Below are 72,089 nucleotides of genomic sequence, written 5' to 3'. Positions count from 1 at the left end.
CTCTCCAACGTCCAATGTGTACATTAGTGGTCCCTGCTGTGTGCATATCGTTCCTGGCTGCCATTTTTCTGTTCGGTAGTCGCGGGCCAAGACTGGTTGCCCTATCTTGAAGCTCCTGGTTGGCTTCTCATTTATGTGCTGGAATTGCTTATCCTCAACATCTCGTCTTATGTTTGGTTTGAGCAAATCCAGGTGACATCTTAGCCTTCGGTTGAAGAACATTACGGCTAGAGCTTGGTTGGTGACTGCATGTGTCGCATTCCGGTAATGCAAACAAGAAATTATCCACCTTGTGTTGTAGCGGTATGCCGTCATTATACATTGCCTTTATGGCCTTATTAAAGGCCTGAACAAACCTCTCAGCCAATCCATTTGTGGCTGGATGATATGGGGCAGATGTGTAATGTTTCACCACATTATTCCTCAGAAACCTCCGGAAATCCACGGACACAAACTGTGGCCCATTGTTGGAGCAAATCTGTTCTGGCAAGCCATTCCTGGTGAAGATGGTCCATAGGACTGCAATAGTTTTCTCCGTGGTGGTGGAGGACATTTTGATGACCTCTGGCCATTTCGAATGGGCGTCCACAGCGATTAGGAACATTGAGTCCATAAATCGACCAGCAAAATCAATGTGTACCCATTGCCATGGAGGTGAGGGCCACTCCCATGAATGTAACGGGGCCTGTGGTGGAGCGTTTTGGACTTTCTGGCATCCTGTGCATCTCTTGGTCATATCCTCCATTGCTTGATCGATTCCCGGCCACCACACAAACGCCCTGGCTAGGCTTTTCATTTTTACCCCTCCCAGATGACCCTCATGAAGCTCATTGAGCACTCTATCTCTCAACTTGGGTGGAATTACCACTCGGGATCCACACATCAAGGTCCCCCGGCACATTGACAGCTGTCCTCTCCTTGGCGAGAATGCTGGCAACAGTGAGTCGACATGTGCTGGCCATCCCTTCATCGTCAAATCATAGACCCGAGAGAGTGTCGGGTCATTTCGGGTTTCCTTCTCTATACTTGAGTTTGTAACAGGTAGACATTCGACTATGGTTGCATGGAATATCTCAACAGGGTCCACTGCAGGTGCTTCCTCTACCATAGGCAACGGTAGGTACGACAGCCCATCAGCATTTCCATGCTGTTTCGTACCCTTGTTCTCTATGTCGTACTGATGTGCCCCTAGAAAAAGTGACCATCTTTGCAGCCGTTGCGCTGTCATCACCGGAACGCTCTTCTTTGGGTTAAAAATGGAGACCAGGGGCTGATGATCAGTCAGTAGGGTGAATTTCTGCCCGTGCAGATAGTGATTGAACTTCTTCACCCCCCACACCAGGCTGAGGGCCTCCCTGTCAATCTGGGCGTAGTTACGCTCGGCTGAGGTTAACGAGCGTGACGCAAAGGCTATTGGCCTCTCTGAACCGTCAAGGAATTTGTGTGACAGCACTGCTCCGATGCGATAGGGAGACGCATCACATGCTAACCGAATCGGTAGTGTTGGATTGTAGTGGGCCAATAATTCTTTTGAAGTGATTAGGCATTTACATTCCTGAAAGGCACGCTTACACTCATCACTCCATTTCCATGTCACTCCAGTTTGCAGCAGGGCGTTCAGTGGGTGCAGAATTGTAGATAAATTCGGCAAGAACTTATGGTAGTAGTTCACCACCCGAGGAACGACCTCAGTTGCGACACATTTTCCGGTGTTGGAGCCTTGACTACAGCCTCAATCTTCTCCGGCGACTTATGCAACCCTTCCTCATCAATCATGTGGCCACAATACGAGATTTGTCTCCTGAAGAACTCGCATTTGGGGCGGTTGGCTCGTAGCCCATATTCCTGTAACCTCGTGAGCACCTGCTCCAGGTTGGCAAGGTGTTCACTGTCATTTTCGCCCGTAACCAGGATGTCGTCCAAATAACACTGGGTCCCCGGGATCCCTTGCAGGACTTGTTCCATCGCCCTCTGCCAAATAGCCGGGGCTGATGCTACCCCGAAGACCAGTCGATTGTACTGGTAAAGGCCAATGTGAGTGTTTATCGTGAGGTATTTCCTAGATGCTTCTTCCACCTCCATTTGTAGATACGCTTGGGCCAGATCAATCTTTGTAAAGCGTTTCCCTCCAGATAGTGAGGTGAAAATATCTTCTATCCGAGGATGTGGATATTGTACTGTGTGTAGGACTGGGTTCACAGTTACCTTGAAGTCCCCACAGATGCGAACCTTCTTCGGTTCCCCAGGCGTGCTGCTCAATGATTTCTTCATTACAGGAATGATGGGTGTGGCCCACTCGCTCCAGTCCACCTTGGACAGCACACCCGAATGCTCCAGACCCTCCAGCTCTGCTGGGCGGATCGCGTAAGGTACCGGTCTGGCCTTAAAAAATTTTGGGTTTGCGTTATCTTCGATTTCTATCATTGCCGTTACTCCTTTTAGAGTCCCAAGTCCTTGTTGGAACACCTCTTTCGCATCAGTTAGAATCTTTGACAGTCATCCAGGTGTGACGTCATCATCCTTTTTATCAGTCACAGTTAGCGCCTGGATGGAATGCCAATCCAATTGTATTTTTTGGATCCATTCACGTCCTATTAATGGTGGTCCTCCATCTGGTAGTATATATAGATACAGTTTCTGTGTTTCCTTGCCGTTGTATTCAACTGGCACCCTTATTTTTCCTCTGGGGTAGACTTTTTGCCCCATGTATGTCTTCAATACAATGGACGTGTCCTTCAAGGGTATGTGTGAGAATAGCCGCTCAAAGTCTCATCGATTCATGACAGTTAGGGCTGATCCTGTGTCCAATTGCATCTTTACTGGGGACCCTGCTATCATGAGGTTGACCCAAATGGTTCGGTGATCTTCCTTTGCGATCACGTTGTGTAACTTTAGACAACTTAGTCTCCTGCTCCCGGAGTCCTTATCACTCTCCTGATCTTCCGAACTACTGTCTGTCAATTTCTTTACTTTCTTGTACTCTATCCTTAGTAGTTCTTGTAGTGTTGGTTTTCTTTCCCGACCAGCAGACTCTTGCTATGTGTCCCATTTTCCCACATTGCATGCATACTTTGTCCTTAAACCAGCAGTCCTTCTGATCATGGGTTGTTCTGCCGCAGCGATAGCACTTTTCTGCTCCATACGCCATTTCGTTAGCGCTGTATTCTTGTGAATTCTGTTGTATTTCCGCAGCTCCCCGTGCTGCTGCTTCGTAGGATACAGCCACGCTGAAAGCCTGTTCTAGCGTCAGGTCCTTTTCCGAAAGTAGTCGTTTCTGGGTTCCTTCACTCTGGAGCCCGCAGACAAACTTATCCCGTAAGGTGTCTGCCAGTCCTGCTCCAAACTGGCAGTGCTTCGATAACTTGTGTAGTTCCGTAAGATAGTCAGCATTGCTGGTTTCTTTTATGGAACTTGAATCTTTCTGCTATCAGCAGCGGTGTAGGGTTTAGGTGTTCCTGTAAGATATTAACAATCTCCTCAAAACTTTTCTCCATTGGTTTAGCTGGGGTAATTAAATTCTGCAATAGGTTGTACGTTCTCGCGCCCATCTAATTTAATAATACCGACGCCTTCTTTCCATCGGCCACCTCATTTGCCTTGCAGTACACTTCAATTCTTTCCACATACGTGGTCCAGTCTTCTACCTCATTGTCGAAAGCAGTGATACTGCCACTTTTCGGCATCTTGGGTGATTTAAAATGGCACCTCCCACGCTTTTCTTCTTCACCAATGGATTAAAATGGCGCCTCCCGCCCTTTTCCTTCTTCCCCAATGGAATAAAATGGCGTCTCCCGCGCTTTTCCTTCTTCCCCTTGCTGCCACGCTGCTCCTAGCGTTCTGCAGGATAATGGCGGCGACCCGCGGCTTCGGCGCGTCTCACTTTTCCTTCCCCTTGTTTTATTTTCGCTGTGCTGCCCGGTTCTTGAGCACCGACCGCGCCCTGTGCGCTCCACCCTCTCTCTGCCTCTTTTCCTCCCGACGACGCTGCACGGCCCCTTTGCAGAGCCGCTCGATTGAGCTCGAGCCCGCCGCAGTCCGAAAGGGTCAGCACGATTTGCTGGAACACCTTGACTGGGGAGCCAAGCCCAGCTCTCCACAGCCTCTCCTGCAAATCTCCGAACTCCGATGGATCCTTGGGCGGTTGCCCGCGGTCAACGCCTGTTGTTCTGACTTCGACCTCGAAAAGCTTCTTCTCAGGGAAAGATCCCCGGGAGGTGATGCAGTATTGCAGGTGAGTTCGAACCTGTTCGTTGCCAATGTAGTGTCCGAGTATATATAATACACGGACTGCAGGAGAACAATAATAACAGGTATTTACTGAACAGAGGGTACTCTTTTATTTGGACCCAAAAAAAAACCAATTCGACTGTAAATAAACAAAAGTTCAACTAAAGCTTAACAAATCAAATTAAAATTTGGTTTTCCGTGTTGATGATGCACTCCAGTCCCCGCGGCGCCCACCGGTCGCGGAAATACTCAAGCGCACCGGCGGACACCGCGTGCTCCATCTCCAGGGCCACCCGGGCGCGAACATGGCCGCGGAAGAGATGCAGGCAATCCGGCTGGACGACCCCCTCGACCGCCCGCTGCCTGGACCAATTGATGGCTCTTTTAGCCAGGCCCAGGAGCAGGCCCACAAGGAGGTCCTCCAACCTGTCCGCTCCCCTCCGCACCGGGTGACCGTAGATCAAGAGCGTGGGACTGAAGTGCAACCAAAAATCGAGGAGCAGCCCCTTCAAGTAGTGAAAGAGGGGCTGCAACCTCTCACAATCCATATAAACGTGAAACACGGACTCCTCCAGGCCGCAAAAAATGCAGGCGGCCTGGGAGTCCGTGAACCTACTTAAAACCTTATTGCACGGGACCGCTCCGTGCAACACCCTCCAGGCCAAGTCCCCGATGGAACAAGGGAGGACTCCCGCATAGAGAGCCCTCCATTGGGGACCTCCGCTACCGCCGGTCGGCAAAACGCCACGCCAAGGCGTGTCCGGACGGTAGACGAAGATGGCAAAGTGGAGAGTGTGCAGGAGCAGCCCGTACAGGAAACCCCTCCGCGCGGAATGAAAAGGCACGGAGGGTATTTCCTCGAGACGGCTCAAGTTGTGAGGCGCCGGTTCCCGAGGGGAGTTTCGGGGCCGGGCGCCGATGAGGAATTCCGTCCGAACGGGGGTAAGCTCGGACGGGATCGCCCCACGTGCTTGAGCCGCCTCGATACACCTAGTGGAGTCGGGGCCTAGTGCCGCTTTTACCGATTCGATGGTTTCGACCGCGAGCTGGACGTTGGCCCAGGACAGGCGCCGCGCCAGCTCCTCTGGCGCCATCCAGCCCGCTCCTCCGCCATCGAGCAGGTCCCCGACTCTGGTCACCTTGCCAGCCACAGCCCTACCCTCCGCCAGCCGCCCGAACCCGTGTTCGTGGAGGTGCGGATTCCTGAGCAGCGGCTCCCGAAGGAGAGCCGCCGCTCCTGACGGGGGAGAGCTCCGCCTGGAAGCGACGTAGTTCCAAACCCATAGTAGTTCCTGGTAGAAGACAGGCAGCTCCCGCAGGCCGGCACGCCTGCTGCCCACTTTCGCAAACAGGAGCTGCGTGTCGTAATTGAGGCCATGCAGCTGGCGGAAGAAAAACGTCGCCAGCGCACACCATCTCGGAGGATTCTCGACGTACAGGTATCTCTGCAGCGTCTGAAGACGGAAAGTCGCAGCCTGGGTGCGAAGGCACACCAGCGCCTGACCGCCCTCCCTAAGCGGGAGACACAGAACAGCGGCAGAGACCCAGTGCTTCCTTCTGTCCCAGAAGAAGTCGATGAGCTTCTTCTGAATCTTGGCGACAAATGCAGGGGGAGGGATCAAAGTGACCAACCGGTACCACAACATGGCGGCCACCAGCTGGTTTATGACTAGCGCTCGACCCCTGTAGGACAACACTCGGAGCAGTCCTGTCCAGCGTCCTAGGCGAGCGGTGACTTTGGCCTCCAGCTCTTGCCAGTTCGCCGGCCAAGCGTCCTCGGCAGGGCTAAGGTAGACTCCCAAATAGAGGAGGTGCGTGGTGCTCCAGGCGAAAGGCCTGAACTCCTCCGGCAGGGAGTCCACCCGCCACTGACCCACCAGGAGTCCGGAACATTTCTCCCAGTTGATCTTGGCGGTGGATGCGTCCGAGTAAATCTGCTGGCATTCCCGCATCCTCCGCAAGTCAGCGGGATCCGTGACCATGAGGAGCACGTCATCGGCGTAAGCCGAGAGGACCACCTCCACGCCCGGCCCTTGCAGAGCCAGTCCCGTCAACCTCTTCCGCAAGAGGCGCAGGAAAGGCTCCACGCAAATGGCATATAACTGACCGGACATGGGGCATCCCTGACGCACCCCCCTCCCGAAGCGAAGGGGCGCCGTCAAGGACCCGTTAACTTTAATCAGACACTCCGCGGCGGCGTACAGAAGTCGGATCCGGGCGACGAAATGCGTCCCGAACCCGAATGCGCGCAGAGTCCCGAAGAGATACTCGTGATCCACCCTGTCGAACGCCTTCTCCTGATCCAGGGAAAGGAAGGCGACCGACAGACCAGCCCTCTGGGAGTGGTGGACCAGGTCCCGGACCAGATGGATGTTATCGTGGATGGTCCGGCCCGGGACCGTGTAGGACTGGTCGGGGTGGATCATGTGGGCCAGCACGGTGCCAAGGCGAGCAGACATGGCCCTGGCAAAGATTTTATAGTCCGTGCTGAGGAGGGAGACCGGGCGCCAGTTCTTAAGGAGGCGGAGATCGCCCTTCTTAGGCAGCAGGACAATGACCGCCCTGCGCCAAGAGAGGGGCATCTCCCCGGTCGCCAAACTTTCCCCCAGGACCCGCGCGTAGTCGCCCCCCAAGACGTCCCAGAACGCCCTGTGGAACTCCACGGTCAGCCCGTCCAGCCCCGGGGACTTTCCCCTAGAGAGCTGGCGGAGGGCGCCGGTCAGCTCCGCCAGACTTAGCGGAGCGTCCAATTTTTCGGCGCCCTCTGGGCCAACCTTCGTCAGGTCCTCCCACAAAACTCTGCGCGCATCCTCGCTGGACGGATCCGGAGAGAACAGAGCCCCGTAATAGGCGCGGGTCTCCGCGTTGATTCCCTCCGGATCCGAGACCAGAGATCCGTCGTCGGCCAGCAGCCCCAAGAGCTGCTTACGGACCCCCCGTCTTTTTTCCAGCGAGTAGAAGAAGGGGGAGCCGCGGTCCAGGTCCCGCAGGAGCTGGATCCGCGACCTCACGTACGCGCCTCGGGACCCGACGAGCTGCAGGTCCTTCAGCGCGCCCTTCTTCTCTTCGTACACCTTCCGCAGGGCCGGGTCCTCGACGACCTGACCGAGACGGGACTCCAGGTCGAGCACCTCCTTCTCCAACCGCCCGACCCGGGCCTCCCGCCTCTTGGTCGACCCCTTCGCGTACTCCTGACAGAAGAGACGGATGTGAGCCTTGCCCACATCCCACCATAGCCTCAAGGAGGGGAAGCCCCCCTGCTTCCTTCTCCAGTCGGCCCAGAATCGACGAAACGAATCCCGGAACCGTGCGTCCTCCAGCAGCAGGTTGTTAAAATGCCAGTACACGGACCCCCCCCGCGTGCGCAGCGGAGCGAGCTCCGCCCACACCAGGTGGTGGTCCGTGCACGGCACCGGCCGCATGGAAGCTGCCGGAACGCAGGAGACGAACGCCCGGGAAATGTAGAGGCGGTCGATTCTGGACCTTCCTCCCCCAGACCTCACGCTAGTGAAGGCGCTGGAGTCGGGGTGGAGATTTCGCCAGACGTCCACCAAGTCGAAGGACCCAACCAGGTCCCTCAACTTCTCCATCGCCGCCGGGCTTCGCGGGGGACCCGAACGGTCCCTCGCCTCGAGGGTGCAGTTAAAATCCCCCCCGAGGATGACGCACTCGCCCACGTCGATGGAGCCCAAGAGAGCGGACACTTCTTCGAAGAAGCGCACTTGCTGCGCACTGGTCTGAGGGGCGTACACGTTCACTAGATGGAGCGGCACGCCCCCCAGGCGAACAGTGACATGGAGCAAGCGGCCCGGCACGTGCTCCTTGACCCCCAAGATCTCCGGCTGAAAATGCGGGGCCAGCAAGATAGCCACCCCGCTGGAATTGTTGGAGAGGTGACTCATGCTGACCCCTCCTTGCCACTCCAGGAGCCACGTGGCTTCGTCTCCCGGAACGGTGTGGGTTTCTTGCAGGAAGCACACCGCATACTTCCCGTCCCGAAGGACCGAGAAGTTATTGAATCTGCGGCGCGCCTCCCTGCTGCCGTTGATGTTGAGGCTGGCTATGGTTATCTTCATGTCAGAAGCATAGTGCAACCTCTACCTACACCTAACGGGGCGAGGAAGCGCAGCCGCTGGTCAGCCGCCACTTCCTCAGCAGCCCAGTGAGAAACGTTGTGAGCCGACGCAGCTCGAGCGGGTTCACACCCTCATCCGCGCCCAAGATCTTAACGGCGGCGCGGACGGAATCGATGAGCAGCGCCAGCTCCGACCACCTGTCGAGGGCCAGCCGGACCTTATTGCGCTGACCCAGGCACGTGGCCATAAAATCCCGGAGTTCCCTTACGGAAATGAGGGGAGACTCGGCAAGGGGCACGAGGTCATCCATCGCCACGTCGGCGCTGGAGTCCGAATCATCCTCCGTGCCCATCACCGAGTCCCCATCCTCCTCCAGGGGGTCGTCACCAGCGGCCGACCCGTCCGCCGCGCAGTGCGAAGCGAACGACTCGGCCGTGCCAGCCAGCCCCGCCTCCGCCCGGATCCCACCCCCAGGATCGGCGGCAGAGGATTTCTCCCTGGGCTCCTCTAGGGGTGCCGGGCCAGAAGACGGCGGCGGTTCAGAGCTCCCCTCCGCCTCAGACGCCGGAACGACCGGAGAAACCGGGGAGAGAACAATTTCCAGCTCCTCCAGTACGTCCGGCACCAGAGACGCAGCCAGGGGGCCATCCTCCTCCCCGCCACCAACCTCCGACCCAGCGGACGGGGGGTTTTGAATTAAAAGCTCCACCAGGACGAGCATCCCCTGGGAGACGTCCGGGTCGCATTGGGCGAGCTCATTATCCTCGAGCTCGCCCGACCCAGCCCCCAGGCTGCCCGACCCGGCGAGGGGTAACGACACCGATAAAAGGTCAACTTCAATTACTGCCGCGGGTTGTTCCGCAACCCCCCCCACGGGCAGGGTCTCATCCCCATCCCCGGGAGGCACGTGCTGGACAGACACATCTGCCTCAGCCTCCCGAGGGACAGGCGACCCCTGCCGATCGCTGGTGATGACGACAGCACTGGGGGGGCGGGGGGGCGCAGTACCCGCGGCGGGCGACGACTCCCCCTGCTCGGAGGGACCTTCCTCCTCCCGGTCCTCCTCCTCATCCAGGGGGTCGCGCCTTCTTTTTAGCACGGAGGGAGCGAGGGAGACCTCCATGTCTGCAAAGGCCTCCTCCTCGACTCCCTCCGGCGGAGCAGGTTTGTCGGGTTCCTCGGGCCCGAGCCCGGCCGCAGGTATTGGCATTACCGCTGCGGCGGTTGCGGCCACAGGCTCGGGCACGGGGCCCCTCCCGCTCACATCTGCCCTGATCAACTCCGCGAGGAGCGCGGGTGTAAGGGGCAAGGGCTCACCATCCACGGGCGGACCTGCCCTAAGGTGCTTCTTTTTTCCCCGCGCCTTCTTTCCGGCCGGACACGCTCCCTCCCCCCCGCCGGAGGCCTTGGTGGCATCGGCCCCCGACGTCAACCGCGCATCAGACGTACTTGACGCGCGGGCAGATCCGGGGGGAAGGGCGGCGGCGGCGGCGCCAGCCTCGGCCGCACGAGACGGTCCGGCGGCCTTGGAGGCAGGGCAGTTCCTCCTGATGTGCCCCACCTCCCTGCAGGCATGGCACCTCACACCGTCCGACGTCCAAAAGGCGCGGTAGGCGGTCCCCTCGTGGAGGACGACGAACGCCCCTTCAGTGTCCTCCTCCCGCGCCAGCTGGATAAACAGCTGGCGCCGGAAGGAGAAGACGTGGCGAAGGCTGGCCTCCCGGAAGCCGAGCGGGATGGGCGTGATCCCCGACCTCACCTCCCCAAGTTGTCGCAAATGGGGAAGGAGGAGCTCACCAGGAACATAGGGCGGGACGTTGGAAATAATGATCCTCTGCGCGGTGGCCTCGAGAGGATCCACCGGCAGGAAAGTCCCGCCCACGGTGAGCCCCTTGGCGACAGCCAGGGACACCGCCCGCTCCGACCCCAGGAAGAACACAGCCTTCCCATACATTTTCGAGGCCGCGACGATGGCTGAGGGGCCGACAACCCCAGCCATGGCCTTGACGCAGGCCTCGATGGTCATAGTGGGGTGAGTGTAGCTCTTCACCCCAAGCTTTTTTGTTATTAATCGAAAAGGTGACGGGGCAGCAGGAACAGCGGGAGCAGCTGTGGCTGTGGCTACCACTCTCGCATAGGTCCCGGCTGGCCCCGCCACCGGCGAAGATGCAGTCGCCATTCTGGGGTGCTTTTTTTAAGGGCTACACTCACCCCAAGTCACAGGCCTGAAGGTGTTAATGGCCTCGGTGTATATATATATTTTTTTGTCCTCTATTGAGCAGAGGGAGCTGATTAAAATGAGGACACACCTCTCTCCTTATTGATTTAAATTGGGAGAGGAGCCCTCGCCCCTCTGCTTCAATTGGCAATTAATAAAATAGATGAAACTAAGGTGCCTTAGAAAGACAGGCAGAGAGAGACAAAGAGAGAGAGAGAGAGAGAGAGGTGGGGGGGGTGGGAAGGAGGGAGGCCGCAAAGGGCAGTGTTGCCACTCAGGATGGTGGGTGGGTGTAGGCAGGGTTGCACTCTCCGATGGAAAAAGTCTTTGGTGATGGTGGTCTTCTGGCAGGGGGAGAAGACGTCTTCACCTGGAAAAGCTGGAGAAGCCCAAGCTTAGTCCTGCAACAGGTCTTAACGAGGTAATTAAATTAAATTAAGGACTTCACCTTGGGCAGCTCCAAGCTCTCCCAGGGCAGGCAATAGAAGGGATGCTAATTAGTGGTGTGTGTGGCCTAGCTTTTAACAAGAGCACACACACTACACCCCTTGATGATCCGGCCTTGCTTCTTCTTTTCTCCCCCCACCTAAAATACAAAGTCTTGGGAGAGTGCCCCAAATAACACCCACCTGTAGATGTTCCGGATGAAGTTTTCTTCCCTCCTTTCAAGCAGTTGGTTTCTCTCCCCTCTCTCCCTCTCCTGAAGTGGAGGCCAAATTGGGGAGGCAGTGATAGAAAGGCCTCTCCCCTGGTTGATGTTGATGTAGGCCTCCTTTCTCCTTCTCCTCCTCTGTCCTCTCTCTCCAGGCACCTCAGTTGATGTAATGATGGTGGAGTTGGTGGTGGTGGTCCAACGTTCTCCTCCTCTTCCTGGTCAGGGGACCACCACTTTAATCCACTCTCCAAAGTCTGGCTGCTCCCTCTGCTCGTGCTTGCAGCTGAACAGAGGGTAACTTAAGACTGACGTACAGAAGCCTGCTATGGCTTTATATACAGGGGTGGTCACTGCCGGTACTGCAGTATAGAATCAGTTCTTCTCTTAAAGGTACATACACAACAGTCAGTTCGAACTGTCACAGGACAGAGACTGAAAGAGTCAGTTCAAACTGTCACAGGACAGAGTGGAGAGAGTCAGTACAAATTCTCACTGGACAGAGAGTGGAGAGAGTCAGTTAAAACTGTCACTGGACAGAGAGTGGAGAGAGTCAGTTCAAACTGTCACAGGATAGAGAGTGGAGAGAGTCAGTTCAAACTGTCACAGGACAGAGAGTGGAGAGAGTTAGTTCAAACTGTCACAGGACAGAGAGTGGAGAGAGTCAGATCAAACTGTCACAGGTCAGAGAGTGGAGAGAGACAGTTCAAACTGTCTCAGGACAGATAGTGGAGAGAGTCAGTTCAAACTGTCACAGGTCAGAGTGGAGTCAGTTTGAAATGTCAAAGGACACAGAATGGAGAGCGTCAGTTCAAACTGTCACAGGACAGACAGTGGAGAGAGTCAGTTCAAATTGTCACAGGACAGAGAGTGGAGAGTGTCAGTTCAAACTCTCATTGGACAAAGTGTGGAGAGAGTCAGTTCAAACTGTCACTGGACAGAGAGTGGAGAGAGACAGTTCAAACTGTCACAGGACAGAAGTTGAGAGAGACAGTTCAAACTATCACGGGACAGAGAGTGGCGAGAGTCAGTTCAAACTGTCACAGGTCAGAGAGTGGAGAAAGACAGTTCAAACTGTCTACGGACAGAGAGTGGAGAGAGACATTTCAAACTGTCATAAGACAGAGTGGAGAGAGTCAGTTCAAACTGTCACTGGACAGAAGTTGAGAGAGTCAGTTCAATCTGTCACAGGAGAGAGAGTGGAGAGGGTCAGTTCAAACTGTCACAGGACAGAGAGTGGAGAGAGTCAGTACAAACTGTCTCAGGACAGAGAGTGGAGAGAGACAGTTCAAACTGTCACTGGACAGAAGTTGAGAGAGTCAGTTCAAACTGTCACAGGATAGAGAGTGGAGAGAGACAGTTCAAACTGTCACAGGAGAGAGCGTGGAGAGAGTCAGTTCAAACTGTCACTGGACAGAAGTTGAGAGAGTCAGTTCAAACTGTCTCAAGACAGAGAGTGGAGAGAGTCAGTTCAAACTGTCACAGGACAGAAGTTGAGAGAGTCACTTCAAACTGTGACAGGACAGAGAGTGAAGAGAGACAGTTCAAAATGTCACTGGACAGAGAGTGGAGAGAGACAGTTCAAACTGTCACGGGACAGAAGTTGAGAGAGTCAGTTCAAACTGTCACAGGACAGACAGTGGAGAGAGACAGTTCAAACTGTCACTGGACAGAAGTTAAGAGAGCCAGTTCAAACTATCACAGGACAGAGAGTGGCGAGAGTCAGTTCAAACTGTCACAAGACAGAGTGGAGAGAGTCAGTTCAAACTGTCACTGGACAGAAGTTGAGAGAGTCAGTTCAAACTGTCACAGGACAGAGAGTGGAGAGAGACGGTTCAAACTGTCACAGGAGAGAGAGTGGAGAGAGTCCGTTCAAACTCTCACAGGACAGAGAGTGGAGAGACTCAGATCAAACTGTCACAGGACAGAGAGTGGAGAGAGTCAGTTCAAACTGTCTCAGGACAGAGAGTGGAGAGAGTCAATTCAAACTGTCACAGGACAGAGAGTGGAGAGTGTCAGTTCAAACTGTCTCAGGACAGAGAGTGGAGAGAGTCAGTTCAAACTGTCTCAGGACAGAGAGTGGAGAGAGACAGTTCAAACTGTCTCAGGACAGAGAGTGGAGAGAGTCAGTTCAAACTGTCTCAGGACAGAGAGTGGAGAGAGACAGTTCAAACTGTCTCAGGACAGAGAGTGGAGAGAGTCAGTTCAAACTGTCTCAGGACTGAGAGTGGAGAGCATCAGTACCAACTGTCTCAGGACAGAGAGTGGAGAGAGTCATTACAAACTGTCTCAGGACAGAGAGTGGAGAGAGTCAGTTCAAACTGTCTCAGGACAGAGAGTGGAGAGGGTCAGTACCAACTGTCTCAGGACAGAGAGTGGAGAGAGTCAGTACAAACTGTCTCAGGACAGAGAGTGGAGTGAGTCAGTTCAAACTGTGACAGGACAGAGTGGAGAGAGTCAGTTCCAACTTTCACTGGACAGAGAGTGGAGAGATTCAGTTCAAACTGTCTCAGGACAGAGAGTGGAGAGAGTCAGTTCAAACTGTCACAGGACAGAGTGGAGTCAGTTCGAAATGTCAAAGGACACAGAATGGAGCGAGTCAGTTCAAACTGTCACAGGACAGACAGTGGAGAGAGTCAGTTCAAACTGTTACAGGACAGCGAGTGGAGAGAGTCAGTTCAAACTCTCATTGGACAAAGAGTGGAGAGAATCAGTTCAAACTCTCACTGGACAGAGATTGGAGAGAGCCAGTTCAAAATGTCACTGGACAGAGAGTGGAGAGAGACAGTTCAAACTGTCACGGGACAGAAGTTGAGAGAGTCAATTCAAACTATCACAGGACAGAGAGTGGCGAGAGTCAGTTCAAACTGTCACAGGGTAGAGAGTGGAGAGTGTCAGTTCAAACTGTCACTGGACAGAGAGTGGAGAGAGTCAGTTGAAACTGTCACTGGACAGAAGTTGAGAGAGTCAGTTCAAACTGTCACAGGACAGAGAGTGGAGAGAGACATTTCAAACTGTCACACGAGAGAGAGTTGAGAGAGTCAGTTCAAACTCTCACAGGACAGAGAGTGGAGAGAGTTCTTATGCTCATTAATAAATAGACATTCTTATTATGAACACAGCTAGCTTTTGCTCGACACTTTTATTGATCACATGTGGACAAGTTACAGTATCTGTAGAGGCATCCATCTTGACTGCTGCCTTGTGGGTAGCCTAATGCCTCATGGGTAATGTAGTCTTAATATACATACAGCTGGGTAGTGTAGTCTTATATACATACAGCTATATACAGCTCTACACAGCTCTACGGCTCCACCTAGTGTCCACTATAGAATTACATGTTATTGATCATTACATCCCCCTTTCTTTGAGGTTTAACAAAATCAATATCAATCAACTTTCAAGAAAACAACAAAGATAATATCAGTAACACTTTTGTTAGTGCTCTATAAACATAAACATTTTCAAAACAGTCAACACATTTTCAAAGCTTTACATTGTACTCTAAGTCTATCAGGCTTTTTTACTTCACGTGTGGATCTTCTCAACACGGGAAAGTCTGATGTGTCTTCATGAGATTGTTCTGGCGGTGAATGACAAGATGCAGTTGCGGCATTGTCATCAATCTGGTCTTGAATAGTCTCTTGTGTTTTTAGGAGGGAACGCTGGTTCGTCCTGAGAATCTGTCCTTCCTCAGTTCTAACAGTGTATGACCTTGGTCCTACTTCCTCAAGAACTGTAGCTTTCCTGTTCCATGCATCTGGATCCTCAATCCTGACAAAATCATCCCTTGTCAATGGTTTTAGAGTTTTGGATGACTTGTAATAGTATGATTTCTGTTTCAGCTTTAACAGTTGAAGTCTCTGTCTCAGTTCCTCACTTTGCTGTTCTTTTGCACAGCCGGGTAGCGTGGTGCGCAACTTGCGACCCATTAGTAGTTCAGCAGGTAAAGAACCAAAGTCTAAAGGTGAGGCTCGGTAGCTTAGCAGGGCGAGATAAGGATCAGACTTGCTTTCTGTCGCTTTCTTCAGTAGCTGCTTGAGAACTTGAACACCTTTCTCTGCCTTACCATTTGACTGAGCATACAAAGGACTGGATGTGATGTGCTGAAAGTCATAATGTGCTGCAAACTGTTGCCACTCCTTACAGTTGAAGCACGGACCATTGTCGCTAATGGCAATCCTGGGAATTCCATGTCTGGCGAAGATGGATTTCACATGCATTATGACACTTCTTACTGTGGTGCTTGAGAGCAGCGCCATCTCAGGATAGTTAGAATGGTAGTCAATCACTATTAGATAGTCTTTACCATTTAAATGGAAAAGGTCCATACCAACCTTTTGCCATGGTGCTGTTGGTATGTCAGCTACTATCATTGGTTCCTTTGCTTGTTTGCTTTGGTGTTTCTGACATGTCTCACATTTGCCTATCATGTTCTCAATGTCCTTATTTATGCCAGGCCAATAAACAGTGTCTCTTGCCCTCCTTTTGCATTTTCCAATTCTGAGGTGTCCCTCATGAATCCTTTTGAGCATGTCTTGATGTAGAGCCTGTGGAATGACTATTGTGTTCTGTTTTAGTAATAGTCCACTTGCGACACTCAATTCTGACCTTATGTGAAAATATTTTGGACAGGAACCTATTGGCCAACCATGATGAATTTTCTCTATTACTGTTTGTAATACTGTATATTTTACTGTTTCTTCTGCTATTTGCTTTGATTTTGTGTCTGACACGGGCAGCGCAGCAATGACCATACTCACATGAACATCCATGTCTTCTTCAGTAGAGCTCACATGACTCATTGTGGGTGCTCGGGATAGTGCATCTGCTAACACTATGTATTTGCCTAGTTTGTAGATCAGTTCAAATTCATATCTTTGCAGCTTCATCATGAGTCGTTGAATCCTTGGAGACATCTCATTCAGGTTCTTATTTATGATGGCAACCAGAGGGTTGTGGTCTGTCTCAACTGTGAAGGTGGGAAGTCCATATATGTAGCCATGAAACTTTTCTAGTCCAACTACCAAGCCCAGACATTCCTTTTCAATCTGGGCGTATCGACACTCAGTATTAGTTTTAGACCTGGAGGCGTAGGCAACAGGCTTCCAATCTTCACCCTCTGCTTGTAGCAAGACTGCACCTAGGCCATCTTTTGATGCATCCGTTGACACTTTGATTCTTTTTGTTGGGTCAAAGAAGGTGAGTACAGGTGTGGTTGTCAGCACTGTTTTGAGGTTTATCCACTCTTGTTCATGTCTTTCTGTCCATGCGAACTCATTTGTTTTATGTAGCAGGTCTCGCAGACAGGCTGTCTTGGCTGACAAGTTAGGAATGAACTTTCCAATGAAGTTTATCATCCCCATGATGCGTAGTACTCCTTTTTTGTCAGTGGGTCGGGGCATTTTGAGTATGGCGTTTACTTTTTCCATATATGGCTCTATTCCTTTACCAGATAGATTATCTCCTAGGAAAGTGACTTCCTGGATGCCAAACTGACACTTGGCTTTGTTGAGCTTCAGTCCATTCCGGCGTATGCTCTGTAGCACTTTAGTCAGTCTCTCATTGTGTTCTATCAGTGTGGAGCCCCAGATGATGATGTCATCAACATAGACCCGAACTCCTTCCAGACCTTCAATTATGTGTTCCATCGCTCTATGAAAGATTTCAGATGCAGATATTATCCCGAAAGGCATTCTGAGGAAACAATACCTGCCAAATGGTGTGTTGAAGGTACAGTATTTGGTGCTCTCTTCATCCAGTTTTAGTTGCCAAAATCCTTGTGAGGCATCGAGCTTTGTAAAGTATCTGGCACCTAACATTTCACTGGTGATTTCTTCTCGCTTGGGAACCTGGTAGTGTTCATGTTTTATGTTTGCATTTAAGTCCTTTGGATCCATGCATATTCTTAGATCATTGTTCTTTTTCTTTACACATACCATGGAGTTAACCCAGCCTGTTGGCTCTTCGACTTTCCTGATGACTCCTAGTGTGGTCATTCTGTCCAGTTCATTCTTGAGCCGGTCACGTAGGAGTGCTGGAACTTTTTGTGGAGCATGTACCACTGGCTGAGCATCCTCCTTTATCTGGATCTTGTAAGTGAATGGTAGAACTCCAAATCCTTTGAACACATCCTGGAATTTATTCACTACAGAATCCACCAAGTCATCTGGTCTGCTTATGGTACAGTTTATATGGTAGACTCTCTTGACCAGTTCTAAGTCCTCACAAGCTTTGTCACCCAGTAGTGAATCAAGTCTTTCAGCCACAACAGAAAACATGAGATGATGCACTTTGCCTTTGACTGTCACTTTAAGTCTGCATACACCTAAGCTATCTATTTTCTGTCCATTATAGTCCTTCAGTAGTACTGACTTTTTCTGTATTTTGGGCTTTTCTTTCATACTGTTAATGTCACTCATACTGATTAAGTTTGCTTTTGCCCCAGTGTCTAGTTTCAAGGTAACTAATGCTCCATTTACCTGCAGTGGGATCATCCATTTGTCCTCTTTTACTGCATTAACTTTAGGTTCAGCATTGTCCATTTCTGAGGGCTGCACATTTTCTGTATCCTTTCTGATACTGTCACATGACACCATTCCTACAAAAAATGTCTCACTTAAATCAGTGTCCTCAATTATATTAACTCGTTGCCCTTTCTTAGTTTTTACTTTTGACAAGCATTGTTTGGCAAAGTGATTCTTTCCATTACACTTTGTGCACATTTTTCCAAATGCTGGGCATTGTCTTAACTGGTGTTTGTAACCACAGCATTTACAATTAAAAATTTCATCCTCCAATTGCTTTTCATTTCTGTTCTGTCCACGTTTCTTCCCCTTGTAGGACACAGCACTGACAGCAGCATTATCACTCATTACAATCGCATCATTATTGATTTCACTGAAAGTCTTCGCGTGCTTTCGAGCTAGCTCGCTGGCTTGGCATATTATCACCGCATTTTCCAAATTTAGTTTGGTTTCTCTCAACAGACGTTCCCTGGCTTTTTTTATCATGAATACCAAACACAATCTGGTCACGAATCATGGATGCTTTGAGCTCAGAGAAATTACATGTCTGTGCTTTCAGTTTCAGATCAGTTATAAAGCTATCAAAAGTCTCATTTTGCTGCTGTGTCCGAGAATGGAAGATGTATCTTTCGTAGGTCTCATTCTTTTTGGGAGAGCAATGTGCATCAAATTTTTTAGCACATTTTCTAATTTTTCTCTGTTCTCCTCTGGATTAAATGCAAATGTATTAAATACCTCTATCGCCTGTGGGCCTGCAACCATAAGCAGCAATGCTATCTTCCTTGCATCTGGCTTCGTACTGAATCCGATGGCTGCAATGTAGAGTTCGAATTGTTGTTTAAGAGTCTGCCTATTGTAGTCGATATTTCCTGTGAGTTTCAAATGCTGTGGCGGCTTCAAATTCTCCATGTCGCTTTTCACAATTTTCAGCAGATCTTCACCATCCTGGTACCATCTTATGTTCATTAAGAAATAGACATTCTTATTATGAACACAGCTAGCTTTTGCTAGACACTTTTGTTGAGCACATGTGGACTAGGTACAGTATCTGTCGAGGCATCCATCTTGACTGCTGCCTTGTGGGTAGCCTAGTGACTCATGTGTAATGTAGTCTTAATATACATACAGCTGGGTAGTGTAGTCTTATATACAAACAGCTATATAAAGCTCTACACAGCTCTACGGCTCCACCTCGTGTCCACTATAGAATGACATGTTATTGATCATTACAAGAGTCAGTTCAAACTGTCAAAGGTAGAGAGTGGAGAGAGACAGTTCATACTGCCTCAGGACAGAGAATGGAGAGAGTCAGTTCAAACTGTCACAGGACAGAGAGTGGAGAGAGACAGTTCAAACTATCACAGGACAGAGAGTGGAGAGAGTCAGTTCAAACTGTCACAGGACAGAGTGGAGAGAGTCAGATCCAACATTCACTGTGCGGAGGTTGTGAGAGTCATTTCTAACTGTCACAGGACTGAGAATGGAGAGAGTCAGTTCAAACTGTCACTGGGCAGAGAGTGGAGAGAGTCAGTTCAGCTTGTAGTGGGTGGCGTGTGCAGTCAGCTTTGCCCTGACTGTTTTTGAGCGGTTCGAATCACTCCCATACCCCTGGGTTCCAGTCACCAGACTTAGGTACAGGCGGCGATACAGAATTGGAGTAGACAACTGGTTTGTTGCAAGTAAACTGTATTTTATTTAGACACACTTTAAATTACACACTTAAATTACGGGAGTGATTACAGGTATACAAAAGTACACTTAATCAAGAATGGGGAACATACGGCACAATGAGGGAAAATCACATCAATAATCCCCCTACACTTTTCCACCCCCACTACTTAAATAAATTGCACTACAAGAGCCAGGGATTATGGTCACCAATATGTGTTTCTTGACAGTTCTAATCCTGTCAATTAAGCCGGTTGTGTTTTGGGTTTCGCTCTTTGTGTCCTTTGGGGCCTGCCGTCGCCACGTGGTCCCAGTCTTAGAATCTGCAAAGATTCTTCAGTTGGGTGGAGTCCGCAGTTGCGGTAAGGGCGCAGTTGTGGATTTGTCTGGATGAGTACCTTCTTTTCTCCGTTAGAGAGTGGAAAACTTCAGGTTTTGTTCTTCTGGTGTTGGTCTGGTCATCGAGTTTTGTTGTGGTTGGGGTTCAGCTGGTGGTCTTCGGTGTCAGCTCGGTCGCGGTGGCCTAGATCATTACCTGTGCAGTGGCAATGATCTGAAGGTATGGTTTACCTGGCCCTTTTTTTACCACGGTGCTCGTGGTCGGTCCTCGTGTAAGGCTGCGGTTGCGGCCTAGTCATCTTTGGTCGAGCCTGCCCCACCGTGCCTCTTCGCCATGACGTTCCATCTGCTTCTTTGAGTTTCCAGCTACTCTGGCCCTGAGCGTGAGCCTGCATGTCCCCAACCCTCGCTTTTCTTTGGTTACCGGTGGGCCTACAATTATACTATTTCCGATTTAGTTATCTGCGCGCCAAATCAGGACTAGTTCTTTGTCTGATTTTGGCGGGCTCGTTTAAGGTGATTAAGGTCATTCACCTTAACTGGTTTTTGGGCGTTTGTCCCATTGTTAAATGGTTTTTAATGTCTTGGTGTTTGTTTATGCCTAATGTAAATCGGTGTCTTCCTGGCTTGGTAGCTAGTTTGAACTGTATGCGATAATATATGCATAGTCTTGATGGCTTTATGTTTGTGCAAGATTAAGTCGTTTCCTGGGTTGATTTGTTTTAATGGGAAGAATGCCTGTTCTGTCTCCTTTAGCTGCCTGGTTTGAATTCACAAATTAAAGCTGTCTTCCACAGGCCCGGGCATGACAAGTTTTGAGCTTTGAACTTGACATGCTGTTTGCACTGTCCTGCCTTTAACCTTGCAGGTTTTGCCATAAAGTACAAAATCCATTTTCCTTTTAGGTTACCCTCGTTGAATAACTTGTTCTTCAGGGTCCGTTAATCAATAACTTGGGAAATGTGGGAATTTTGTGAATCCTACAAACTGTCACAGGACAGAGAGTGGAGAAAGTCAGTTCAAACTGTCACAGGACAGAGAGTGGAGAGAGTCCGTTCAAACTGTCACTGGACAGAGAATGGAGAGTCAGTTCAAACTGTCACAGTTCAGAGAGTGGAGAGAGTCAGTTCAAACTGTCACAGTTCAGCGAGTGGAGAGAGTCAATTCAAACTGTCACAGGACAGAGAGTGGAGAGAGTCAGTTCAAACTGTCACTGGACAGAGAGTGGAGACAGTCAGTTCAAACTGTCACAGTTCAGAGAGTGGAGAGAGTCAGTTCAAACTGTCACAGGTCAGAGAGTGGAGAGAGTCACTTTAAACTGTCACTGGTCAGAGAGTGGAGACAGTCAGTTCAAACTGTCACTGGACAGAGAATGGAGAGAGTCAGTTCAAACTGTCACAGGACAGAGAGTGGAGAGAGTCAGTTCAAACTGTCACAGGACAGAGAGTGGAGAGAGTCAGTTCAAACTGTCACAGGTCAGAGAGTGGCGAGAGTCAGTTCAAACTGTCACAGGACAGAGAATGGAGAGAGTCAGTTCAAACTGTCTCAGGACAGAGAGTGGAGAGAGTCAGTTCAAACTGTTACAGGACAGAGAGTGGAGAGAGTCAGTTAAAACTATCACAGGACAGAGAGTGGAGAGAGTCAGTTCAAACTGTCACAGTTCAGAGAGTGGAGAGAGTCAGTTCAAACTGTCACTGGACAGAGAGTGGAGAGAGTCAGTTCAAACTGTCATTGGACAGAGAGTGGAGAGAGTCAGTTCAAACTGTCACAGGACAGAGAGTGGAGAGAGTCAGTTCAAACTGTCTCAGGACAGAGAGTGGAGAGAGTCAGTTCAAACTGTCACAGGATGAGAGTGGATAGAGTCAGTTCAAACTGTCTCAGGACAGAGAGTGGAGAGAGTTAGTTCAAACTGTCTCAGGACAGAGAGTGGAGAGAGTCAGTTCAGACTGTCACTGGACAGAGAGTGGAGAGAGTCACTTCAAACTGTCACAGGACAGAGAGTGGAGAGAGTCAATTCAAACTGTCACAGGACAGAGAGTGGAGAGAGTCAGTTCAAACTGTCACAGGACAGAGAGTGGAGAGAGTCACTTCAAACTGTCACTGGAGAGAGTCAGTTCAAACTGTTACTGGACAGAGAGTGGAGAGAGTCACTTCAAACTGTCACTGGAGAGAGTCAGTTCAAACTGTCACTGGACAGAGAGTGGAGAGAGTCAGTTCAAACTGTCTCAGGACAGAGAGTGGAGAGAGTCAGTTCAAACTGTCACAGGACAGAGAGCGGAGAGAGTCAGTTCAAACAGTCACTGGACAGAGAGTGGAGAGAGTCAGTTCAAACTTGTAGTGGGTGGCGTGTGCAGTCAGCTTTGCCCCTGAATGTTTTTGAGCAGTTCGAATCACTCCCATACTCCTGGGTTCTAGTCACCAGACTTGGGTACAGGCGGCAATAGAGAATTGGAGTAGACAACTGGTTTGGTGCAAGTAAACTGCCTTTTATTTAGACACTCTTTAAATTACACACTTAAATTTCTGGAGTGATTACAGGCATACAAAAATACACTTAATCAAGAATGGGGAACATACGGCACAACGAGGGAAAATCACATCAATAATCCCCCTACCCTTGTCCCACCCCCAATACTTAAATAAATTGCACTACAAGAGCCAGGGATTATGCTCACCAATAGGGGTTTCTTGACAGTTTGTATCCTATCAATTAAGCCGATTGCGTTTTAGGGTTCGCTCTTTGTGTCCTTTGGGGCCTGCCGTCGCCACGTGGTCCCAGTTTTAGAATCTGCGAAGATTCCTCAGTTGGGTGGAGTCCGCAGATGCAGTAATGGCGTGGTTGTGGATTTGTGTGGGTAAGTACCTTCTTTTCTCCGTTAGTGATAGGGATTAAAATGTTTGTTGGGTACTTTAGCTTGTAGAGTGGAAAACTTCAGGTTTTGTTCTTCCGGTGGTGGTCTGGTCATCGAGTATTGTTGCGGTTGGGGTTCGGCTGGCGGTCTTCGGTGTGGGCTCAGTCGCGGTGGCCTAGATCATTACCTGTGCAGTGGTAATGATCTGAAGGTATAGTTTACCCAGCCCTTTGTTACCGCGGTGCTCGTGGTCGGTCTCTGTGTAAGGCTGCAGTTGCGGCCTGGTCATCTTTGGTCCAGCCTGCCCCACCGTGCCTCCTCGCCGTGATGTTCCGTGAGCCTTCCGGTTGGATGCCCCTGTGGCCTGAAGGCTTCTGCGAGTGTCCGTCTACTTCTGCCCGCTTCTTTGAGTTTTGATTATCCTTGGTCCCGAGCGTGTGCCTGCTTGCCCTTGATTACCGGTGGGCCTACAATTATATTGGTTTTGAGTTCGTTATCTGTGCGCCAAACCAGGGCTAGTTCTTTGCCTGATTTTTGGCGGGCTCGTTAAGGTGATTATAGTCGTTCACCTTAGCTGTTTTTTGGGCGGTTGTCCCGTTGTTAAATGGTGTTTAATGTCTTGGTGTTTGTTTATGCATAATGCAAATAAGGTGTCTTCCTGGATTGGTAGCTAGTTTGGACTGTAGGTGATTATATATGCATAGTCTTGATAGGTTTTAAGGTTTGTGCAAGATTAAGTCTCTTCCTGGGTTGATTTGTTTTAAAGGGAAGAATGCCTGTTCTGTCTCCTTCAGCTGTCCGGTTTGAAATGTAGGGGGTTGGCGTGTGCCCAGTCAGCTCTGCCCCTGACTGTCTCTAAGTGGTTCGAATCGCTCCCACACCCCTGGCTTCTAGACACCGGACTTAGGTACAGGCGGCGATACAGAAAATAGAGTCGACAGTGGTTTGGTGCAAGGAAACTGCAAATTTTATTAAAAGGCTCAATAAAACACAATACTGAGAATTACTGGAATAATTACAGGCATATAAAATTACACTTATTTTTGAATGGGGAACACATGGCACATCGAGGGAACAAGCACATTAAAAATCCCCTTATCCTTATCCCACCCCCAATACCTAACTAGATTAAGCTATGAGGGGCCAGGAATTGATGCTCAACAATGGGGTTTCCTTAACAATCCAAGACCTGTTGATCAAGCCGGTAGTGTTTTGGGTTTCGCTCTGGTTGTCCTTTGGGGTCTGCCGTCGTCACATGGTCACAGGGCGCGGCGATGGTGCCGTCTGTGTAAAGTACCCTCCTTTTCCTTCGTTAATGTCTTCGTTGGGTAATTTGCAGTGATGGGTCTTCTTCTTCTGGCGGTTTGGTCGCCGACGGTTTTGGTGTGGTTGGGGCTTGGGTGGCGGATTTTATTGTCGATTGATTTCCCTACCCATGCTTCAAATGCCAGCTTATAACTAGGCCGCTTGTCCCCACCGCTTCTCTTTCGCTGCCCTTCTCTGCCTTATCGGTTTTACCATTTGTCTCGTCTCGTCTCGTCTACCCGTTCGTGACCCTGTGTGTCCTGTGCGTTTTTGATTCGGGTCTTGTTCTCCTACCGCGTTTGGCCCCCAGTGTAGTAATGGGCGTCCTCGGTGTTGAGCAGCGCGGGAGGGAGGAGAGGAAAAACGGAAGAGAGAAGAGAATTGGCTACCGGTGGGCCTACAATTATACTCGGTTCTTCACCCCTTATCTGCACGCCAAATCAGGACAGTTCTTTGTCTAACTTTTGGCGGGCTCGTTTAAAATGATTACAGTCATTTACATTAACGACTTATGGGGTGGTTGTCTCCTGGTTTAATGGCTTCAATATCCTGGCTGTTTGTGATTTATGAAACTTAATCGGGTTTTCCTGGCTTGGTGGCCACGTTGATCTGTTACCGATTATGCATGCAAAACTTAATGGCCTCAAGATTAAACCCATCCTGACTTGATCTGTTCCAAGATGAAGAAATCATATTCTGTGTTTACCTAGCTGTCTGGCTTTACAAAGTCTTTCACAGATCCATGCATGTTAGGTTTCGTTTCAGTGTAAGAATTCGCAATAATTTACAGTTCTGAAGATTAATTTTTTTGATTAAAGAATCCCTGGGCGTTGTGCTTTTAAATTTCCAGGGATAAAAAATGGCTGTCACCACATGGCAAGCCAGGTAGGAGTGGAGGCAGTTTTTGATTTAATAAGTGATCTGGATCTGGAGAAAGCATCAGCTATAGTTTCTCTCGTTGTTTTCAGTGTGTGGGTAGCCCTGCGGATGTTAGCAGCAGCGTGTAGGCTGACCTATCATGGTATAGTTGGCTGGGTTAAGAAGGGTGAGAAGAGGGTGCAGGAGGAGGTTGAAGAGGCCAAGAATCGGGAGGCGGAGGTAGAACGCCTCAGAGAGGTGTATGAGGCCAGGGCTAGTGAAATGAGGGTGCGGGAAAATGCATGCCTCACACTAGGGGTCACGAAATGCCAGGCATTTATAGAGCACCTTGTGCAGGAAGTAGCAGAGGCTAGGGACAATGAGATGAGGCTACAAGAGGAGAATGCACACCTCACCCAAGAAGCTAGCGAGGGAGAGAGCCATGCGAGAAATAAGACAGAGTTCCTAAGGTATCAAATCATAGAAGCAAAGAGGAGCGAGATGAGACTGCGGGAAGAGAATGCCCGTCTCACCTCAGAAGAGACAGAGCAGGAGGAGAAGTTTAGGGAAGTAAAGGCAGCTTATAAGCTGGCCTGCGCCCTAAGGTTTGAGGAAGCAGATCATGGCCCCTGTAGGGCAGAAATAGAAAGCCTTAACATGGCTTTAAATGCATCAAAGGGGATGATTTGTCTGATCAACCCGAAGGCAGGTCAGCTGGACTTTACTGGCAGCCCAAGTAGAACCATCCCAGAGGCAGCACCCAGAACTGTGCTGGATTGGGAATTAGAGACCCCAAGACCGCAGCCCACAGCTCCGAGTCTTAAGGAGCTCTGGCAGCAAGGAGGCGTGGACAATGGGGTGGTAGGAGAACACCAGCAGGTCCCGCTAGGCAGGCGGGGACCAGGACCAGTGTACCCCCTCCAACAACGGAGGTGCGGTCCGCCCGTGAGAGGTGAGCCTGAGAATAGGAATCCTCAGCCCACAGCAAGTCCGAGTTCACAGGCAAACACTGTGGCTTGTGTGGGGGGAGGAGCCATTCATGTTCAGAATAAGCTGTTTAAGCCAGGGAACAGGGAAGGAGAGTTCTGGGACCCCTGTAGAGCAGGTCCAGTAGCAGAAATCCGGGACAAGGGAGGCACACAGGGGATAGTTTTGGCCCCAGAAAAAAGGCAGGTCCAAAATTCCCCAGTTAAAGCCACCTGGGTGAGGGAACATGAGTTTGCTGTCCATGCAAGTTCAAGTTCACCGCCTGTAAAGACAGGCACTGTGGCCTGTTTTATGGGACCAGCTTCTCAGCCAGCTTCTAGAGTGGTCCCCCCCATGATGTGGGACCCTGGGGGGGCAGGGATAGCAATCCCTCTTACAGGAGACATAGGGAGGGAGCTGACACCAGGTTTTAAACATAGGGAGGAAAATTTCCAGCCACCAGCAGCAGGTGGTGAGAGTATACCTGCCCCCAGCACAGGAGTGGGCAGGGAAGAGCAGACAAACCCAGAGAGAGATTTGCACCGGCAGGCTGCCAGGTACATTATACAGTGCGGGCTATTTGGACATGGGGGAGAAGGTTCCCAGCCAGCTGGGGCTGTGACCCAAGCTCAGGGTCCGCCAGCCAAAGTTTCCCCCATAGAGACACCCCTCAGAAGGTCTCAGTGGGTGCCCCAGCCTAAGAAAGCATGGTCACCCACTTTACAGTGGAGTAGGGCGGCCTCCCGAGCCAGGGAGAAGCCAGAGAACAGGGGCCCCTACTCAACAGCCATAAGCTGCGAGAAACCAGAGACAGGAGGCAGTCCAGCTTCGCTGCAGCCAGCAGCAATCTGTGACAGTGCCAGAGATTAGCCTGGCCGTCCGGAGATGGGCGGCATTTGTATTATAGCTTTGGTGTGCATATAGCGTGCTTTTAAGGTGTATTTTAAGTTTTGTTGATATAACTAGTTTTAAGTTTAAGTTTAAAGAGTTTGGCCTAGAAATTCAGTTCGGACGCTATTGCGGCGCTAAAGTCGGGCGCTCGTCAAATTTAGCGGCCGCCGGAAAGTGCAGGCGAGCTCGCCGAAATTCAGTAGATTTGGCCAACTTTTTGGCCGAGCGCTGCAAAAGGCGTTGGAACCCTGTGTTCAGGCGCTAATCCGGCGATGCAGCCTGATAACGCCGATTCCGGGCGCAGCGCAGGTGCGATCATGTGGTGAGTGTCAGCAGACACCCTGACGCCGGCCAGCTCTTAAAGGGGGAAGGGTCAACTTTGACTGCAGCCACGCCCTGCATGCTGTAGCCCTGCAACTAGGCCTCAGGACTGGTTGTGTGCCATATCAACGCCTGGAGGTCATGGAGAGGGCCCGTGAAAGAGCCCAGCGGTTCTCTGAGCATGCGCTGGGTGTGCTCCTTCATGGGGTGCGCAAAAGAAGACGGGTCGTGTGCCCGGCTAGTGGCAGGAAGGCTCCCAGGAGCCAGTTCAGGGAGGCGTGGACCAAAATTGCCCGGAGGGTCTCCTCCAACTCCGATGTTCCCAGGAGTGCGGACCAGTGCCGCAAGAAATACAATGACCTATGTCGGCTGGTCAAGGTGAGTACCCTTTCCAATGTCCCCCTCATCCTTGCATGTGCACCTCCCATTAGGGCCAAAGGGACATCCAAGGTCTAATGCCCAGCCCTGCTGCCGCTGCAATGGCACTTGCATGTTAATCAATAGCTCTTTCTGCACTTACCACACTGTGCAAGCTATTCCACCATGGGAGGCCTCACACACAGCTACAGGGCACCACACTGTGCAAGCTATTCCACCATGGGAGGCCTCACACACAGCAACAGGGCACCACACTGTGCAAGCTATTCCACCATGGGAGGCCTCACACACAGCAACAGGGCACCACACTGTGCAAGCTATTCCACCATGGGAGGCCTCACACACAGCAACGGGGCACCACACTGTGCAAGCTATTCCACCATGGGAGGCCTCACACACAGCAACAGGGCACCACACTGTGCAAGCTATTCCACCATGGGAGGCCTCACACACAGCTACAGGGCACCACACTGTGCAAGCTATTCCACCATGGGAGGCCTCACACACAGCAACGGGGCACCACACTGTACTTAGACGCCCTCCTTTCTCTTGCAGGCCAAGCTGGCGAGGAACGCCAGGAGCCTGCGTGTCACTGGTGGAGGCCCTCGCGATTACCAGGAGCTAACGGCTCTGGAAGAGAGGGTGGCCCGACTGCTGCGTCACCCGGTGATTGGGCCTGTGGCGCTCGGCGACGCCGACCCTATACTGGAACCCACTGGTAAGGACAGGACCGGGTGCACCTCTCTCCTTGCCCTCGCGCATCAGATCTACATCCTTCCCCACTGGCCGAAAAATGCGCATAATGCACCAGTGCGGCCTCCCTCGCTGTCGGCCTGTCCTCACTCTAAAGCTACACTTGTGCCTTCCTGCTTTCAGCTGGTGAGGAGGAGGTGCTCCCTGAAGCCCACACAGCCAGGCCCTCGGAGGAGGAGGACGTCGAGGAGCAGCAGGAAGGCGCCACCTCGGGGGAACCCTCCTCCGCTCCAGGAGATGGCAATGAAGGGGAGACGTCTGGCGTGCCGGAGAGCCAGGGGGAGGCGGGGGAGGGGAGCCCCGAACCTGGTCCCAGTGGCATGGACGCATGCGGCAAGGCTCCGGCGGCACACCAGCCTTCTGCCCAGAGGGGGGAGGCGGTGGAGGGGAGGGCAGAACCTGGTCCCAGTGGCGTGGCCGCACGCGGCAACGCTCCGGCGGCACGCCAGCCTTCTGGCCAGAGGGTGGAGGCGCCGTCCAGTCCGGACTCGGACGTCGCCCAGGAGGTGCGCCTCCTGGACGAGATGTCGGCGGCGTCGGAGCGCCGGCACGTCGAAATCATGGAGGTGGTGGCACAGATGCCTCACGCCATCGAAAGCCTCGCTCAAAGTGTGGTGGCTTTCGGCCAATCCCAGGCCAGGGGCCTAGAGCTATTCGCAGCAGCGCACGCCAGGGGGGTGGAGCTCCTTGTGGCAGCGCATGAGAGGGGGGTCGAACAACTCGAGGCAGCGCAGCACGCCAGTCGCCAGCTGAGAGGTGCTGTACAGACAATGGCACTGCAGATGCGGGGACATGCCGGCGCAGTTGGGGCACTGACTTCTGCCACCCTCGCACTGGCGCGGAGGCGTCGCCAGGCCAGCCGCCGCCCTGCGGCCGCACACCGGTCTGGCGACCAACAGTTTGGCGCGCTTGCTCCCCGGCCAGGCCGGCCGAGTGCACGTGTGTCTGGCGACCAGCGCGCGCCTGGCATCACCCACCTTGTCCCCATTGGTGCAGGCGAGCCTGCGACTCCCCCAGCCAGGGTGCAAGGAGCTACTGCAGCCAGTGAAGAGGGCCACCCACAGCTGTAGCAGCCACCAGCCGGCCCCTCCCGGGCCTGCCCTCGTGTAGGCCGACCCCAAGGGCATCTGGCGAGACGCCTTGTCGCCCTGAGGATCCTTCCCCCAGCCTCGCCACAGCCTCACGGCCCAGCTTGAGGCGCAGCAGCAGGACGGGCCGGGGCAAAAGACGGCTGTCGACAGACTCGCCCTCTCGCCACACCGAATAGAGTGTGTTGAGCGAGGGTTTGGGTGATGCGGGGGCTTCTGTTCTGGGGGGCATTATGTGGTTTGGTTTTATGGGGGTCTTTGTGTTGTGGGGGGGGCTTGTTTTTGTTAGGCCAGTGACGAAGGCCATTTGGATGGTGATGTTATGTTAGTCCTCCCCAGGTTTTGGGAGTGACAGAAGTTTGTTACTGTTTTTTGGGGGTCTTCTCTGTTTTGCTCTTCCATGTGGGAAGGGCCCTGAGTTTTTGAAATAAAGATGTTTATTTATTCACCATGTGCAGGTGTCATGTTTCAAGTGGTTGTTGGGTTAACCGGCTGAGGGCTTGCGAAGCGGCTGCGTTCAGTGGGCCAGGCCATTCCCTGACAGGGGGCCTAGAAGTGTCGAGCAATAAGCCCCCGGCGGACGGCCCTTGGACCTTGTCGCTCCCTCCTGGCCTGGTGCTCCTCCTCCTCAGGGTCCTCCTGCTCGTCCTCCTGAGGTGGTGGGGCAATGTCAGGTGGCAGTGCCTGAGTCCTGCGGATAGCCAGGTTGTGGAGCATGCAGCACACCACGACGAACTGGGAGACTCTATCCGGCGAATACTGAAGAGACCCGCCCGAACGATCCAGGCAACGGAACCGTTGCTTTAGGACGCCTATCGTTTGCTCTATTAGGTTCCTTGTGGCTTGATGGCTTTCGTTGTATGCCAGCTCCGCTGGGGTCCTGGGCGCGCGGAGCGGGGTCATGAGCCATCTGCACAAAGGGCAGCCCTTGTCCCCGATAAGCCATCCCCTTGGTGGAGGCTGTGCCTGGAACATGTCAGCCACAGTAGTCTGGCGCAGGATAAAGGCATCGTGGCTGCTTCCTGGGAAGCGGGCATTGACAGCTAGGATGCGCTGCCTGTGGTCACACACCAGCTGCACATTTAGGGAATGGTAGCCCTTCCGGTTGCGGTATTGCTCGGCATTGTGGATAGGTGCCCGCATAGCCACATGCGTGCAGTCAATGGCACCCTGCACCATGGGGAAGGCCGCGATCCTGGCAAATCCGAATGCACGCTGCTCCTGCTTGTGTTGGGTCATGGGGAAGGAGATGAATTGGTGCCTCCTCGCGAAAAGTGCTTCGGTGACCTGTCGGATGCAGCGATGCGCGACGAACTGAGAGATGTTCGCGATGTCCCCAGCAGCGGCTTGGAAGGAGCCGCTTGCATAAAAGCTGAGAGCCACCGTGACCTTCACTTCCACCGAGAGAGATGCCCTGGACATGAGCTGTGGCTGCAAATCTGCATGAAGCAGCTGGCAGATCTCTTCAACCACCTCCCTTCTGAAGCGCAGCCTCTTAACACAATGCGCCGCAGTCATGGTGAGATATGAGACCTGCTCCCGGTATTGCCTGACTGGGTAAGGCCTACGTTGGCGACGCCTAATGGCCCCTCTGCGTCTAGGCATGCCTGGCCCTCTCTCAAAGCGTCTGCGAGCCCTTCGCACAAAATGTAGGAACTGAGGGTTGGCCCCCCATGCAGCCCCCATTACAAAGTTCCAAACAGCAAAATCACAAGGATGCAAATGTCAAAGCACTGGCTAGAAGCCAAAAATACCTCTCCTATGGTGTCCGAAATCAGTAATCTCTGTGCCTTGCTCTCTGTGCAGAAATCCAAACCAGTCAAGTCATTGCAGCGAAATGGCTGGCTTTTATGGGTGAGTGGATGTGCCCTTTAATTAGCGCTCCCCGAATCCCACAGGGCCTCTGTTGAGTTCCATTTCACAGTTCTTAGCAGCGCCACGGCCACATCGGCCGGGCGCCACTGAATTTCCGGTTTGGGGCGCACAAACGGCGTTGCACGACGGAATGACGTCATAAGATGCGCGCGCAGCTGAGCGGGCGCTAACACTTTGCGCCGGCGCTAAAGCCCAGCTGAATTTCGGCGTAGGCGCAGATCCGGCGGTGCCCGGGCACTAAGTGGATAGCGCCAGAAATCTGGCGCTAACGGCTGGCGCAAACAGCTGAATTTCTAGGCCTTTAAGTTTACATGTGTGCCAAATGTTTGCATTTTGGTCCGAGGTCAAGGGACCCAACCATGTCTCCACCTAAGGCAGCAGGTCAGTGAGACCTGGCTGCATGTCCTTTTAAGTTTTTGCAGGAGATTGAAAAATGAAGCAGCCATGTTCGCCCAGCCTGAGCTGGGCATCGAATGAAGATACGGATACGGAATGTTGGGGATCACCTCTCCACTGGACAAATCCAGGAGACCCCGCAGCGATCTTCGGGAAAAACCGGACAGGGTCCGGAGGAACTTACCTACTCCTCCTACGGGGAGGAGATGGCCCCAGCTGGGTGGGGCACGGCCCCCAACCCAGCACTATCCTGACCGAAGTTCACTTGCGGGAGACTTTGCTGTTGAGGAGTCACGATGGGGAAGCGCGGGCGCCTTCTGATAGGGACGCGTTCCTCGCGGGTGGGTGGTGATAGCCCGGGAAAGATTGCATAGAGGAGGGGGAGACCCAAGAGTCGCATGAGTGTGTTCGGGGAAGGGAGGAACTCACCCTGGGCCCACGGGCTAGGTTAAAGGTAAGTGTGGCTGGGGAGCATGAGTGGGTGGCCGGATCTGGGATCCAAGTTTGTGTGGGGCCAGGGAGAGCTGCCACACAGGCACCCATCATTTTTCTGCAGCCAGTCAAGGGAAGACGGGAAGGGGAGGGACTGGGAGTCATGATCCCATACTCCCCGGTCTCGGTCTGTGCCAAGGTAATTTTATACATGAGGGGTACCCTGCCTCCACAAAAGGACAAGGGAATGGCTCGGGGCTGGCGGAGCAGGCTGGCCTGTAAATCCATTCTGCCTGTTTTGAAGTTTAAGATGATCAAAGGGGGGTGGAAGGTACTTTTACTGCCCGGGTGGGAGGAGCAATACCCACTCGAATTTCAAGACCCATCATCGGCACATGATGGTCAGGGTTTTATTTAAGCATGTTGTTTCAAATGTTTAATGTTTTTTTGTATCTTGTGTTACAGCCCCAAGTTGAGCAGAGGCATAGGATCCTCTCCGTGCTTGGGATCATTTTGTGACAACTCCAAGTTGAGCAGAGGCGTAGGACCCTCTCCGTGCTTGGGATCATTTTGATGACATTTTGTAATAAGTTATAATGTAAAAGGTGTTTGTCAATTTGGTTTACATTGTATAATTTTACAAGCGTGTAGGGGTATGAGACCCCTTATTGAAAACTGAAGTATCTGTAAGATGACTACCGTACCATGGTTTTTTTTTCTTGAATTTAAGGGGAATAGACGGGATGGGGATCAGTGGCAGATGGCTGTTAGGTAAATATAGGGGATGGTTGTTTGTGAGGGGTCAGAAATTATTGCTCATTTCTTCAAGAGGATACTACAAGCAAGCTGGAAGTATCCAAGGGTGGACTGTAAGAATTCGCAATAATTTACAGTTCTGAAGATTAATTTTTTTGATTAAAGAATCCCTGGGCGTTGTGCTTTTAAATTTCCAGGGATAAAAAATGGCTGTCACCACATGGCTGAATACAAAGGACAATGCTTTGTTTACTAAGCAATTGAATGCTATTAGCATTTGTTTGTATATCAAGTGAATACATCTAAACTGCAGAAGAGACTTTTGGATCTTGAATGGGAACTGTTTAAGAACTGAATGGGCTTAAATCACCTAGCATTCTGGACAATAGAGCAGTTGTATTTCCCTTTTGTTTCAGCCCAGGGAGCTCCGGAAGACACATGAACCCAGTCCAACCACTCTGAGTTAGCCAATCACAGCTTTCTCTTGTGTATTGGAACCTTTGGGTGGGAATTTTGCACACAGCCCTGGCAGGGCAGAACAGCAGGAGCTCACCAGGTATATAAGATAGCTGCTGAGAAGCTATCACTCTCTTTTACTTCGCTGGACCACAGGTGAGCAGGGTGTTCTGACTCCTCAACAAGGCAACCTAGCAGGAGTTTGGGGTGGTGATTTGAGGGTAATTGCTAAGATTGTTTAAATAACATTGTAGTCATTTTATCCCTTGTTTTCACCGTCTGCAACCCCCTGTTATACAGTTTTACTGTAATTACTGTGTTCGTGTGGCATAGTTTATTCTTTTGATTGTAGTTTATTTAGGTAATAAAACTTGATTTTTCACTCATCCAAGCCACTTGTCCGTTTTTATATCATTAATTATAAGTTCCTCCACTCAGAACTGAAGGAGGGGTAGTGATTCAAAACTGCTGTTTGTAAATTGGTTTAGAGTGCAGCAGCAAAAGGCTGCTGACCAGGCGAATTACCGTAAACCAGGTAAAAGGTTGGAATTGGTCAGAGCTCAGAGGCAAAGGCCAGGTAAATTACCATAAACAGCAAAAACCTTACATCAGGGCCTGCCTTTTGCAGGGCATGCTTTTAAAAACCTGTCGGTTTTGGTAACGAGGTTTCTGAAGCCATTTTGAGTACCCTTTTTAATAACTTGTCCATACAGGGTCCCTTTATCCATAACTTTTGGGTAATGTGGGAATTTTGAGAACCCTACAGAAATCACAAATCAAAGCTGTCTCCCACAGGCCTGGACATGTCAAGTTTTGAGTTTTGAACTTGACATGCTGTGCTGGGCCCTGCTTTTAACCTTGCAGGTTTTTGCCATAAAGTCCAAAAGCCATTGTCCTTCAGGGTTCCCTTATTTAATAACTTGTCCTTCAGGGTCCCTTGTTTAATAACTTGGGAAATGTGGGAATTTTGAGATTCCTACACCCCCCCCGTGATACTGAAAACTCTCTTCAAGTATCATACTTACAAAGGTGAGCAAAATTCCTGACCCTCCATAGCCAATCTTCCCCTGTAATTACCTATCTAAAATCCCATGACACACACATCCCCCATTCTTTAGGAATGTAGTGTACATAAGCATGCATAGGCAAAAATACAATTATTTACATACATCCAAGCATGGAGGGGGCCAACACCCATGCACCACTTGGTACACTTACATCTTTATTAAAACATAACACGTCAAAGTCTTTATTGAAATAACAAAACACACCAAAGCAACAATCTTTATTCAGAAACACAAAAAAATAAAAATTCAAACAGGTGTATCTCTCTCCACCTTAACATAATGCTTCTTCCAAGTTCTTTGGTTTCGGAATTCTAGTATTTGGCCTTTTCCCTTGCACTGAGTGCACACTAGATACAATACTATTCCCAGCTGGCAAGCCACGAGGATGTGGGAAGCCATTCTAACCCATGAAGGGTCCTCTATATTTTCAAAAATGTCCCAACAGGGCAAACCACAATGTCCAATATCTTGGCCCCTATCTCTACTGTCTTCTGCTCCAACGTGTAGAAATGTTTTTGTGAGACGATTACTGCTTTTAGTAACTTGGTCAGATGTTCTGGTAGAGGGGGGATTTTGTAGCTGAAATGTGCTACATATTTTTGCAGGTTGGTAAAATTTTCTGTTACAGTGAGGTGAACAGTGGAGGGTTCAGGAATGGGGACAATCTGTTCCTGGGCCACTTGAACTTCTGCCTCGGGTTTAAAGCAGAAACTGCTGTCACTTACCAGACACCAGCTATGCTGTCCAAGCTGGTAGTGGGGCGCACTGGTGGTGACACAATATGCCCCACCTCCTATATATGCTACCTGTGGGGGAACATGGTCTTGTGCCATTACCTCCATGGTACAGTTTATAGGTCGTGCACCAGCAGCTTTAAACCCGCACTGTGATTTAGAATAGGCGGTCAAGTGCTAGGACACAGTATTATGTGTGCTCCCCGGCTCCGGCACCCTGAGAGGTCAATACCTGTCATAGCATGCTCCCACTTTATGGCATGAGGTGGGACCGCTGTAAAACAGATGTGTGCACCCCCTTGAATGACTCCAATGTTCTCTACCCTGTATACCGGTGCGGGTCGGGCTGTCCCACCCATGACCGGCATCCTCACTTCTATCCCCATGACAGTGTGTTTAGAGCGCCCAGAAATCTACTGGGACAGGGTAGGCCTCAGAAGCTAGCCAGAGTTGAGATGGGCTCAAGGAATTCTCAAATGGGTGGAGGGCTGCGAGGTGCTTATTGCTGATCCAGGAGGGGACTAAACCCTGTTTAAATCCTCCAGGTTACTCCGGCCCTCGCCTAGCAACCATGCCCCATACAGTACGCACACCTCATTCTGTGCAGCCTGATCTGAAGCATTCCTGTCCTCTCTTATGAGGGCATTTATAGTTTTTGCGTGCTTCTCTAGCTCAGCAATGATCTCTTTCAAATGGACCATCATAGGTTGGTCCTCGTGTAACTCTGAGCCTACTGCTGTATTTTCATCCATTAAGATTTTTCGTAATTGTGTTTTAAAACCGTTTAGCTGTGTCTGCAATTCTATGTCATCCAGGCTGTTGATAACAGAGGATCCTGTGTTATATGCAGTAAAAACATCATTCCAGGTTCCCCTTCTTTGTCACCCCGTGTTGCTAAAATACTCAGTGTGTGTAGTCTATGTCGGCAAAATCGAACTCGTAGAATTTCTTGAACATTTCCCTTAACAGGTCCTGGTATAGCTGTTCTGTCTCTTTGGGGTACCACTCAGGTAAGTGTACCTCGGTAAGGTTCAAAATCATGGAAGCTACCATGTAGTGTACCAACTGGTATAGCAGCTTTTCCATCGGCACTAGTACCAACCCATTCCCTGGGCCCTTGGTGGTGGCAGTGTAAGATTCGCAATTTTCAGCAAAAATCACGCAAGAAAAACTGGATAAAATAAGACTGTTTATTGACCAAAGTAAGCTTGCACAGAAAAACCTTTGATGAAAGGGCATACAAAATGGCCGCCAGGCCCCGTGATCAGTTTCTGAACCATTTTATTTCTGTTACTGCAAGCCAGACAGGCTTGTGGATTGAAGACAGTGAGCCCGCGAAAGCCAGTATCTGGGAACCGAAACTCAGAGGAACAGCATACATATTCAATGGATTACAAGCACAGGATGGGGCCCATCTAGATATGGGCGGACAATGCAAAATCAGTCATACCCATTTATTGTACAAAGGAAAAACCGTTTAGCAGCCATCAAGGAAAATTTCCGGACCGATCAATATGCGAACCGAGCCGCGGTGACAATGCAAAAGACATTAAAAGACATTATCGGCCAGGAAGGCCAGTTTAAGTTATCATCGGCTCCGTTACAAGACAAAGCGCCCCTGCAGAGATTTCTGCCCGCCAAAATTAATACAAAGACAGGACTATGATTTGGCGGGAGATAAGACTGTTCCAAAAGAGTATAACTATGGATCGAAAGTCCATATACGTTACTTCTTCAACTTCTTCGGACGGGGCCAGGATCGGCGCCCCTTTCAGTTCGGCAGATGCAGGATCGATGAAAACGTTTTCGTCTTTTTAAAGACGGACAGTTTCGGTAAAAGGACAACGTGGTCGGTGTTCAGCCAAACAAGGCTCGGCCATGACGAGAAGACGACGAGGGTGGCCCGGGTGCTGGGGTCGGGAGATCATCGACGACCCAGGCCGACGGAGAAGAAACCCTCTGGAGAACCGACCAGGCCGGAGACAAAAGGACAGTCCGGGCCTGACACTTCCGTGTCTCAACATCCCATTGGGTTGTTGTTCTACTCCATGAACAAAAATCCACGACAGGCTTAGTGGCTCTCAACCTTGACGAGCGCTCATCGAGGCTGTGTCTACCCCATCGCCTCGAGAGAGAGAGAGAGAGAGAGAGAGAGAGAGAATATCGACTGCGCCAGAAGTTTCCAAATCCACGTGATGACGGAAAGCGGTGCCAAAAGGGCTGCGAACCCTCCCCCCTTCCTCACGATTTCGAGAGTGGTGAGCATGATCCCAGGTTCCCCAGGTCGAAACTTAGTTTAGGTATAGGGGAGGGAGTTAAGGGAAATCGTAATGTGTTTCCCCCTTTTCGATGTGCCGTGTGTTCCCCATTTCCATAGAGTCAAGTTCATAAATTTGTGCATGATTGTAGTTGCTTTAATCTGTGCCTATGACATGTATTTTGTAATGCTTCAAACTGTTTAAAAATAAAAGCATCCATTTCGTGCTATTCAGCCTGGTCTATTGAGTCCTTTTCTCTGCACTACTGTTCTCTGCATCTAAGTCCAAGGTCTAGAACCGTAGGGGGAGTGGGTCAAACCACTCAAGGGTAATTCTTGCACGAAGCCTGGCAGGAGGCCAGAACGGGCAAGAGAGCAGGAAAAAAAACCCTACAGAAATGGCGACCGCGGCAGGACCTTGGCAGCAGGAAAGTAGTGTGTTAGATCAAGATCTGAATAAACGAAATGTGATGGATGAAAGAATAGCAGATTATGTTTTCGGAAAAGTCAACCTCACAAAACAATGGATATCTGATCTATTAAGGGATAGGCGCCCGCTAGACGCAGCCATCAGGTGGACAGCGGGTAAAGAGCATAAGAAATCTGTAGAAAAGGCGGTCTGGCTGATGTGCTACAAGAAGCAAGTCCAGCTTTTGGACCAGGTAGTTGCAGCACAGACAGTCCAGATCAACGGCTTGCTTAAAGACGTAGAGGAAAAGGTTGCGGGAGGTCAAAAACTGATTGAATCGCTTGACGCGCTGAATCAGGAACGCCGCTCCGTAATTCGCTGCCACGAAACCCGGGTAGAATATTTAAAATGTCAGGTCGTTGAGGCCAAGGCCAGTGAAGGTAGAATGAGAGAGAGGTGTTTCCGTCTAGCCAAACAAGTAGATGCCCAAGAGGAAAAGCTCCTGGGAGCCAGGGCAGCATATAAGATGGCCATGGAGGATAGATCTGAGAACACCGACCACAGCGCTTGCCGCCGGGAGCTAGAGGACCTGAGAAAGGCCCTAGCGAAGGCAAACGGGTTGGTGTGTCTCATAAATCCACCAGCGAGTCAGCTGTTGCTAGCCAAGGAATCCAAAAGACCGATTCCACAAGAGGCAGTTGGGGTACCAACCCCTGAACCCTCTGCGCCTCCTGCCTATGAGGAGTCTTGGACTCCGGGACAGGAGACGGAGGCGGTAGAGAAAGAGAGCCCTGAGGCAGAGCAACCCCAGACAGTAGAGTCGGGGCCAGCGCCGTTGTGTCCAACGAGGCACCGGAAGCTCGGTCCAAATGAAGAAAATGGCGATGACGGACCCCTTGAGAGTCAGATCACAATGCCTCATAGCGCACGACAGCTAAGAGAGATGATAAGTCACATCCCAAAACTCTCCGAGTCAGGAGATCCCTCCGTGCATTTCAGGGACGTGGAGCAGACCGCAGCAGTCAATGACTGCGACGGGGTTGAACAGTCTAAAATGCTGCTGTTCTCCCTGGACAGTTCGCTCCTCCAGTGTCTCCCTGACGAGAGCAAGAGAGGGCACAGGGACTATGAGTTGCTACGGGATGAGATTCTGGAGATCATGGGAGAGGGGGACGGAACTCCGTTCCTCCGTTTAGAAAAGACAGTGCAGCTAGAGGGAGAACCCCCACGGGTTTTCGCCGACAGGTTGTGGCCAGTGTATCGGCGCAGCTGCCCGGGCGGGCCGGCCCGGGCCGGGCTGGATGGCGAACAAAGGGCTCACTGGCTTCGGTGCCTGGTAGCAGGTTGCCTGCCAGTAGTGAAGGAACAGGCCAAAGCATGGTTTGACCCCACCAACGCCCGCTCCACGGAGGATCTAGTGCTAGATCAGCTCACGATCAGTTATAGGAATAACAAGGGCAAGAAAACGCCTGTTGTAAAAGGAAAGGTGCATGAGGTGAGGCCCGCAGCCTCTGCTAAAAGGGAATGGCATCAGGAGGGAAATCGCCCTCCTCAAGCCAATAGCAGTTGTTACGGGTGTGGGAAGGAGGGTCTTTGGCGCAAGGACTGTAGGAATCCTTGGAAGGATAAAAGGGAGAGAGCGTTCGCCGCAGCCCAAGATCAAGCCCAAGCCCGAGTCGCCAACAGCCCGAGAGTTTACCCAACACCAGCACAACCACAAGTGCAGGCCGCTGCCCCAACACCAGTCCAGAACCCAACCGTAGCCTCTGCCCTGACAAAAGGGGGTGGTGCGGTTGTGGACCCCGCTGCGATCGAGCCAGTCTTGGAGACTATGCGGTCTCTGATGACCTGGCAGGGGAGGGTAGCGGTTGCTAACAGCCCTATCGCCCCCGAGACCCCAGCCGAAACACCTAAATGACTGACGCCCGCGCAGCCCGTCTACTTGTGTCCGCTCCGCTATGATGCTTGGAGAAGACCTGTGGTGGAGATGGAGGTGGAGAAACAAAGGGGTAGTTACCTGTTGGATACGGGAGCTTCGTGTACCGTGATCCACACGGACAAACCTTTTGCCTCACCTCTGTCCGCCCAGGCTCCATATTTAGTAGCGGGTTTCACAGGTAAAGAACAGGCTGGCGCGTACTCCCTCCCGCTCTCCATTCAGTTGGGAGCACTCCACACCACATGGACGTGCATCCTATTGAAGTGGAATGAGGGGGGGGGGAAAGGCATCCTCGGGGCTGATTTCTTGGTGGAACACGGGATCCTCGTGGACCTGAGAAATCACTGTCTCTGGGGAGCCGAGGGCGGTTTAGGTAAGGTAGTCATAATCCCGGGGAAGGAAGAAAAGGGGACCCTGTGCACTATGAAGCCGTCAGGAGGTTACGATCTCGAGCTCATGATAACAAACGTCCCAACGGACTTGCAGGCGTGTGTGTCAGAAAATCTGACCGCGTTCGCCACCCACAAGCACGACTGCGGGAGAGTCACTGGGTTCGAAGTCAGCGTAGACGGGGACCCCATGATCCGACCCCAAAAGCAGTATAATTTCCCCAAGGAGGCAGAACCCGACATGGAGACAGCAATATCTTCATTGGTACAGCAGGGCGTGTTGAGGACGATAGCCACCCACGTAAACTCCCCATTATGGCCGGTAAAGAAACCGGACAATTCGTGGAGAGCCACGGTGGACTACAGAGTCCTCAATAGTAATATCCCGGCCTGCGCACCCACGGTAGCAGCAGTTGCAGACTTAATAGGGAGTATTCCAGCATCGGCGACCACATTCACAGTGCTGGACATCTCGAACGGTTTTTGGTCCATTCCGCTGCGGCGGGAGGACCAGTACAAGTTTGCCTTCACATTCAAAGGGCAACAGTACACTTGGAACTGCTTACCACAGGGTTTTCACAACAGCCCCAGCATTTTCCATCAGTGCATGGCGGGGAGTTTGAAAGAGTTCAGCCAGCCCAACCAGATAGTGCAGTATGTGGACGACTTACTCCTGTTCACAGATACAAGGGAGCAGCACGGCCCACTGTTAGCCGAATTGTTGGAACTGTTAGAAAGGAAGGGTTTCAAAGTAAACCCAAAGAAAGCCCAGATCGGCCAGCAGGAAGTCAAATTCCTGGGTCTGGCCATCCGCGAGGGAGAAAGAGCCATAGATAAGGCCAGGCGGGAATCTATACAAGATCTGCCGATTCCCAACACAGTAACGGGTGTAAGGTCCTTTTTGGGATTGACCGGGTACTGCAGAGATTTCATCGAGGACTATGCTGCCACAGCGGCCCCGCTACTTCGACTCTTACACAAGGGAGTCGAGTGGTCTTGGGACAAGGGGTGCCAGGCGGCGGTCGAGAAGTTGAAAAGAGGTCTGCAGACCGCGCCAGCCCTAGGGGCCATAGATGGGGGAGAGGAGTTCTTTCTGGAGGTAGCCGCTAGTGGGGACAGCCTGAGCGCAGTGCTGCTCCAAGAGCGGCACGGCAAGCTAAGACCAGTAGTTTATCCCTCCAGGGTGCTCACGGATGTGGAGAGGAGTTTCTCCAATTGCGAACGGCATCTCCTGGCCACGCATTGGGCTGTGAACAGATCAGTGATCTTCACAGGGACCTCTCCCATTACGCTCCTCACCCATCACACCCCCACGAAGATGCTTCTGGATGGGAGGATTAAGGATGGGACCGTAAGCAGCGCTCGGATTGCGCGCTGGACCCTCCTCCTTTCCCAGATGGATCTAAAAGTTAAAGGCCTCTGCGCGCCAAGGCTCGCAGCCAATATGGCATATCCCGGGACAGTCCATCAATGTTCCGTAGAAGGGGTATGGGAAGTTAACATAGGTTTACGGGCCGGGATACATCCCACAGGCAGCGAGATCTACGTAGACGGTTCTAGCACTGTAGCTGACGGCAAGCGACTCACAGGGTGTGGAGTTTATGACCCTGCGGCAAACATTGCCCTGGCAATTAAGCTCCCCAGCACTATGAGCGCGTAGCAGGCTGAACTGTCCGCAGTGGCGTACGTGGTTACCCACCCCGAGATTTTCCCAACCCCATACACGATTTGCTCAGACAGCATGTTCACGTGCAATTCGTGTACAGAGTACCTCGCCATCTGGTCCCAACGCGGGTACACCTCCGCGGACGGGCGGCCTTTAACAGTTAAGCCCTTGCTGGAGAAGATCCTAGCAGCTGTGGGGGAGAAAGGAGAGGTGTTCATCCATAAGGTGAAGGCTCACTCCACCACAGAACCCCGCAGTCAGGGCAACCAGCAGGCGGATGCGCTAGCCAGGGAGGGTGCCCGCAACGGCATTCTCTGGGACCCATACGAACCCGGACCCGTGGCGGCGATCCAAGGCAGGGAGGGAATTCCCGGGAACACAGGGGTGACACCGCCCCCAGACCTAAAGACCGTCCAAACCCTGGATCCCGCCCTAAAAGCAGTCCTAAAAGCCATCACAGAGGGCAAACAGGTAGAAGGTCCGTACAGTACGGCAGCCCTCACAGTCAAAGAAGGTATGCTGTTCCGAGAGGAGCAGTGGGTTGTGCCGCAGCAGCACCGGAGGGAATTCCTGCAATTGGCCCACGAGGGTCCAGGAGCGGGACACCCCGGACCTGAGGTCACCTGGCAACGGGTGGAGCAGGCGGGATGGTGGCCGGGACTTCGGGACGATGTCTGCGAGTTCTGCGCAAGCTGTCTTGTGTGTGCTGCTAACAACCCAGACCCCCACAAAAGGAAGGTGCCCATGGGGCACATCAGGAGGGTAGAGGGACCATGGCAGTCGATTCAGGTCGACTACATAGGGCCCCTGCCCGCCGCCCAGGGAGGCTATAAGTACTGCCTTGTCCTGGTAGACGTGTTCACCAAATGGGTAGAAGCCTTCCCGTGCAGAACAGCTACGGCACTGGGTACTGCTAAGATCTTGATTCGAGAAGTGTTCTCACGGTGGGGACTCCCCCGTTTTGTAGAGTCCGACCAGGGGAGTCAGTTCACCAGTCAAGTAATGCAGAACGCCCTCATGCTCTTGGGCATTGAGGGAAAGTGGCACGTAGCATACAATCCCCAGTCATCCGGGATTGTTGAGCGTATGAATCGGACCCTCAAGGAAAAGCTGAGGAAAGAGACAATGGGCTCGCCCCAGAAATGGGCGGAGGTCCTACCTTTAGTCCTCATGGGGATCCGAGCCAGCCAGTCCAAAAGCACGGGGTATTCCCCGCACGAGTTAATGACTGGAAGGATCATGCGAACACCCACCCATGTGCTAGCCCCGGTGCTCACTGAGGGCCAGCTCCGAGAGGTGAAACGGGACAAATTCGCCCAAACCCTCTTGGAGCGCCTGAGACAGATTTATGGGCAGGCGGCTGGCAACATGGGAAGACAGCACCAGGGAAATAAACTGTTGTTGGAACCTCGGAAACAACAAGAGTGGGTAGTCGGAGACCAGGTCATGGTCCGAAACTACGCCAGGGTAGGGAGTTTTGAACCACTGTACATGGGGCCCTACAGCATTGTGGACAAGGCCAGCCCCATGGTTTATGCAGTGAAAACGCCCCGACGTACCAAATGGTTTCACATCAACCAGTGTAAACTATTTAAATCGGGTGCACAAGGGCCATCAAAGGGAACCAGGTCGGAGAACAAAGATCCTCAGCCTGTAACAGAGTCACAGACCACACAGGCTGGTACCGTAGCCTGCGTAAAGGGAGAGGCCATCCCATTGGAGTGGGAGGTCTCATTTTTTGAATGGGATTTAGGCAGGAGAGAGCACGAACAGCTCGACCCCGCCTTAGACCCAGTCATGGAGGAGGAAGAGTCAGAGGGCGACGATCCCGCCCTCGACTCAAGCTTGGGGGAGGTAGGGAATGGGGGCGGAGACCCACTACCTGTAGGGACAGGTGAGGTGGAGTCAGAAGCCACAGATCCCGACCCCGGGGGGGTGGAGCCTGAGGAAGGGGAGCTGGAGCCGGCAGCTGTGGAGGAACCACAGGCTGTGACGGTAACAGTCCCAACCCCCGGTCCATCGGCCCCGGGAGCCCGACCCAAAGCAGCCCCTCGTAGGTCGGCTCGAGCACCACAGCCCAGAAAATTTTGGCCAGATTCTCCCCATCCTTCCCAACCACGGTTCAGAGCAGCCCCAGGAAGGCATGATCCCCGTTCAGCAGCGACAGGCTGCGGGGGATCAAAGCCAAAGATCAATGCAGCCCCACCGCAGGGTGTGGCACACGACAGGCCTCATAGGGATTCGGAAAGCCGCCCCACGGAGGGCGGCGCTGTACATAAGTTAAGTTAGGTAATTATGGTCATAGTTTTAAGGAATGTAAAGTATATGGTGTTAAGAGTACAATTTTGAGGTCTGCCCGGTATGTGTGTTTGTTAGGGAGCGGGGTCCAGGAACCCGCGCGTCCAATTAATTTAGGCCAGCACCTATCGGGAGCCCGGCTACATCATTTTGTTGGTTACAGAAACCTGGGATATGATGGAAAGGATTTTCATCGCGTTCATGGCGATCGGGTGCGGGTGGGCCTACCGAGGCCGCACCAAGGACGTCATCATTTTCGGATGCTCCGGGGACACGGCCCCCATCGCAACGGATGGGACGGGGAAGCGAGAGGTTGAGGAAACCGCCACCAACTTCCACCAAGGGAGATGGCCAGGTTGGTTGGGAACAAATTCCACGGAATATTCCAGCAACTTCGGTTTTGCCTACCAAGAGACTTCGTTAACGTGCCCTCGAGTGAGGATCCTTGCGCCCAGAGTCAGCGTCACCGTGGGAAAGAGGATTTGTCTGGTGTGCAATGGGAACGTACCGCTAAGGCGATGGTGGTGGCTATGAAAGCTGGGAAAGGACATGAGAAACTCTACGGTCGAGTGGGAGCGACTGGGTAATAATACCCATCGGACTATTACGGGAACTCACGGACAATTACGTGTGTGTTGGGACAAATGGTGGGAACCAGATGAGGGAATATATGTCTGTATGTGGGGTTCGAGACACGTCTGCCCCAAGGGCGTGTCCATCTTCTTCCAGAGGCAGTAGCAGGATGAAGGGAAGGGGATGAGATGGGATGTCAGCACTCGAGCGTGCGGAGCCCCATACTCCCCTATTCCGGTGAACGCCACTGAACTCATCACCCGCCCACGCAAGCCCCTGCCCACGCTTCCGGTAGCACTAGCCCAGAAAGGAGGGTGCCCAACCACCACCAAGGGACCCAGGAACGGTTTAGTATTGGTACCCACCGGTCAGGTGCTGTACCAAGGGGTACACTACGCGGTGGCCTCAGTGATTTTAAATCTTACTGAGGTAAGATTGCCGGAGTGGTGTCCCAAAGAAACGGAACAATTATACCAGGTCCTGTTAACCCGTATGTTTAGACAATTTTACGAATTTGACTTTGCCGACATCGACAGAGACAAATTATACACCACACCGCCAGAAGTTTTGGATCGAGTCGGGAGGCAAAGAAGGGGTACTGTAAATGACATATTCACTGCTTTTAATACCGGGACGCTCTAGATAACGTGGAGCTGCAGACACAGATCAACGGTTTAAAAGCCCAGTTAAGGAACATATTGACAGACGAAAATAAGGTAGTGGGTTCTGAGCTACATGAGGACCAGGCCGTGACACTACACTTTAAGGACATAATTGCTGAGCTGGAGAAACACGCGAGAATGGTAAATGCACTCATTAAGGAGGATCGGAATGCGTCCGATCAAGCTGCGCAAAATGAGGCCTGTGTGCTGTACGGGGCGTGGTTACTGGGCGAGGGCCGCAGTAATCTTGAGGATTTAAAACAGGGTTTGGTCCCGTCCTGGATCAGCAACAAGCACTTGCAAGCGCTCCACCCTTTTGAGAATGCATTAAGCCCGTGCCAGCTCAGACTAGCCGCAGAAGCATACCCAGTCCCAGTGGACTGCGGACATTCAAATCACACTATTATGGGAATAGTAGTAAGAATGCCGGTGTTGGGTCCCGCAGCAAAGCCCGCCCCGGTGTACAGAGTAGAGAACATTGGAGTCATTCGGGGGGGCGCACACATTCGTTACGCAGCGGTCCCGCCTTACGTCATCAGATGGGAGCGTACGATGACAGGCACCGACCTCTCGGGATGTCGGAGCCGGGGAGCACACATCATCCTGTGTCCACAGCACTTGAACGCCTTTCTGAAACCGCAGTGCGGGTTCAGGACTGCTAGCGCAAAGCCGGTGAATTGCACCATGGAGGCAATGGCAGAGGACCATGTGCCCCCACAGGTAGCATACATCGGGGGTGGGACATACTGCGTCACCACTGCAGCGCCTCAGTACCGATATGGACAACACGAGTGGTGTTCGGTCGGTGATAGCAGTTTCTGTTTCAAACCCAGGGCCGAGGCTCAAGTGGCACAACAACGAATTGTCCCCATTCCTGCGCCCTCCACCGTTCACATCACTATCAAAGAGAATTTCACAGACTTACAACGATTTGTCGCGCATTTTGATTATGTCATTCCCCCTCTTCCCGAACACCTCACCAAGATTTTAAAAGCCGTTATAATTTCACAGAAACATTTCTACACACTGGAGCAGAAGACTTTAGAGATAGGAAAAGACATATTGGACATAACCATCCCACCATGGTGGGACTTGTTCACCAACATAGAGGTCCCCGCTTGGATTAGAATAGCATCCCATATCCTAGTAGTATGTCAGGTTTTGATTGTGATATTTTTGCTCTTCGTGCATTGCAAAAGAGGCAAACGCCTCCAGAGGCACGAGAACACAGGAGAATGGAGAGAACGCTATGTGCGAATGGGGGAAGCAGATACCCCACTCTAAGCTGCTAGTCTAAGATTAAGCGTCCCTCCATTTTAAATTTTTTTGTGATTGTTTTGGGTTATAAGGAAATAAGTATTGTTATGTTATTAGTCGTTCTTAAGTTTTTTGGATTAATAAAAGATGCATGCAGATGGTGCCAGGGGGTATCAACCCCCGCAAATCTGACAAGTGAATGTGTTATAGTTTAAAATACGCTGTCTATGATTGTCCAAATGTACAAAAGGTAATTTTCGTTTTCTGCGGAAATGGGAACTGCATGTGTCGTGAGGGTCATAGATAGCTAAGTGCCAGGAATGTTTGGATGTGGGGAATCAGGGAAAATTTGCTCATCAAGGATTATTGATACTTTAAGCAAGCTATCAGTATCACAGGGGGGCCTGTAAGATTCGCAATTTTCAGCAAAAATCACGCAAGAGAAACTGGATAAAATAAGACTGTTTATTGACCAAAGTAAGCTTGCACAGAAAAACCTTTGATAAAAGGGCATACAAAATGGCCACCAGGCCCCGTGATCAGTTTCTGAACCACTTTATTTCTGTTACTGCAAGCCAGACAGGCTTGTGGATTGAAGACAGTGAGCCCGCGAAAGCCAGTATCTGGGAACCGAAACTCAGAGGAACAGCATACATATTCAATGGATTACAAGTACAGGATGGGGCCCATCTAGATATGGGCGGACAATGCAAAATCAGTCATACCTATTTATTGTACAAAGGAAAAACCGTTTAGCAGCCATCAAGGAAAATCTCCGGACTGATCAATATGCGAACCGAGCCGCGGTGACAATGCAAAAGACATTAAAAGACATTATCGGCCAGGAAGGCCAGTTTAAGTTATCACCGGCTCCGTTACAAGACAAAGCGCCCCTGCAGAGATTTCTGCCCGCCAAAATTAATACAAAGACAGGACTATGATTTGGCGGGAGATAAGACTGTTCCAAAAGAGTATAACTATGGATCGAAAGTCCATATACGTGACTTCTTCAACTTCTTCGGACGGGGCCAGGATCGGCGCCCCTTCCACTTCGGCAGATGCAGAATCGATGAAAATGTTTTCTTCTTTTTAAAGACGGACGGTTTCGGTAAAAGGACAACGTGGTCGGTGTTCAGCCAAACAAGGCTTGGCCACGACGAGAAGACGACGAGGGTGGCCTGGGTGCTGGGGTCGGGAGATCATCGACGACCCAGGCCGACGGAGAAGAAACCCTCTGGAGAACCGACCAGGCCGGAGACAAAAGGACAGTCCGGGCCTGACACTTCCGTGTCTCAACATCCCATTGGGTTGTTGTTCTACTCCATGAACAAAAATCCACGACAGGCTTAGTGGAGCTCAACCTTGACGAGCGCTCATCGAGGCTGTGTCTACCCCATCGCCGAGAGAGAGAGAGAGAGAGAGAGAGAGAGAGAGAGAGAGAGAGAGAATATCGACTGCGCCAGAAGTTTCCAAATCCACGTGACGACGGAAAGCGGTGCCAAAAGGGCTGCGAACCCCCCCCCCCTTCCTCACGATTTTGAGAGTGGTGAGCATGATCCCAGGTTCCCCAGGTCGAAACGTAGTTTAGGTATAGGGGAGGGAGTTAAGGGAAATCGTAATGTGTTTCCCCCTTTTTGATGTGCCGTGTGTTCCCCATTTCCATAGAGTCAAGTTCATAAATTTGTGCATGATTGTAGTTGCTTTAATCTGTGCCTATGACATGTATTTTGTAATGCTTCAAACTGTTTAAAAATAAAAGCATCCATTTCGTGCTATTCAGCCTGGTCTATTGAGTCCTTTTCTCTGCACTACTGTTCTCTGCATCTAAGTCCAAGGTCTAGAACCGTAGGGGGAGTGGGTCGAACCACTCAAGGGTAATTCTTGCACGAAGCCTGGCAGGAGGCCAGAACGGGCAAGAGAGCAGGAAAAAACCCCCTACAGCAGGGCACCCCTCTATGTATGTCCTTTCTGCCTGAGTCGTGGGCAGGGGCTTTCGGGCGCATGCCAAGAGTTCAGTGGCTTTGACTGGGGCTGGGGAATTTTGGACTATGCAGGTGTGAAGTTGGGAATCCCATTCCACCCCCTCCCCCTTATCCTGCCATGATGCGGAGAAGATGATGGATATGCCTGTGTGGCAGGCCCTTTGCGACCCCCACATGCAGACATAAATTCCCTGTTCCGACTCCCACCACTTATCCCAGCACACACTAGGTTCCCCTTGGGTCCCCGTGAGCGTCCGGTAGGTGTTGTTCCCCATTCGTTCCCAGTCAGCTGTATGGTTCCCCATGTCTCTGCTCAGCTTCCTGAGCCATCACCACCTTCCCAGGGGAATCTGTCCTCTGCAGGTCAGGCACACGCGTTTCACCTCAGTGACCCCGACCCGTGAGGCCACAAACTGTACGCTGGGGCAGGGGTGGGAGGCCTCCCCGTAGGTGAACCCGGTCTGGCTGGAGTACCGGGTGGAGTTAGATCCCAGCCACCCTGGCCACCTTCCCTCATGGGAATAGATAGCGAGCTCCTCCACGCCTCGTTCGCCGCCCCCAGCAGTCACAACCGGTGCTCTCTCTCCTGAGCACCCATAAATGTGGGAGTCCTCTACGTCACCTCGCTTCCCAGTGCTCATTCCTATCAGGGCGAGTAGGAGTATGCCCCCCTTCATTTCGAAATCCCTTCTGTAAAGAGACACAAGAGCATATAGCCAGGTCCCGAGAAGATTCTCTGGCTTGGGTAAAGCATAGTCGAGTCTTGCGACCTCGACTCAATACAAACACTCTTAAAACAATAACACTTAAACTACCAATCACCTTGTTTAAAATTAAAATAAACACCCAAACTTAATCCCAAAATTACATTACAGAAGCTATGTACATCCGCAGCCCGTCTCCGGGCAGCCAGCCTAATCCCTGTTCGGGCTGCAGCACACTACTCCCTTCGGTGTGGCTGCCCTGTCCTGTATTTTCGGTCCCTCGCAGCCTGCGGCTGCTGGTTGGTGACCTCTGCCCTCAGATTGATCCCTGACTCGAGAGGCTGCCCTTTTAAACTGGGGAGCCGGTGACCACGGTTTCTTTGGCCGTGGCTTTCGTAGGGACCTTCTAGGGACTTTGGCTGGTGGGGGTTTTCTGGCTGGTGAGTCTTTAACACGAGCCACTGCCCCCTCCGGTGTGGTCTGTGGGCCTTCCACTACCGCGGGCTGGGGATTTTCTTCCTCAGGCTTTTCCTCTCCTAAACCTGTGCTAGGGGCAGGCAACTCTACACAGCCTGATGCTGCCAGCTGTGGGTCCTCGCCCTCACATCCCACCTCTCCTAAACCTGGGTTAGGGACAGGTAACTCTCTGCAGCCTAATGCTGCAGGCTGAGGGTCTCCGCCCACAGGTCCCACCTCGTCTAAGTCCCAGATGAGTGGGGGAGTGTCCCAAACAGTGGGTGGGATGGCCACTCCCTTGAAACAGGCCACTGCACCTGCCTGTGCAGTCTGTGAGTTTACTCCTGCTGCAGGCTGAGGATTTCTATCCTCAGACCTTGCCCTAACTGGCTGTTCACTTTTCTCGGGCTTAAACAATTTGCATTGGTTAATGTGGAACCATTTGACGCGCCGAGGCATCGTTATGGCATATACCATGAGGCTTGCCTTGTCTACAATGCTGTAGGGCCCCATGTATAAAGGTTCTAGACATCCGACCCGAGCGAAATTCCTAACCATAACTTGATCCCCTATCTCCCATTCGTGGTGTGTTCGGGGTTCTAGCAGCAATCAGTAACTCCGATGCTGCCTTCCCATGTTCCCAGCTGCCTGCCCGTGGACCTTTTTAAGGTGCTCAAATAGGATCCTGGCGAACCTGTCCCGGTTCACCTCCCTGAGCTGACCTTCTGTGAGCACCGGGGCTAGTACATGGGTGGGGGTCCGCTTAACTCTGCCAGTCATCAGCTCATGTGGCAATACCCCGTGCTTTTTGACTGGCTAGCTTGGATCCCCATCAAGACCAATGGTAGGGCCTCCACCCATTTTCTAGGTGAGTCTACCGCCTCTTTCCTCCGTGTTTCTTTCAAGATCCTGTGCATCCTCTCCACAATCCCTGAGGACTGTGGGTTGTGTGCAACGTGTCACTTCCCCTCAATGCCGAGCACCATAAGGGTATTCTGCATGAGCTGCCCGGTAAAATGACTCCCTTGGTTAGACTCCACATACTGTGGTAGCCCCCATCGCGAGAACACCTCCCTGACCAGGATCCTGGCTGTACCCAAAGCTGTGGCTGTTCGGCAGGGGAAGGCTTCTACCCACTTCGTGAACACACCTATCAGGACTAGGCAGTACTTTTAGCCTCCCTGGGCGGTGGGTAGGGGCCCGATGTAGTCGACCTGGATCGACTGCCATGGTCCCTCTACCCTCCTGATGTGTCCCATAGGTACCTTCCTTTTGTGGGGGTCAGGGTTTTTAGCAGCACACACCAGACAGCTGGCACAGAACTCGCGGACATCTTCCCTGAGTCCTGGCCACCATCCCGCCTGTTCCACCCGCTGCCAGGTGGTCTCAGGCCCGGGATGCCCCACTCCTGGACCCTCATGGGCCAGTTGAAGGAATTCCCTCCTGTGCTGCTGTGGTAGTACCCATTGTTCTCACCTAAACAGCATGCCTTCCTTCACAGAGAGGGCTGCTGTGCCTTAAGGGCCCTCTGCACCTTTTCCCTCAGTCACTGCACTGAGGACTGCCTTGAGGACGGGGTCTTGGGTTTGGACCGTCTTAAGGTCCGGGGTTAAAGCTACCCCTGCACTCCCTTGTGTCCCATTTCTACCCCTGACTGCTGCTATAGGACTGGACCCATATGGATCCAAGAAAGTGCCTGTGCGGGCACCCTCCTTAGCTAGCACATCGGCCTGCTGGTTTCCCTTACTACGGGGTTCTGTGGAGGAATGGGCTTTCACCTTGATGTGCCAAATAACTGCCCGAATCCGTGAAGTTAAAGTTTAAGACTGAAGGCTTTTATTAAGTAAGAATCATGGCAGAGTTAGCAGAGTTCATCATCGACTGAGCCCTTGGTAGAACATACCAGAAGAGGGGCAGGGCCAGGGAGGAGCATTAGTGGTTCCCCCCGGTGGAACATTCCAGACATTACAAGTACAAGTACAAATATCAGAACACAGAGTTGTTTCATCACATTCACCCCCTGCTATAGATTCAGTCTGTCAGGAGGTCTGATAATCCTCTGGGAATGACGTAACTCTTGCTGAGGCTCCTCCCGGAGTACTAACTCCGGTTCATTCGAATTCCCAGAATTATCAGTATTTTCCGCACTGAGGGTTTGTGTCTCTGAAGGTCCAATACCACGATTGAAAACTCTACTCTCAGAGTCGAACTCTTTTCGAGCTCCAGCAGGTGCAAGATCTTTAATAGAGACCGTATCCTCTCGCCCATCCGAATATTGAATATATGCATACTGGGGATTAGCATAGAGGAGTTGTACTTCCTCCACCAGTGGATCAGCCTTGTGGCCTCTCACATGTCTGCGCAACAACACAGGGCCCGTGGTCGTCAACTATGTGGGTAACGATACTCCATTAGTAGCTTTTCTTGGAAAACTAAACATCCTTTCATGAGGGGTGGCATTCGTCGCTGTACACAAAAGAGACCTTATGGAATGCAGCACGTCTGGCAGGACATCCTGCCAGTGAGAGGTCGGCAGGCCTCGTGACTTCAGAGACAGTACGATAGCCTTCCACACTGTCGCATTTTCTTTCTCGACCTGCCCATTACCACGAGGGTTATAGCTGGTAGTTCTACTCGTTGCAACCCTCTTCGATAGCAAAAACTGTCGTAATTCTTCGCTCATAAAGGAAGAACCCCTATCACTATGTATATAGTTAGGCATGCTGAACAAGGAAAACAGTTGGCAGAGGCATTTAATTACAACAGCACTAGTCACATCCGGACAGGGGATAACAAAAGGGAACCGAGAGTACTCGTCTATAATATTAAGAAAATAGACATTACGGTCGCTCGATGGAAGGGGACCTTTAAAATCGAGACTCAAACGCTCAAATGGTCGAGTTGCTTTAATAAGATGAGCTGGCTCGGACGGCTTATAGAAGCGGGGTTTGCATTCAGCACAAACATGACAGGTTCTGGTCATTGTCCGGACCTCCTCAATAGAGTAGGGTAGATTGTGGGACTTAATGAAGTGGTTCATTCTGGTAACCCCAGGGTGGCAGAGTGCGTCGTGGAGACTTTGAAGCTTATCTGCACCTAGACTAGCACATACTCCTCGTGACAAAGCATCCGATGGCTCATTAAATACTCCAGGCCTGTACTGAATATCATAGTCATATGTTGACAGTTCTATTCGCCATCTTAAAATCTTATCATTTTTGATCTTGCCTCTCTGCTTAGTGTTGAACATAAATGCCACGGATCGCTGGTCAGTAATGAGCGTAAAACGTTGGCCAGCGAGATAATGTCTCCAATACCTGACTGCTTCGATAATTGCCTGTGCCTCCTTTTCCACTGAAGAATGTCGAACTTCTGGTCCTTGCAATGTACGAGAGAAGAAAGCTACTGGTCTACCAGCTTGGTTAAGAGTTGCTGCCAACGCAAAATCAGATGCATCACTTTCCACTTGAAAAGGGATCTTCTCATCCATGGCACATACCACTGCCTTCTCAATGTCCTGTTTGATATTAAGGAAAGCCTCCTGAGCTTCCGCCGTAGCGGAAAAGACATCGACTTAATAAGAGGTCGGACTTTATCTGAGTAGCTAGCCACCCACTGGGCATAGTACGAGAAGAATCCCAGACACCGTCTTAAAGCTTTTACAGTGTGAGGCAAAGGTAATTCCTTAAGTGGGCGTAATCTTTCATGGTCTGGCCCGATTACCCCATTCTCCACAACGCAACCAAGAATACACAAACATGTAGTATTGAAGGTACACTTGTTTTCGTTGTAGGTCAGGTTTAACCTCTTTGCAGTCTCTTGGAACTTCGCGAGATTTTGATCATGCTCCCGTTGGTCACGCCCACAGATGGTAACATTGTCCAGGTACGGGAATGTTGCTTCCAACGCGTATTCATCCACCATACGATCCATCTCCCGTTGGAAGATGGGTACCCCATTCGTCACTCCAAAGGGCACCCGAAGGAATTGGTACAGGCGCACATTAGCTTCGAAGGCCGTATAAGGTTGGTCTTCTATTTTGATGGGGAGTTGATGGTAGGCAGGCTTTAAATCAATGGTGGAGAACACGCGGTACTGAGCTATCTGGTTCACCATCTCAGAAATACGAGGCAGAGGATAGGCGTCTAATTGGGTATACAAGTTTATAGTCTGGCTTTAATCGACCACAAGTCTTTTCTTCTCATTAGTTTTAATCACCACCACCTGGGCACGCCACGGGCTACCACTGTGTTCGATGATTCCCTCCCGTTGAAGCCTTTCCACTTCCTCTTTTATAAATGTTTTATCTTCTGAACTATACCGTCGACTCTTAGTCGCTATAGGTCTACAATTAGGAGCAAGGTTCGCAAACAAAGAAGGCGGACTTACGTTTAAAGCAGAAAGGCCGCAGACTGTGAGTGGAGGCTGAGATCCACCATACTTAAGGGTAACGCTCTCATGCTGACACTGGAAGTCCAAGCCTAATATTAAGTTCACACACAACTGAGGTAATATGAGGAGTTTAAAGTCCTTATACTCCGTATCCTTAACGGTCAATGTGACTTTACAATATCCAGTTACCTCCAAAGTAAGGGATTTGGACGCCATCACAATTTCACTTCAAGTAGGATACACCTTCAATGAACAGGAGTTAACAAGGTTGGGGTGTATAAAACTTTCAGTACTGCCACAGTCTATCAAACACCCAGTAGGACGACCATTAATCTTGATGTCCATCATAGATTTTGACAAGGAACACGGTATGGTCTGGTCAACCGTAGCTGAGGCTAGAGTAAAACGATAGGCGGCAGCAGAGAAGACCTCGGGTACAGGATTACCCTTACACACTTTACTAAAATGTCCCCGTTTCTTGCATTTAAAACAGGTAGCCTCTCTGGCTGGGCAACTTTGCCTGGGGTGTTTAGATTGGCCACAAAAATAACACTTAGACCCATGGGGCACAGCCGCAACAATAGGATTAAGTGGGGGCTCCATTGGTGTTATGGATACCTCCATACTCAGAACACACGAGGCTGAGAGAGATGCATGGGCTGATGCATACACTTCTGAATTCTTCTGGGCTACATCTAACGATCGAGCAGCAGCGACGACCGTTTTTAAAACTAACGAGTCGTTCTCGAGGAGTCTCTGTCTAATATAATTAGATCGGAGGCCAGATATGAAAGAATCGCGGATGGCTTCTTCCTGATACACTATGGCAGAGACAGCCTTGTAGTTGCAACCCTTAGCCAAAGCCTTAAGGTCCTGCACGAAATCGTCCAGAGATTCCTCGGGTAATTGCCTGCGAGTAGACAGGAGATACCTGGCGTATACTTAGTTAACCGACTTAAGGTACTGGGCTTCAAGAGCTGCGAGGGCCTCTTCATATGTAGTAATATCTTCAATTATAGAGTAAGTTTGATGACTTACCAAGTTGGTTAGAAGACCCAACTTGTTAACCGTCGAATCGAACAATGTGATGAAGTGTTCAAAATATCGCAGCCAATGCGTAAATTTCTTCGACGCATCTGCCGAATGCGGATCGATATCCAGACGCTTTGGTTTCAAAAATCGATCCATCTTCCAAAAGTTGTTAATTAATAAAATTGATGTGCCAAATAACTGCCCGAATCCGTGAAGTTAAAGTTTAAGACTGAAGGCTTTTATTAAGTAAGAATCATGGCAGAGTTAACAGAGTTCATCATCGACCGAGCCCTTGGTAGAACATACCAGAAGAGGGGCGGGGCCAGGGAGGAGCATTAGTGGCTCCCCCCGGTGGAACATTCCAGACATTACGGCCTAGAAATTGGGTTTTGGCTTAGCCAGGGCTTTAGCGCCGGAAGTTAGTGCCGGCGCTTAGTCCCCCTGCGCGCGCCAAAAATTCAGTAGCGCCGCGCCCAAACGGCTGCCGGCGCTACTGAAGGGTCTTAGCGCCTGGAAAAGGGCGCTAACTGCCGTTTAGCGCCGCAATTCCGGCGCTGTGGCACCCAATGCGGTGCGGCAGGCTGGGGAAGTGCAGGCCTCCTCCTTCCGTTAAGGAGGAGCTGCCTGCACCCGGCCGCGGCCCGCGCAAATCTGTTTAAAAATGAGCCCGGCACCTCGGACAAGTGCCGGGCTTGCATCTGTTCCGGGGGGGGGGGAGAGGTCCGGGGAGGGAGCTGCGGGCAGGCGGCCGGCGGGAAAGCGGCCGGCGGGAAAGCGGCCGGCCGCCGCGGGGCCTTTAATGCGCCGGCGCAAACACATGTTGGACTCTGTTGCCAGAGTCTTAGTTGCGGCTGCCACGGGCGAGGCGGCCGCAACTGAATTTCGGCGCTGGGGCCCGTCGGCATGGCAACCGGGACGCTGCGCACACCGATGACGTCATCGGTGCCGGCGCAGCGCTACCGGTGCAACGCCGCTTTAGGGCCCCAGGGAATTTTTCAACTGGCCATAACTCTGGCGCTAGTCCCTCTAGCGCCTCAAAAGCGGCGCTAAGGCTAGTGAATTTCTAGGCCAACAAGTACAAGTACAAATATCAGAACACAGAGTTATTTCATCACACACCTTATGGATGAAAACCTCCCCTTCCTCCCCCACTGCTGCTAAGATTTTCTCCAGCAGGGGTTTCACTGTGAGGGATCTCCCGTCAGCGGAGGTGTATCCGCGGCAGGACCAGAGGGCCAGGTACTCCGTACACGAATTGCATGTGAACATGCTGTCCGAGCAAATTGTGTATGGGGTGGGGAAGATTCTGGGCTGTGTAACAACGTACACTACCATGGACAGTTCAGCCTGCTGGGCACTCATAGTGCTGGGGAGTTTAATTGCCAGGGCAATGTTGGCCGCTGGGTCATAAACTCCACACCCTGTGAGTCGCTCACCAACAGATGCAGTGCTGGAGCCATCCACATAAATGTCGCGGCCTGTGGGGTGTATCCTGACCCGTAAACCTATGTCCACTTCCCAAACCCCTTCTATGGAACACCGATGGGCTGTTCCAGGATATACCAAGTTAGCTGTGAGCTTTGGCTCGCAGAGCCCTTTTACTTTCAGGTCCATCTGTGAGACAAGCAGGGTCCAGCGAGCAATGCGAGCACTGCTCACTGTCCCATCCTCGATTCTCCCATCCAGGAGCATCTGGGTGGGTGTGTGATGGGTGAGGAGGATGATGGGAGAGATGCCTGTGAAGGTCAGCAATCTTTTCATAGCCCAATGTGTGGCCAAGAGGTGCCTCTCACAATTGGAGTAGCTCCTCTCCACATCCTTAAGTATCCTGGAGGAGTAGACCACCGGCCTCAGTCTGCCATGCCGCTCTTGGAGCAGCACAGCACTCAGGCTGTCCCCGCTGGCTGCTACCTCCAGGAAGAACTCTTTCCCCAATGGCCCCTAGAGCTGGTGCGGTCTGCAGATCTTTTTTGAGCCTGACAAATGCTGCCTGGCAACCCTCGTCCCAAACCCACTCCACTCCCTTATGTCGGAGTCGGAGCAGAGGGGCTGCTGTGGCTGCATAGTCCTTAATAAAGTCTCTGCAGTACCCGGTTAGCCCTAGAAAAGATCTCACTCCCGTGACTGTGTTGGGGACTGGTAACTCCTGTACTGCTTCCCTTCTAGCTTTATCTATGGCCCTTTCCCCAGCGCATACAGTCAGGCCCAGGAATTTCACCTCCTGCTGGCCGATCTGCGCTTTCTTTGGGTTAACTTTAAAACCCTCCTGCCTGAGCAGCTCCAGCATTTCGGCCAGTAGTGGGCCATGCACCTCTCTCGAATCGGTGAAGAGGAGCAGGTCATCCACATACTGTACCAGCTGCCTGTGCCGGCTGAAGCCCTTTAAACTGTTTACCAAGCATTGGTGGAAAATGCTAGGGCTATTGTGGAAGCCCTGAGGCAAACAGTTCCATGTGTACTGTTGTCCATTAAAGGTAAAGGCAAATTTGTACTGGTCCTCTCTCCTTAAAGGGATGGGCCAAGACCCGTTGGAAATATCCAGCACCGTGAAAGTGGTCGTGAATGCTGGGATACTTCCTATCAGGTCGGCAACTGCTGCTACCGTGCGTGCACAGGCTGGGATGTTACTGTTGAGCACCCGATAGTCCACTGTGGCCCTCCAGGAGTTGTCCGGTTTTATAACCAGCCACAGTGGAGATTTCACGTGAGTGGCTATCGGTCTCAGGACCCCCTGTTGCACTAAGGAGGACATGGCTGCTTCCATGTCTGGCTCCGCTTCCCTGGGGAAGTTATACTGTCTTTGTGGTCCGGCCATAGGGTCCCTATCTACACTGAACTCGAACCCGTTGACCCTCCCACAGTCGTGCTTGTGTGTGGCAAATGTGGCTAGGTGGGCTTGCACAAATGCCTGGAACTCCCTTGTGGTAATACTGACCATGAGTTCGAGGTTATAACCCTCTTTAGGCTTCAGGGTGCACAGGGTCCCCTTCCCCTGTTTCCCTGGGATGACTGCTACTCCGCCTTCCTTTCCTGTATTTGCCCCCCATAGGCAATGATTCCTTAAATCCACCAGGATCCCGTGGCCTACAATAAAGTCGGCTCCCAGGATCCCTTTTCCACCCTCCACTTTCCACTTCATTAGGATACAGGTCCACTTAGAGCGGAGTGTTCCTAAGTGAATGGACAGCAGGATGGAAAATGAGCCAGCCTGTTCTTTACCTGTGAATCCCGACAGACTGTATGAGACCCCGTTAGATAGAGGTGAGGTGGTGGGGTTAGCTGAATGGATCATGGTGCATGATGCCCCCGTGTCCAACAGATAGGTCCCTTTTACCTTTTCTACTTCCATCTCAACGAGGGGTCTCTTCCACAAGTCGTACTGAAGGGAACACAGGTAAACAGGCTGCGCTGGCTCTAGTCAGGGCTGTGGGTTGGATGGGGTGGATGGGGTCAGAGCACCGGTAGTGGCTAGTACCTTCCCTTGGCCAGTCAATAGGGACCTCATTGCGTTCAAAAATGACTCAACTGTGGCGGGAGGGATTCCTGTCTCTGTCTTTTGGGCTGGGGCTGAGGAATTCTTTCCCTTGTTATCCTTCCAGAGATTTCTACACTCCTTCCTCCAGTGTCCATCCTTCCCACACCCATAACAGTTAAGCTTAGTGTTGGAAGGGTTATTCCCTTCCTGATGCCACTTCTTCCTACCCTAGCTGGGTTTAATTTCATGCACCTTCCCCTTAGGTGGGTGTGCATCGGTTCCCTTACCATTCCAGTAAGCTACGGTCAATTGTCTGATCACCGTCAGTTCGGTAGTCAGGGGATGCTTTGGGTTAAACCACATTTCTACCTTGGCCCTGACCTGTGGCAAGCTGTTTGCCACCAGGCAGCGGAGCCAGTGGGCCAGCTGATCCTGGTCCAGGTTAGCCCGGTTAGGTGCCCCTGTACAGGCACTCCTATACACCGGCCACAACCTGTCCGCGAAAGCCTGCGGAGTTTCCCCTGCGAGCTACATTGTTTTCTCCACCCGGGAGAAAGGACTTCCCTGATTCATCCCCATGGCCTCAAGAACTTCCTCCTTGAGCTCCCCATACTTGCACTGCCCCTTCTTAAACTGGTCAGAGAGGGACTGGAGGAGCTTACTCTCCAGGGAGAATAGCAGCATTTTGGCCTGTTCAGCATCATCACACTCGTTGATGCTGGCTGCCGGCTCCACTTCCCTGAAGTGGACCGAGGTGTCCCCATTTTCCGTGAGTTTTGGCTTACCATAGCCCTAAGCTGTTGGGTGCCGTAGGGAACTACGAACTGGTTTTGGAGGGGTCCTTCTTCTCCGTCCTCAGTGGGTGGGCCAAACCTTCGCTGCCGGGACAGGCACATTGGCCCCAGTCCCGGCCTCTCTTGCGGGGGATTTTCCACCTCAGCTTCTACCCCTAACTCCACCCCCCATTGCTGCCAGACCTCGCTGAAACCTGGCGATATGGGTAGTGGTCATGAGTCCTCCTGCTCCTCAACCGAGTCATCCCTTGGCACTGCCCGTGGGATCTGAACTGTTCTCCCCTCGTTCCCTGTAAAGTTGACCTGGGCTGCCTTCGGGCTTATGAGGCACACCATGCCCTTTGCCTTCCTTAGCGCAAGGCTCAGATTCTCTATCTGTTCCTGGCAGGGGCCATGACCTGCATCCTCAAACCCTTGTGCGCTCTCTATCTTATAGGCTGCCTTTATGTCTTTTGCTTTCTCCTCCTGCTCTCTTACTTGTCTCGCTAGGCGGGCATTCTTTTCCCGCCACCTCAACTCATTGCTCTTGGCCTCGGTGACCTGACACTGTAAGTATTCCTGCCTGGCCTTATGCTCCTGCAGTAACTTCACCCTTTCCTGGTTCAGAGCCTGCAATCCTGACAGTAACTTCTCCCCTGCTAGAGCCCTTGCTTGGGCTTCCAAGGCTGAATCCCGTACTTCGGCAGCCTGCGCTTCAACGATCCTGTCCAAAAGCTGGATCTGTTTCTTGAAGCACATCAGCCAGACTGCCTTTTCTATGGGTTTCTTATGATCCTTCCCTTCTGTCCATTTAGCTGCAGCATCTACCGGACGCCCAGCTTTTAACAGATTAGTGATCCACTTCTTAGTGATATTCACCTTACTGAAGACATAATTAGAAATCCTCTCTTCCATTACAGTTTGCTCTTCCGAATCAGTGTCTACTGTATCGCACCCCTGTTGCCGGAGTCCTGCCGCAGTCGCCATTTCTGTAGGGGGTGGTGTGTGCAGTCAGCTTTGCCCCTGACTGTTTTTGAGCGGTTCGAATCGCTCCCACACCCCTGGGTTCTAGACACCGCACTTAGGTACAGGTGGCGATACAGAATTGGAGTAGACAACTGGTTTGGTACAAGAAAACTGTATTTTATTTAGAGTCACTTAAAATTTACACACTTAAATTACTGGAGTGATTACAGGCATACAAAAGTACACTTAATTAAGAATGGGGAACACACGGCACAATGAGGGAAAATCACGTTAATAACCCCCCTACACTTGTCCCACCCACAATACCTAACTAAATTGTACTATACGAGCCAGGGATTATGCTCACCAATAGGGGTTTCTTGGCAGTTTGAATCCTATCAATCCCTACGTTTTGGGGTTCGCTCTTTGTGCCCTTTGGGGCCTGCCATCGCCACGTGGTCCCAGTTTTAGAATCTGCGAAGATTCTTCAGTTGGGTGGAGTCCGCAGGTGCGGTAAGGGCGCGGTTGTAGATTTGTCTGGGTAAGTACCTTCTTTTCTCCGTTAGAGATAGGGAGTAAAGTCTTTGTTGGGTACTTTAGCTTGTAGAGTGGAAAACTTCAGGTTTTGTTCTTCCAGTGGTGGTCTGGTCATCGAGTTTTGTTGCGGTTCGTGTTTAGCTGGCAGTCTTCGGTGTTGGCTCGGTCGCAGTGGCCTAGATCATTACCTGTGCAGTGGTAATGATCTGAAGATATGGTTTACCCAGCCCTTTGTTACCGCGGTTCTCGTGGTTGGTCTCTGTGTAAGACTGCGGTTGCGGCCTAGTCGTCTTTGGTCGAGCCTGCTCCACCGTGCCTCCTCGCCGTGATGTTCCGTGAGCCTTCCGGTTGGATGCCCCTGTGGCCTGAAGGCTTCTGCGAGTGTCCGTCTCCTTCTGCTCGCTTCTTTGAATATTGATTATCCTTGGTCCCAAGCGTGTGCCTGCTTGCCCTTGGTTGCCGGTGGGCCTACAGTTATACTGGTTTTGAGTTTGTTATCTACACGCCAAATCAGGGCTAGTTCTTTGTCTGATTTTGGCGGGCTCGATAAGGTGATTATGGTTGTTCACCTTAACTGGTTTTTGGGCGGTTGTCCCGTTGTTAAATGGTTTTTAATATCTTGGTGTTTGTTTATGCATAATGTAAGTTGGTGTCTTCCTGGCTTGGTAGCAAGTTTGGACTGTAGGAGATTATATATGCATAGTCTTGATGGGTTTTAAGGTTTGTGCAAGATTAAGTCTCTTCCTGGGTTGATTTGTTTTAAAGGGAAGAATGCGTGTTCTGTCTCCTTCAGCTGTCTGGTTTGAAATCACAAATCAAAGCTGTCTACCACAGGCCCGGGCATGTCAAGTTTTGAGTTTTGAACTTGACATGCTGCGCAGGGCCCTACTTTTAACCTTGCAGGTTTTTGCCATAAAGTCCAAAAGCCATTGTCCTTCAGGGTTGCCTTGTTTAATAACTTGTCCTTCAGGGTCCCTTATTTAATAACATGGGAAATGTGGGAATTTTGAGAATCCTAAGCCCCATATTCCGCAGTTAATCATGTTTTTTGCTTGTTTGACTTATTCCAACTCCTCTATCATCGTGGCCTTCTTCTTATCAATTCTTGCAGCCTGCTCAGTAACATGTTTTCATAAGATAACAGTTCTTGTTCAATCGGCCTACTGGTCTGAACTATCTGCAAAGCACAGATTCTGACCTTGTAACCTGCTCATGTTACTTCTGCAAGGCAAGTATATTGTAAGGTAAGCCATTTTGCCTTTTAGACAACCATGTTGTAGCTTCACAAACAAGCGAAGGCCGACTCACCACTTAATTCTTATGTATGTTATCTTGTATGCGTGCTATCCTGCCTGGCCGAATAGGCATCCTCCCCAATCTTCCCATGAGCCAGACTCTGCAGCTGGCTTCGCAGTTTAACTTCCCATCATCTCAGTACTTGTCTTTAGAGTTTAGCTGGAAAAATACAATAAATATAGACCTATCTACCGTTTAACTCAGGGTATGAATTAATTCGCTACCGCCACCCTGTACACTGGTGCTACATTATACAAAATGTAACATAAAATAAGTATGACATTAATTTGGTTACTGCCTTGAGGGAGTCAGTTCAAAATGTCACAAGACAGAGAGTGGAGAGAGTCAGTTCAAACGGTCACTGGACAGAGAGTGGAGAGAGTCAGTTCAAACGGTCACTGGACAGAGAGTGGAGAGAGTCAGTTCAAACTGTCACTGGACAGAAGTTGAGAGAGTCAGTTCAAACTGTCACAGGACAGAGAGTGGAGAGAGTCAGTTCAAACGGTCACTGGACAGGGAGTGGAGAGAGTCAGTTCAAACTGTCACTGGACAGAAGCTGAGAGAGTCAGTTCAAACTGTCACAGGACAGAGAGTGGAGAGAGTCAGTTCAAACTGTCACTGGACAGAGAGTGGAGAGAGTCAGTTCAATCTGTCACTGGACAGAAGTTGAGAGAGTCAGTTCAAACTGTCACAGGACAGAGAGTGGAGAGAGTCAGTTCAAACGGTCACTGGACAGAGAGTGGAGAGAGTCAGTGCAAATTGTCACTGGACAGAAGTTGAGAGAGTCAGTTCAAACTGTCACAGCATAGAAAGTGAAGAGTGTCAGTTCAAACTGTCACTGGAAAGAGAGTGGAGAGAGTCAGTTCAAACTGTCACAGCATAGGAAGTGAAGAGTGTCAGTTCAGACTGTCACTGGACAGAGAGTGGAGAGAGTCAGTTCAAACTTTCACAGGACAGAGAGTGGAGAGAGTCAGTTCAATCTGTCTCTGCTCAGAAGTTGAGAGAGTCAGTTCAAACTGACACAGGATAGAGAGTGGAGAGAGTCAGTTCAAACTGTCACAGGACAGAGTGTGGAGAGAGTCAGTTCAATCTGTCTCTGCTCAGAAGTTCAGAGAGTCAGTTCAAACTGACACAGGATAGAGAGTGGAGAGAGTCAGTTCAAACTGACACAGGATAGAGAGTGGAGAGAGTCAGTTCAAACTGTCACAGGACAGAGTGTGGAGAGAGTCAGTTCAATCTGTCTCTGCTCAGAAGTTCAGAGAGTCAGTTCAAACTGACACAGGACAGAGAGTGGAGAGAGTCAGTTCAAACTAAAACAGGATAGAGAGTGGAGAGAGTCAGTTCAAGCTGTCACAGGGTGGTGTGTGTGGTCTGCTTTGCCTCTGACTCCTGAGCGGTTCGAATCACTGCCACTCCCTTGGTTCTAGACTTTGGACTTATTTGGGGGTTGTAATGAAATTGCAACAGACAACTGAGTTGGTGAAAAATCTTGGATTTTATTTGAGACAAGAAAATATACACAACACAATAATCTTATCACTCTAAAAGGGGGAACACTTCAGAATATACGAGGGAGAATAACAATAGACAGAATACTTCACCCCTCCCAATCCCACTACACTAACTAGGTTGGATTCCAGAGGACCAGGGAAAATGCTCACCAAACGACTTTCTTGACAGTTGTAGAGGTTCGCAATTTCGGGGTTCTCTAGGTGTGGTAGTTGAGGCCTGCCGTGCCCTGGACGTGGTAGAAGTCTTGACCTGCATTGCTTTTTCAGTCTTCAAGTGTCCGCTGATGCGGTCGGGTGTGTATCGGACCTATTGGGTAAGAACTCAATTTCCTTTGGTTAGTTATAGGGTTTAGAGTCTTTTTCATCAAATCTTACCCAGGGGTAAGTCAGAATAGCATGTAGAGTGGAAGCAAACTTTCGATTTTTTGGTTTCTTCCAGGTTGGTTTCTTGTTGGTCGCGGTGGCCCAATATTACCTAGTTGTTGGTAATATTGTTGGTTGTTTGTTTCTTGGGGCCCGTGGTTGCCGCGATTCCTTTCCCTTCTCCTTCTGTTGTCCTTCCGTCGATTGATTGTCCCGAGGCTGATGTTTCTTGATTATGATGGTGACGAGACTGCGTCTCTGTCATTGTCCCGAAAAGACTGTGACTTCAATTGACTGCCTGTCCGAATGACTGTCTGTGCGTAAAGGCAGGCCTCAATCATACCATTTGAGACCTTGCTTATCTGCCTGCCAAGTCTTCTCTGGCCCATTGTTAATTTTGGCAGGCTAGTTAACTTTAATAGTTTTAAAATTCTTTAACGAGTTCCGGGCTGGTCCCACCTAATTTTAATTGACTTAAGTTGGTGTAAAATAGTTTTGGGATGGTTCGTCAAAATTTAAATGAGTGTTTAATGGCTGTTTAAACTCTTGTCCGATTAGTGAGGTTTTTCTTCTCCTGCTGGGGTCAGGGTCCCTTTTGTTGATCAGTGGCATGTGCTGTATTATTCATATTCTTAATGGCTCTGTAATTTTGGCGGGAACTGCCCTTCCGTAGGCCTATTGTCATTTATGTGGAATGATTGAGATGGTCTAGAACATTCCCAGACAATCTGGCCTATGCCAATACTCAAACTGTTTGTTTTATAGGGGCCCATCCCAACCCCTTTGTCGCAGCCTTGCACAGGCCTGGACATGTCCTTTTAAAATAACCAAAATCCTGGGGGTTTCAACTTGAAGCTCCTTTTTGGCCCAATATTTGTTTAAACAGTCCAAAATCTCTTCTTTTCTTGGTTTGGGAGAATCTGTAGAATTTTGCGAACCTTACACTTCCCCCGTGATACTTTATTACTATATTATCATCCTGGGTGAGCAAAATTTTTGATCCATGGGAGCCAACCTTACCCTGTATTATCTAAACTAAAACCCCAAAACAAAACACTCTCCCGTTCCCCGTTAGGTGTAGTGTTCAGATATACAAGGTACGAAAAATTCGATTACTTTGGCATTCAAGCACGGAAGGGGTCCAATACCCCTGCGCCACTTGGAAAAAAATTACACACACATAGGAAAAATAATGACACACACAATCATCAAACTTTATTATTGATAACGGTCAAGGTTTGTTTTATACCTGGTCGTAGACTTTATTTTAATTTTTGTCCCATGCTCACTCATGTTGAGAGCGGAAAATCCTGTCCCTTCCCTTGCACTTTGTGACTTTGTGTACAACAAGTAGAAAACTATACCGAGCTGGCAAACCACTAAAATGTGTGAAGCCATTCAAATCCAAGAAGGGACCTCTATATTTTCAAAAATATCCCACCGAGGTGGAACTACGATATCCAAGATCTTGGCCCCTATCTCGACTGTCTTCTGCTCTAATGTATAGAAATGTTTCTGTGAGATGACCACTGCTTTTAATAGGGTGGTAAGATGTTCTGGTAGAGAGGGAATTTCATAGCCGAAATGTGTTATGTAATTTTGCAGGTTGGTAATGTTTTCCCTGACAGTGAGGTGAACAGTGGAGGGATCAGGGATGTGTACAATCCATTCCTGGGCCACATGAACTTCTGCCTCGGGTTTAAATCAGAAACTGCTGTCACTCACCAGACACCAGATGTGCTGTCCATGCCGTTAGTGGGGCGCACTTGTGGTGACACAATATGTCCCACCCTCTATGAATGCTACCTGTGGGGGAACATGGCCCTGTGCCATTACCTCCATGGTACAGTTCACAGGTTGTGCGCCAGCAGCTTTAAACCTGCACTGTGGTCTTGAATAGGCATTCAAGTGCTGGGGACACAGTATTATGTGTGCAGCCCGGCTCCAGCACCCAGAGAGGTCTGTACCTGCCATAGCGTGCTCCCACTTTAAGACATAAGGTGGGACCTCTGCGAAATGGACGTGTGCACCCCTTTGAATGATCCCAATGTTCTCCATACTGTATACCGGTGCGGGTCGGGCTGTCCCACCCATGACGAACATCCTCACTACTATCCCCATGATAGTGTGATTGGAACGTCCACAATCCACTGGGACAGGGTAGGCTTCAGAGGCTAGGCGGAGTTGACACGGGCTCAGCGAATTACTAAATGGGTGGAGGGCTTTGAGGTGCTTTTTGCTAATCCAAGAGGGAACTAAACCCTGATTTAAATCCTCCAGGTTGCTGCGGCCCTCGCCCAGCAACCATGCACCGTATAGCATGCACACCTCATTCTGTGCAACTTGATCTGAAGCATTCCTATCTTCCCGTATAAGTGCATTTATTGTTTTGGCACGTCTCTCCAGCTCAGCAATTATCTCTTTTAAATGGACTGTCATAGCTTGGTCCTCATGTAGCTCTGAGCCTACCATAGTGTTCTCCTCTGTTAGGATTTTTCTTAACTGGGCCTTTAAACCATTTATTTGAGTTTGTAGCTCCATATCATCTAGGCTGTTTATTACTGAGGATCCTGTACTATAGGCAGTGAAAATGTCATTCCAGGTCCCCCTTCTTTGTCTCCCGGTGCCCATATTATGCTCAGAGTTTAAACTGTACAGTTTCACTTTGTCTACACTGGTAAAGTCGAATTCATAAAATTTCTTAAACATTTCCTTCAGCAGGGATTGGTACAACTGTTCTGTCTCCTTGGGACACCACTCAGGTAAGTGCACCTCGGCCAGGTTCAGGATCACCAAGGCCACTACATAGTGTACCCCCTGGTACAGTAACTTATCGGTTGGCACTATGACTAACCCATTCCCTGGTCCCTTGGTGGTGGTAGGACACCTCTGTACTATAGCCCATGATGTCGTGGTCGTGGGCAGGGGCTTTCGGGGGCGGGTTACGAGTTTGGTGGCGTTGACTGGAATCGGGGAGTGTGGGATCGCGCACGTATGCAGGCTGGAATCCAACCCCATTCCTCCCCAGAATCTTGCCATTGTCTGTGGAAGATGATGGATACGCCTGTGGGGCAGACTTTCTCTGACCCCCACATACAGACATAAACTCCCTGAGCCAGCTCCCACCACTTGTCCCAGCACACATTCACTTCCCCTTGCGTCCCTGTAATTGTTCGATGGGTATTGTTCCCCAATCGTTCCCAATCGACTGCGGGTTTTCCTATATCCTTGCTCAGTTTTCTGAGCCACCAGCACCTATCCAAACGATCTGTCCCTTACATGTCAAAGAGACACATTTCTCCTCGGTGACGCTGACCCTTGTAGCAATGATCAATACCCTGGGGCATGGGATGGAGGCTTCTCCGTACGTGAACCTGGTCTGGCTGGAGTACAAAGTCGAGTTAGACCCCAGCCACCCTGGCCACCTTCCCTCATGGAAGTAGATGGCGAGCTCCTCCACACCCCGTTCGCCACCCCCTGCGGTAACGATCGGTGCTCTCTCTCCCGAGCATCCATAGATGTGGGAGTTCTCCACATCTCCTCGGGCACCGATGCTCACCCCTACCAGGGCGAGCAGGAGCAGAAACTTTCTCATGCCGATTTCCTTTCTGTAGGGGCACACATTCAAAATAGCCATGTCCCGAGAAGGTTCTCTGGCCTGACACAGTTACCAAGATTTTCGAAAACTTAAACTTATCGTAAACTAAAATTAGACTATTAAAAATTCCAAAACCTAAGAAACTGTAAAACACACTTAAACTATAAGCTATATACATCTGCCGCCCATCTCCGGATGGCCAGGCTAATCCCTGTTAGGCCTCTGCCTTTTGTGGAATCTGGGCAGCTTGTACGCCTGGGCGTAAGGTGACCTGTGCCACCGGACCCGGAGAGTCCTTCTTAAAAGAACTGGGGGTTTCCCTGAATCCCAGTTAATCAGGGGAGTGTGCCCTCCTGTGCTGCAGCACACTGCCCCCTTCGGTGTGGCTGCTGGTTCCCTGTCCTGTCCTGTGGGTTCCCCGCAGCCTGATGCCCCAGGCTGGGGACCCTTGTCTCTCTCTCTGTCCAATGCTACCTCTCCTGTGAGTCCCTCACCTTTGGAGGCGGCAGGCTGGGGATCCCTGTCCTTAGACTGATCCCTGACCTCGGTTTTTCCCTTTCTGCTAAGGGTTCTCCTGGAGCTGGACCGTTTAAATTGATACTCGGGTGACCACGGTAGTTTAGGCTGTGGTATGCGAGGAGACCTTCTTAAGGCTCCGGCTACTGGGGGTATACCTGAATCCCACTTAATTGGTGGGAGGGCCTCTCCAGTCACACACGTCACTGCCCCCACCTTTGCGGTCTTTGAGTCTGCCACAGCTGCAGGCTGATGCTCTCTAGCTTTAACACGGTTCGCTCTTGCTGGCCATTCCTCGCTCTCAATTTTGAGCAGCTTGCACTGGTTAATGTGGAACCACTTTGTGCGGCAGGGCATCTTTATGGTATAGACCATGGGCTTGCCTTATCCGCAATGCTGTATGGCCCCATATACAATGGTTCAAAACTTCCCAACCGGGCAAAGTTCCTCACCATGACCTGATCCGTTATCTCCCACTCGTGGTGCCTGTTGGGTTCTAGCAGCAATCGTTTACTCCGGTGCTGTTTTCCCATGTTGCTAGCAGCCTGCCAGTGAATCTGTTTAAGGTGTTCAAACAGCTTCCTGAAGAAGCTGTCCCGGTTCACTTCTTGAGCTGGCCTTCCGTGAGCACCGGGGCTAGCACATGAGTGGGGGTCTGCATAACCATGTCAGTCATGAGCTTGTGTAGGGAATACCCCGTGCTCTTTGACTGGCTGGCTTGGATCCCCATTAGGACCAATGGCAGGGCTTCTACCCACTTCTTGGGTGAGTCTCCCGTCTCCTTGCGCAGCCTTTCTTTTATAGTGCAGTTTAAACGCTCTACAAGACCCGATGACTATGGGTTGTAGGTGACGTGCCACTTCCCCTCAATGCCGAGTACCATGAGGGTCTCTTGCATGACCTGTCCGGTAAAGTGACTCCCTTGTTCAGACTCCACATACTGTGGTAGTCCCCATCGTGAGAACACGTCCCTGTCCAGGGTCTTAGCTGTACCCAATGCGGTAGCTGTTCGGCAGGGAAATGATTCTACCCACTTTGAAAACACATCCACCAGGACTAGGCAGTACTTGTAGCCTCCCTGGGCGGTGGGAAGGGGCCCGATGTAATCGATCTGGATTGACTGCCATGGTCCCTCTACCCTCCTGGTGTGTCCCAAAGATACATTCTTTTTCTGAGTGTCAGGGTTATTGGCAGCACACACCAGACAGCCGACACAGACATGCTCCCTCAGTCCTGGCCACCACTTGGCTGTTCCACCCACTGCCAGGTGGCCTCAGGCTCGGGCTGCCCCACTCCTGGACCCTCACTGGCCAATTGGAGGAATTCCCTTTGGTGCTGCTGCGGCACTACCCATTGCTCCCCCCTGAACAGCATGCCTTCCTTGACGGTAATGGCTGCTGTACCGTACGGGCCCTCTACTTTCTTCCCTTTTGTGAGCGCGTTCAGGACGGCTCTGAGGGCGGGATCCTGTACCTGGACCTGCTTTAGGTCCGGGACCAAGGCTACCCCTTGTGTACCTCCCTTGTCCCGGATTGCGGCTACCGAACCTGTCTGGTAGGGGTCCCAAAACTCGCCTTCCCTGGCTCCCTGCTTGGCCAATTCATCTGCCTTTTGGTTGCCCTCCCACATGGGTTCTGTCTTCGAATGGGCCTTAACCTTATAGATATAGACCTTCCCTTCCTCCCCTACGGCTGCCATGATTTTCTCCAGCAGAGGCTTGATTGCCAGGGTTCTCCCGTCAGCGGAGGTGTATCCGCGACGGGACCAGATGGCCAGGTATTCTGTACACGAATTGCATGTGAACATGCTGTCCAAGCAAATCGTGTACGGGGTAGGGAATTTCTCGGGGTGTGTAACCACGTACACTACCGCGGACAGTTCAGCCTGCTGGGCGCTCATGATGCTGGGGAGTTTAATTGCCAGGGCAATGTCTGCCCCGGGTCATAATCTCCAAGCCTCTGAGTCGTTCCCCAGCAGATACTGTACTCGAACTGTCCACATAGATTTTGTGGCCTGTGGGGTGTATCCTGGCCCTAAAACCTATGTTGACTTCCCATACTCCTTCAATGGAACACCGGTGGGCCGTCCCTGGGTAAATCATGTTGGCTGCGAGCTTCGGCTCGCAGAGACCTTTCACCCTTAGGTCCATCTGGGAGAGAAGCAGTGTCCAGCGAGCAATGCGGGCACTGCTCACTGTCCCATCTTTAATTCTCCCATCTAGGAGCTTCAGGGTGGGCGTGTGATGGGTGAGGAGGGTGATGGGCGAGGTGCCTGTGAAGATCAGTGATCTTTTCACAGCCCAGTGAGTGGCGAGGAGGTGCCTCTCACAGTTGGAATAGCCCTTTTCCACATCCGTGAGCATCCTGGCAGCACTCCACTTAGACTGTCCCCGCTGGCTGCTACCTTCAAGAAAAATTCCTTTTCCCCATCAATGGCCCCTAGAGCCGGGTTGGTCTGCAGATTTTGCTTGAGTTTTGTAAGGTTCGCCATATTCTACAGATTCCCCAAACCAAGAAGGTTACTGTTTTAAAGAATATTGGGCCAAAAAGGGGTTTAAAGTTAAAACCCCAGGATTTTGGTTATTTTAAAAAGGACAAGTCCAGACCTGTGGAAGGCTGCGACAAAGGGGTTGGGATGAGCCTTTGCAAAACAAACAGTTTGAGTATTGGCATAGGCCAAACAGTCTGGGAATGTTCTGGGCTGTCTCAGTCATTTCACATAAATGACAAAAGGCCTACGGAAGAGCAGTTCCTGCCAAAATTACAGAGCCATCAACAGTATGCATAATACAGTACATGCCACTGAACAACAAAAGGGACCCTGACCCCAGCAGGAGGAGACAAAACTTACTAATCGGACCAAAGATTAAACAGTCATTTAAAGCCAATTTAGGTTTCGAAGCAATCCCAAAACCAGTTAAATAAAAGGGACCAATCAATGTTAACGAGCCCGCCCAAAATTTAACAATCGGCCAGAGAAGATTTGGCGGGCAGATAAGGCGGCCTCAATTAGTATAAACTAAAGACCTGTCTCCACAAGAAATCAGTTTGATGAGTTCGATGGGTTCGAACTGTTCGATAAGTACAGTTGAGCAGAAGGAGTTCAACAGAAGCAGTTCAACCAGTTCGAGAAGAAAGGAGAGACCCATCATTCAAGTTTAAAACACCATCGAAGCTCGGCGGTTTCAGAAGCAAGCATCTGGAAGCAGTTCTCTCTCTCTCGAAGAAGTAACACATCATCGGACACCTTGCGGCACGAAGGGCCCCACGAAAACAACAACCAAATATTACCAGAAGTCAACCAGGTAATACTGGGCCACCACAACCAACAAGAAACCAACTCGGAAGAAACCGAAGATCTGCAAGTTTTTTACACTCTACAAACTATTCCTGCGTTTATAGCCCCGCTGCTGCCGCTGAAATTCCCGCTGACGCTGTGAGGCCTACCTGGGTCTCTGGAGCCTCTTATAGCCCTGTTCAAGGATGTAACCTTCCTTGGGTTTTAGGGTACACAAGGTCCCCTTGCCCTGTTTCTCTGGGATAACTGCCATTTTACTTTACATGCATGCTCCCCACAGACAGTGGTTCCTAAGATCCACTAGAATCCTGTAGCCTATAATAAAATCAGCCCCCAGGATCCATTTCCCTTCCTGATCCCACTTCATTAAAACAAAAGTCAACTTGGTGTGGAGTGCTCCTAAATGAATGGACAGCGGGATGGAGAATGAGCCAGCCTGCTCGTTACCTGTAAATCCCACTAAACTGTACGGGACCCCATTAGACAGAGGTGAGGCGGCGGGGTTACCTGAATAGACTATGGTTCTCGATTCTCCCGTGTCCAACAGATAGGTTCCTTTCACCTTTTCCACCTCCATCTTAACAAGCGGTCTCTTCCATACATCGTACTCAATGGGACACAGATAGACAGGCTGCGCTGGCTCTAGTCATAAGTCTGTGTTAGGTGGGGCAGATGGAGTTAAAGCATCCGTGGCTGTGGCTACCCTCCCTGGGCCAGCCAACAAAACTCGAAGTGCAGCTACTAATGAATCAACTGTGGGGGGAGAGGTTGGTGTTTCTGTCTTTGAGGCAGGAGCTGGGGAGTTCTTCCCCACATTATCCTTCCAAGGATTTCTACAGTCCCTTCTCCAATGTCCACTTTTCCCGCACCCGAAGCAGTTACACCTCGTATCGGAAGGGTTACCCC

This window comes from Somniosus microcephalus, chromosome 7 (genome assembly GCF_052327205.1).
Source record: "Somniosus microcephalus isolate GS21.2 chromosome 7, FLI_Smic_1.0, whole genome shotgun sequence".
Taxonomy (NCBI): domain Eukaryota; kingdom Metazoa; phylum Chordata; class Chondrichthyes; order Squaliformes; family Somniosidae; genus Somniosus; species Somniosus microcephalus.
Note: the sequence above shows the minus strand (reverse complement) of the source record.